The sequence below is a fragment of the Sorex araneus genome, chromosome 9 (genome assembly GCF_027595985.1).
Source record: "Sorex araneus isolate mSorAra2 chromosome 9, mSorAra2.pri, whole genome shotgun sequence".
In the NCBI taxonomy this organism is placed as follows: domain Eukaryota; kingdom Metazoa; phylum Chordata; class Mammalia; order Eulipotyphla; family Soricidae; genus Sorex; species Sorex araneus.
In genome coordinates, this window is record NC_073310.1 from 21,012,330 (window position 1) to 21,084,418 (window position 72,089).

The 72,089-nt window shown below is 40.7% G+C and overlaps 1 pseudogene and 3 gene segments (V, D, J or C); all 4 read left to right on the top strand.

Annotated features, from left to right (window-relative positions):
* Positions 1 to 11,542: 11,542 nt before the first annotated feature.
* Positions 11,543 to 12,072, top strand: LOC129407052 (immunoglobulin lambda variable 5-37-like). The segment is given in 2 exon segments: positions 11,543 to 11,598; positions 11,706 to 12,072. Coding segments are annotated over 2 exon segments (423 nt in total).
* Positions 12,073 to 27,051: 14,979 nt separating this feature from the next.
* LOC129407053 (uncharacterized) lies at positions 27,052 to 41,822 on the top strand (annotated as a pseudogene).
* A 6,524-nt stretch (positions 41,823 to 48,346) lies between these two features.
* Positions 48,347 to 58,479, top strand: LOC129407135 (Ig lambda-2 chain V region-like; the record flags this gene model as incomplete). The annotated part of the segment is given in 3 exon segments: positions 48,347 to 48,392; positions 48,498 to 48,806; positions 58,211 to 58,479. Coding segments are annotated over 3 exon segments (624 nt in total), but the record flags the coding sequence as incomplete, so codon positions are not given.
* An 11,856-nt stretch (positions 58,480 to 70,335) lies between these two features.
* On the top strand, positions 70,336 to 70,791 carry LOC129407137 (Ig lambda-1 chain V region S43-like; the record flags this gene model as incomplete). The annotated part of the segment is given in 2 exon segments: positions 70,336 to 70,399; positions 70,499 to 70,791. Coding segments are annotated over 2 exon segments (339 nt in total), but the record flags the coding sequence as incomplete, so codon positions are not given.
* Between the last annotated feature and the right edge of the window lie 1,298 nt (positions 70,792 to 72,089).

Below are 72,089 nucleotides of genomic sequence, written 5' to 3' on the forward strand. Positions count from 1 at the left end.
TCCAGCTTCCCTCCCCACCCCGAGCAGAGCTCCCAGCAGCCGAAGGCCACCGAACCTAGCTACAGCCATACTCAAGGCCCCTCTCCATATGTTCGGACAGGCCTCACGCATGAAGGTACCGGCAGAGGAACCTCAGGTGTGTGTAATCCCATCTAAGGCCAACATCCAGAGAGAGACTTAAAATCAAGGTCCCAGAAGTGATATCCTGTAGCCTACCTACTTCTCCCTCTGGGAGAAACTGGCAATCTTCTGAGAGTTTCCTGCCCACATGGGACAGCCTTGCAAGCTTCCCACGGTGTATTCATATGCTAAATCCAGTAACAAGCTGGATCTCATTCCCCTGGCCCTGAAAGAGTCCCCAGTGAGACATCATTGGGAGGGCCCAGTCCAGATAGACTTCTAAGATCTCAGGGAAAGGACGAAATGAGAAGTTACAGAGTCTGCTAGAGAAATTGAAGATTAACGGGATTTCGTGATTGTGATCATGAATCACATATATTAAAACTAACCAAAACATAAAAAACCAAATGCAGAATATCCCTCAGATTGTTTAGCAAATTTCTCGAGAGTTGAACCAATAATAAAAAATAAGGCAAGAATACACAAATGACCTTTAAAAATAAGTCTAACACATTGTTGGATATTCACAATATAATATACGAAGTAAACACAGAAACTTATGACCTATATAATTAGGGAATTATAAAGTAAAAAATAAATTAGATATCACCACACAATAGAATAGAAAAAGTTCAGTGCATTGACAACTATTTGAAAATGAAAAGATGGAGAAATTGTAACAGCAACTAAAGTAACCAAATGATCAAGATTAACAGAATACCTAATTATAGGTAAAAATCAAAACATATGTAAGAAATCTCTATTTTTTTTGCATTTTGTCTCTAAATTTAAAATTTTTACAGAAAAAATCCTCATCAAGAACATAGAGAAAAGAATTAAAATGTATTCTTTTTTCTTTTTTTTTTTTTTTTTCGCTTTTTGGGTCACACCTGGCGATGCACAGTGGTTACTCCTGGCTCTGCACCCAGGAATTACCCCCGGCCGTGCTCAGGGGACCATATGGGATGCTGGGATTTGAACCCGGGTCGGCCGCGTGCAAGGCAAACGCCCCACCCGCTGTGCTATCTCTCCAGCCCCTGTATTCTTTTTTCTTCTGCCTGTTTTAAATACTTGCCATATCTAATATTTGTACTGCATGCAATCTCATACTAGCCTGTAAACCTTTTTAGCCACGTGGTATTCAGGGCTTATTCCTGGCTGTGTGGCCAGGAATCATTCCTAGCAAGCCTGGAAGACAGTATGAGATACTGGGGATTGAACCCTATTCAGCCACATGCAAGGGAGGTACTCTCCCCACTAAACTATAGCTCAAACCAAGACAAAGACTTTTGACAATAAACATGATGTCACCTTGATAAACACCCAAAACCAATAAAAAATGCTTCAAAGTAAAATGAGTTATGAGTACAAAGAAAGAGGTAATTACATAAGTGATCATTGATAAATGGGTGCAAGGATAGGTAGACACTTAGGCAGAACTGAAAGTTTGAGGAGGATATTGAACAGAACTAAAGAAATAGTAACAAGGATTAGTAAAGACTGAGTCAGAGTGATGGTACTAAGCAGTATTCGAAGGAAATGAGTTGAATCCTGGCAATATGTTGAATGATTTCCATTAAAAAAACAAAAGCAAAAATAAGAATTTGGTTTTACATGATGAAAAAGGATCTTTTAAAAGACTAAAAACACATAAAAAAAAACCACTTTGCTCTGAATAATTAAAATACACTAAACATTATCTTGAGATATCAACAGGGGGCACTGTTGCTTTTGAAGAAAACAAGGCCTGTAGCATGCCCAGACTGAAGAAGTGCCAACAGGTGCTTCCTCCCAAGGGACTAAACCAGCTGAAAACCAACCCAGACTCAGTGTTGCCTTAAAGACACAGTATTGGGGAGGGGATTTATGCTAAGTGACTCAGATTTGCAGCAAGAACCCACAACACAAACCCTTCCCCCTGGGTCAGAGGGACATAAAAGAGGCCCCAGAGTCCTGTGTCAGTTGTGGGGCCAGAATGTCCTTGAGAGTCTGCAGCATGAGCAGGACTCCTCTCCTCCTCGTCGTTCTTCTTGTCCTTACTCACTGCCCAGGTTCATGGAGATTTCAGTGACCAAATTTTGGGGAATTTCTCTGACTTCTATTTTCATTCCTGACATGCTTCTGTTTCCATTTCAGGGTCCAGTTCTCAGGCTGTGGTGACTCAGGATCCTTCACTGGCCGTGAGCCCGGGAGGGACAGTCATTCTCACATGTGCTTCCAGCACTGGAGCAGTCACTGATGGTCACTATCCACACTGGTTCCAGCAGAAGTCTGGTCAAGCTCCCAGAACTATGATTTACAACACAAACAAAAAACTCTCCTGGACTCCGGCCCGGTTCTCAGGTTCCATCCGTGGGGACAAAGCTGCCCTCACAATCTCGGGGGCCCAATCAGAGGATGAGGCTGAATACTACTGTTCGCTGGTATACAGTGGTGCTTTACACACTGACACATTTAGATGAGAAACCAGTACATAAACCTGCCCTTGTTATCTTGGGTCTATGAAGAATCTTGCTATACAGTTGCTGTAAATTTCCATGCATTTAGATTTAAATTTTACTCAGTTTTACTCAAGGAATATTTGAAATGTTCCTTGAATTTACACTAATTTTTAAATTTAAAATTTTATTCTTTATTATGACTCATGATTTACCAAGTTATTCATAATACAGTTATTTCAGGCATTCAATGTTCCAACACCAATCCCACCATCAGTGTGTCTTTCCCTCCACCAATGTGTCTAACCCACCACTCAAGCTTGCCCTCTTAACATGCACAAACTAATTTACTTCATATTGCTTATTACAATAAAAGGATGTGCACTGGTGACCTGGTATAAGGAACCAATTCTAATACTACCTGTGGCTGATTATTATAGACACAAGCTACTGAATGATGGCCAAGAGACAGATTTATTCAGGACAAGTAATGATTACACAAAAACAAAAGAAATGCAGTACATGCAGAACAAAGGCATGTGGTAAGGCAGGTGAAAGCAAAGATTAATGAGAAGGAAAATGAATGGTTACATGGACTCCGTGTAGTTTCTGGTGAAATAAGTGCCCAGGGTCTCTAATGTCTCTACAAAGGAACAAAGCTTATACTCCTTCAAAGTTTTCATACACAAAGGAAACCCTCTTTCCCAAGCCCGGACAATGATAAATTACTAATCTTTAATTAATCTATACTGTTCCCCTGCAGGGAGTCTCTTGTCCCCTAGCCTGCCTGTCTTCCAAGGGGTCTCTCGGAGGAGGCGGACTTCAGTTTCCCTTCCCGCTCCGAGCAGAGGTCCTGTGACTGAAGGAAGACCTCCGGAGCCTAGCCACAGCCATGCTCAAGGCCCCTCTCCACAAGTTCGGATGAGCCTCACGCATGAAGGAACCAGCAGAGGAACCCAGGTGTGTGGGACTGGGGCTGAGACCTCCAAGTCTGCTCGGATTGGGACTGGGTCTCTTCTGCCCAGATTTCCCATTTTCCAGTAGCTAGGCGGTCACAGCCAGAGACTGCCCCTGGCACTGTCGACTCCCACCAACAGCCAACATCCAGAGACTATAAAACCAATCTCCCGGACATCTTGTAGCCTAGTTCTCCCTCTAGGAGAACCTGGAAAGCTACCGAGAGTTTCCTGCCCACATGGGAGAGTCTCGCAAGCTCCTCATGGTGTATTCATATGCCAAAACCAGTAACAATGATGGGTCTCATTCCCCTGATCCTGAAAGAGCCTCCAATGCGGCACTAAAGTGCCCTAATGTTTAACTATAAGTTAAGAGCTTGGTCTAAAACAAATTATGCCATGATCCCAAAGTAATAACTAGATTTGGACCCTGCTGGGGTTAGGAATGATTGATCCAGCCTGAGCACTGTAGTCTGAGTCTGTGGTGAGATGTCTCCAGGAGAGTCACCCTATAAGCCCAAAAGTGTCTATTACTGTGTCTATACAGAATGGTAAATATTAGAAGAATTAAAGATGCTAATTAAGTTGCAGGTCTAAGGAGAGGAGAAACACACCTAAACGCTGTTTTGCCCGCATGGGCTGCTGGTGGTCAAGAAGTCTGGAAAAAACATTTTTAATCATGCATCCTGTGGGGAGGCATGGTTGGGGAGGCGTGGTGAGAGGGTAAAAAAGAGTGACTGCAGGGAGAAAGGGGGATTCTTGAGAGAAATGGATTGATGGATGGATGGATTGATGGATTGATTGAAGTAGACAGAGATAGAGCAGACAGATATAGCGGGAAGAAAGAATTGCATGGCTACATAGAAACAGCAGAGCGATAGACATAGAGAGAGAGAGAGGGTTGGAGAGAGCTGGGAGAGACAAGGGATTGAATAAATGGCAACTTGGCAACAGGTTGTCCATCATTTTTCCTTCATCTATCCAAGGAAACAGCCATCCCGAGTGGAGAAGCAGCTGGAGAGCACCAAATGCAGGCGGCGAGAGAGAGCTTAGAAATTTTGCTTAGAAAACTAATGATTCAGACTCTGACTCGTTCCCAGAATTATGAGTGTCTTTGCAGGTTCCCTCGCCCAGCCTGTGCTGACTCAGCCAAACCTCTCGGCATCTTCTGGGACAAAAGCCAGACTTATCTGCACCTGTTCATTGGATACAGTGTTGGAAACTACAGGGTTAGCTGCCAGCAGCAGAAGTCAGGAAGTCCTCCATGGTATCTCCTGAACTAGCACAGTGACCCACAAAAGGGCCCGGGCCCTGAGGTCCCTACTCGCTTTTCTGGATCCAAAGATGCCTTTGCTAATGCAGGAATTCTGCTCATCTCTGGGCTGCAGCCTGAGGATGAGGCTGACTCTTTTTCCTTGGCTGGCTGCAGTTGGAACTCTCACAGTGACACACACACAGGCAGGACAGTGGTTGAAAACCTTGAACGGTTCAGGAGCCAGATCTCTGACTCTTACCCAGTTTACATGTTCTGAATATGCACTACTTTGATTTGCAATTTGCTTTCAGATTATTCCCTCATATCTGAACTCTGGATCAAAATAAATATATGTATCTAATCAATCAATGTATGTATTGATTGATCTTCAGGAATCTCTATCTGATTTTATCACTTAGGACCCTGATGTTCTATAGGTTACAATCTGAGTATATTGCTATTATTAGCTGACTTTATTGTCTAGCCACCATTATTTTTTTCCACCCAGGTGAAAGGGATAAATAAATTCAAGTTTCTTGTTCTTTGTCTGAGCTCTTTCTTCTTCACGTCTCTGACACATCAGAGCTCATGCCTCTTCTTCTTCTGACAATTCCCAAAAAAGAATTTTCTCACTTCTTTGTGTATGTCCATGTCTTTGAATTTTTTGAGTTTGTCAAGCGAACTGATGAAGTCCAAGTTTCTTCTTCTGGTCCAAAATAAGCTCATTGGAAGCATCTTTGAGATGTTTATCAGTTTTCAGGTTCAGAATCTCAGTGGGCCTAACCTAGTCAACTGCAGTATGATTTCCTTGGAGAAACACTGTCATCAGTGAGATAATAAATAATTCTATAGGCCCACTCAGTCTAAGGTCTCTGAGGGAATGTCTCTCTGAGTGAAGATGGACTGTATGTTCTTTCTCACGCACATAATTTTTTCTGCTAACACTATATTTGTATTGTCCTGGGACTCTGAAGCTGGAGGACTTCTTATTTATTCCTTCAGAATCAGGGATCAACCTCTGGCTGACTCAGGGATCAACCTCTGCATCCTCACTGTCAGAATCTGCAGGAAGATGAATCTTCTTCAGCAAAACACACCAGTAGTAACTGTGTAACCGGGTTCCATTAATAATTCCTGTCTGGGAAGTGTTGTGAAAAGTTGCTTGCTGAGGTAAATTTGATCAAAGACATCTCAGGGCAGGGATTTCTTCCCTGTGTGCAACTCAACTATAAGAAAAGATGAGATTGTGAAGTTAACTGCTACATGGATGGATCCAGAGAGCAACATCCTGATTGAAGTAAGCAGAAGGACAGACACAAATGATCTCTCTCATGTGCAGATATAAAGAAACACAGTAGTGGAATACCTAATGGCCAAAGGCTACAGAAACTGGGAACTGGTCTTCAGTAGGAATCTAACCACGGGGTCTCTGGGAGAAGGGAGTACACTGGAGGGAAGTGGACACACCAGCTTGAATATTTTATTTATTTTTAAATTATTACGTTTTTGTTTTGGCAGCCTCACCTAAAAATGATCAGACCTTATTCCTAGCTTGGTGCTCAGGGATCACCTCTGATGGGGCCCAGGGGATCATATGGCACCAGGTTCCAACCAGGTTGTCCACATGCAAGAGGAGTGCCCTACAAGTTGTACTATTTCTCAGTCATTGGAATGTTCTATAGAGCTTTACAATCATGGTGATTAATTAATTTTTCGTGGAGGGTTACATAGTTCTCAGGATTATGTCGGTTATACAATTCTCAAACACCCTTCCCTTCACCAGTGCCCATCTTCCATCACCAACCCCTCCAGTATACCTGCCGCCCCCTCCCACCTCCCCAGTCCCCACCCTTGTACATGATAAGTTTCACTTCGTTTATGCCTTATCTTGATTACATTCCATGTTTCAACACACAACTCACTACCGTTGTTGGGGTTTCCCCCAAAAAAGGAAAGCAGTCCTATTGCCAAGGAGGCATTTGATAGTTCTCTGTGTAAAACACAAAAATAAAAAGAAAGGGCGCGCAGGTGGCGAGGCAGGTGAAGGAAGGAAGAAGGCCAAACTGGTTGCTCGATCGGTTTATTTCATGTCCATCTCCATTCTCCTCTGATTCTCCTCCTGCTTCTTTCTCCCCCATCCTACTTCATTCTCTCTCTCTCTGCCTCTCTCCCGGCTCTCGGTCTCTCTCTCGATCTGTGGATCTGGCCTCCATGGATCTGGCCCCCGTGGATCTCGCCCCGTGGATCTGGCCCCCAACCCACTCTTACAGCCTAGTTAAATCTCCACAGCATGAGGGGGTTGGGGCATACACATAGGTGTGGTCAGCAATAGGGTAAGGTTCTTTTCCCTCAGGGGATGCTTCTCCTAGGACTTAATTCTCTTTCAGCAGGAGGATCCACCCAAGGGCAGAGTCCCATGAATGTGTTTCTCTTCTCCTCAGCCAGCAAACATATAAGAATTCATAATATTAATTACTTTGTATGGACACAATAAGAGATGCATTAAAGCTTATAGAATTGCTCTCCTGGGGCCATCTCAATCTCAGACTACAGTGCTCAGGCCAGATCAGTCTTTCCTATCCCTGGCAGGGTCCCAGTCTCATAATTACTATTGGATCATGACAGCATTTGTCTATGATCAAGCTCTTAACTTATAGTTAAGAATTAGGCACTTTGGCCAGGCCCATCTCGATGCCAGGGTAGCACATAACTCACCGCTTGCCCTGGATCCTTCCCGTCCCACGTCGGGGACCCTACTTTGGGGTGCTAGGAACTGAGGGCAACTGAGGCTTAAGTGGAGAAAGCAGATGCCCAGAAGGGAATAATATTCGAGGCCAATTAAGTCCCAAGTTACAAAAACATAATATTGTCTTCTTGTGTCTATACAAAAAAGACATAGCTTTAAAGTAAATTATTCAAAAGGCATAAAGAGGAGAGAAAGGCAATGTTATAATATTCAGTGTCCTAGGAAGTTCTGACCTTACCAATTAACAGAGTTTGATTAAGGGAAGAGCAGATAAACTGGTAGAAATGGTTACAGATAAACAAAGGAATGGGAGTGACTTGGAGCACTTTGATGGGTGTGACTGATAAACTAAGCTCCTAGTGGCAAGGGGGAAAGGACAAACCAATGATATCCAACAGTTCTTCACTGCTAAGAATATAGAGATATTAAGTCCCGCTGTTTGTTACATAACTTTTCTTTTTCCCCCTTGCCCCGCGCCACTGAGTTCACGCCTGTTTAGTAATCGCCACGCTGCCTGACAAGGGAAAAAAACCCGAAAAGGATGGTTATTTCCCGTCATCGGCAGGCGTGGGGCTCTGGCTTAGTTGATAGACTAGTAGAGTGTCTGCAAGCAGTTTCTGGAACCGAAGGTCTTGCGCTGGTATCGGCTCCGGCTCGAGATTCCACCAGCGTCCCACTGTTCCATGTACATAATTTTTCCCCTTATATCCCATTCCCACGCCACCAGGTCTGTTTGCTTAATGGACATCACACTGTAGTTGACGACACGCCGCGTTTCTTCCCGAGAAAGAAGAAAATTTCTTCTCAGTCGGCGTGGGGATATAGCTTAGTTCAGTCTAGAGAGATGGCTACCACTTTGATTGCCTTCAATATTTCAGCAACAGACTTACTATTCTTGTTAGGATCTCCCACAAAAGTCCGACCCATTAAAAAGGGACATATTACATATTGCTGATGCTAAGATGACATTAGGTTTTGGGTTTCTGTATAAAGTCCAGGGAAAGTACAACCAGAAATAACATCACTACAAACTTTTACCCTTTTATGGTGCTCATAAGATGGAGAAGCCTAGAGAGAGGCTCGGCGTCTCCATTTTGCGCTCAGGAAAACCACGGATCCTGCGCTGTGCTCAGGAGGGAGGAGTTGAGAGAGAGAGAGGTTAAAAGAATTGTGGGATGCCCGGTTCCCACCGTTTCAGCGCACCGTGGGGTCTCTGGTCCCATGCCGGAATTAGTTCAGTGGGCTGCTTGGAGTCCAAGGGCGCTTCCTTGGGCTCTTCCATCATGCTCGCTCCACAGCAGGGTCCAAAAGGGCATTTAACATTTTTTAAAAATTTTATTTTCATAAAGTTGTTCACAATAATTGATTCCATCAATATTCAACACCAATCCCACCACCATTACACCTTCCCATCACCATGTTTTCGAATTTTCCCACCACCACTCAGGCCTGCCCCACAGGCAAATGCAAGATAATTTATTTTGTATTATTTGTTATGAGTAGTATCAATATCTATAAGATCCTATCTCACAGTATTTCTACAAAAGAGTTAAAAAAGAAGAATAATATGAGATGATGCATGGTCACCGTTTCCCAGAACTCTAAAACTTTAAATAAATGGGGTCCGGAGACATTCTGCAGTGAGCTGCTGGGTTCAGAGATTCATTTGTGAGTCTCTGGATCAGGGCCATTTATGAGCTTAAATGGCACCCAGAGGCAGTTTGTGGGTGTGACAGTCAGGACCCTTAAAGGGCAGGCAGATGGGAAAGGGTAGGCCAGTTCCCACCTCTTGAGGGCTGGAGTTTTCAGTTACTGGTCCCACATACCTGGGTTTTTCAGCAGATTTATTCTCTTGTGTGTGGGGGGGCCAAGCCAGGACAAGCCTATGAATATCTACCACAAGAGTGACAGGGATTGGGTTCTGGAGGTTTGCAGCTGCAGGGCTTCCTTTGGGGCAGGCGGAGAGAGGATGCCTGCTCCAGGCTCCGTAGTGAAATCAGCCTGGTGCAAAGTGTGGAAACAAATATGCCAAGAGCAGTTTGTGGACATGACAGCCAGGATCCTGGAAGGGTGGGGAGATGGGAATTAATTTTTTTTAACTAGCCTAAATCTATTAATTAATTAATTAATTTTTATTTATTTATTTTTGTTATTTATTTTATTGAATCACCATGTGGAAAGTTACAAAGTTCTCAGGTTTATATCTCATTTATACAATACTCAAACACCCATCCCTTTACCAGTGCCCATATTCCACCACCAAAAACCCCAGTATACCTCCCACCCCCCGCCCCCCACCCCCACCTGCGTAAGTGATAAATTTCACTTCATTTTCTGTTTACCTTGATTACATTCCATATTTCAACACAAAACTCACTATTGTTGTTGGAGTTTCCCCCCAAAAAAGACAGCCCTACTGCCAAGGAAGCATTTGATAATTAGTTTTCCATTACTGAGAATGAAGAGATACGAAATCCCGCTGTTCCAAGTACATAACTCTTTTTTTTTCTCCTTCCCTCGGCCCCAAGTTTGTGCCTGCTTAATAGTCCTCATAATATGGCGGGGGGGCAGGGGGGGAAAGTTGAGAAAGAAGGATATTTCCCCTCCTCGGCAGGCGTGGGGCTATGGCTTAGTTCAGTCTAGAGACATGAAACTAGCCTACATTTAATGGCTCTTTATAACATATAAAATTCATGCAGCTGGCCAAAGGAACAAATGCAAAAAAGAAGCACATTTCCATTCATACATTACCAAATTATACCATTCCCATCACTTATTTTATGCTATTTTCTAATACTTTCATAATAATGTGAAATAATAATGAAAATTAAGCTCATCTTTGTCTCGGCCATATCATGAAGTCTATCTATAGTATATGCATGAGTTTGTGTAATATGTGTGTGTGAGAGAGAGACAGAGAGAGAAGGAGAGCTAAGTCATAATCTCATGTGTAAATTTCTATTTTGGCCTTTCAGAATTTATTTGAATTTGATCATGAGTCAACTGTGAGAAATAATTTTATTCAAGTATTAATATGATATATCACTTTAAGATATGTAAACAAGGGTCAAACATGTGTCATTGCAATGAATACTAATTTGTCCTTTTAACCAATTTGTAAATCTTTCACTAGAATTTTAAAAAATATATTCATAACAGTTATATTAAAATATAACTTTTGCATAATTTTCTTAATTGAATAAATACTAGTAAGCTATATTTACCACTATTATAACTATATCACAAGAATTAGAATATTTTCCTTTTATGAAATGTATGTAGACTGCGCCATAGTAATAGAGCATTTGCCCTGCACATAAACACCCAGGAACTTCAAATAGTCCCAGGGTGATTCCTGAGTTCAGATCGTGGAGTAAAAATTGAACACTGCCAGATGTGGGCCCAAATAGTAGCTGAAGAAAATTTATGTGATGTGAAAAAAATTTTAAATTTAACATCTTGAAATTTTCTGAGAAAGTATCGAATTGTAAGCCATTCTATGGAATGCCTACATAATAACTTTTCATAGGTTGTGAAAAAAACTAATATTTTATTTGTTTTATTTCAAATGCAGCCAATTTTGTATTTTTCTAGATGAATATGCATTTCACTAACTCAATAATACAAAAAATCAGGGTTTTTTTTCTATTCTTTTCAAGTATAGCCAATAGAGGGAGCTGTGGAACTCCCTTCCTTTTTGAGCACAGCTGCTAAGTGAGGGCCATTAACTCAGAGAAACCAGTCCTGGGGTGTGGGCCTGTGAACAATGAGTGGGATTCAGCTCTTGTGTACTCTGGGCTAGGACCTCTGTGTGTTCTCTGCAGGTGTTTCCTCCCAGAACTCCCCCTCAAAACTCTGTCCATTCTGTCTGGAGTGTGAACTGAGCCCCATCAAAAACATGAACAGCAGGAGATGGGCAGTTATTAGATTTAACTAATTTGCATGGACAGCCCCTCCTCTGGCAGAGGGAGAAAAGTAGGTGTGGGGCAGCCAGTGCCCACTGTGGGATCAGAGGGTGGTGTGCACCATGGCCTGGACTGCTCTCCTGCTCACGCTCCTCTTTCACTGCACAGGTATGGCTAGGACTCAAGAGGCTGCCTGGTAGAACTTCCTCCTTGTTCATAGTATTGATGAGTTTAACCTGATTCTTGCCTGAAGATAATGCAAGTCTTTCTTCGCAGGGTCCCTCTCCAGCCTGTGCTGACTCAGGAGCCCTCGGTCTCTGCATCTCCTGGAACAGCAGCCAGACTCACCTGCACCCTCAGCAGTGGTTTCAGTGTTGGCAGCTATGCAGTACGCTGGTACCAGCAGAAGACTGGCAACTCTCCTAGGTTTCTGCTGTATTACTACACAAGTACACAGTTGGGATCTGGAGTTTCCAATCGCTTCTCTGGATCCAAAGACACCTCAGCCAATGCGGGACTCCTGCACATCTCTGGGCTGCAGCCTGAGGATGAGGCTGACTATTACTGTATGATTTATGACAGTGGTACTAATCACAGTGACACAGGCATAAGAGGAAGTGGTACAAAAACTTTCATCTGTTTTGAAACTTAAATAATGACCCTCTTCCAACATAAAGCTACTTTAGCATATAGCAATTTTATTTGGAAGTAATTTTTCTTTCATAATGACCTATCCAGCATTTTCTTATGCAATGTAGTTGAATTTAAAACTTCTAATGAACTTTCAATAACAATAAGAAACTCATGCAGAGGTCAAAATTTTACTCAGCTAATTAAATTTTAAAAGCCACTCACGTCCCACCTCCATAACTGTGTAAGTTCCTCATCTATGGACTTATTCCAGAGACTCAAACAAATCTCTAAAGAACTCACCTAGCCACACACACAAAAAAGTCTCAAAAACCCATTCCTTACTGAGAGCTCCGGGAGGGGGATGGGTGGGCCAGCTCTTGCCAAACAAAACCCTTGCAGTCACTCCCCTAAAACCACATTCCAGTTAAAAATTGAACTCCAACCGGACAGCCCAGTTAAGTGCTCTTGAGTTTCTAGAGCATGCAGCAGCAAATGCATGTCCATCATCTACATCACTGATATGCCAGTAGTAGATGGATGGCATGTAAAGTAGAAACCAACCGATCTCCGCTAACAAAAACATTAACAATGGAGGTTAAATTCCAGCAACAGCTTAGTAAAAGCCTCACACAAGGATTTCATGTCTCGTGCTGAGATACAATTTTCACAAATATTCTTATGCAGAAATATAATTTTTTAAATCTTGAAGGTAGAAAGGATAGGTTTTTATTGTGCCTCTTTTTCAGAATTTTAAATTTTCCTCTTTTTTTTTAATTAGTGAATCATTGTGAGGTACGGTTACATACTTATAAACTTTCGTGCTTGCATTTCAGTCATACAGTGATTGAGTACCCATCCATCCGCCAGTGCCCATTATAGAAATATTTTTTATCATTCTGTTAGGGATAAAAAAACATTATAAAGTAAATTATTGTCGGCCTGCTACGGGCACAGGCTTGAGGGGTGGTTGGGAAAATGGAGACAGTGGTGGGAGGAAAGGGGTAATGATGGTGAGATGGGTGTTGAAATATTGAATACCTATAATCAATCATCACGAACAACTTTCTAAACAATGATGTGGGGGTTGGGGTGGGGGACGATCAAACTAGAACCAATTGGGCTGAATTTTAAAAGACTGGAGCAACAGCTTAGCACAGTAGGGCATTTGCTTTGCACGCAGCCAACCCGGGTTTGATTCCTCTGTCCCTCTCAGAGAGCCCAGCAAGCTACCGAGAATACCCTGCTGACATGGCAGAGCCTGGCAAGTTACCCATCGTATATTCGATATGCCAAAAACAGTAACAACAAGTCTCACAATAGAGATGTTACTGGTGCCCGACAATGCTACAGTGCTATTTACATTGCAATTTAAGCCTGCATTGCTCAGATCACCAGCACCATAATAAACATAGAAATCCTTTTACAGCACTTAGAATATGTTTTTGTAGGCATTTGAGAATTGCCTTACATGACCATCCACCCCTCACCCTTACTGACAGTCCCCTGTGCTCAGGGCTATGTCATTTGCTTTGATCATAAAGATAAGGCACTTATATATGAGCTTATATGAGAAGCTGTGTAGACTCAAATTAAAAAAAATCCAGAAAAGAAATGGTCTTGACTCATACTCTCAGGTACTGAAGCTTCCATTGCAAAGTCTGAACAGAGGGGGCTAGAGGGGGAAACTGGATTTGAGGTTCTGGGTCAACATTGATGTATTCCAGCAAAAGTGATAAACTCGGAGAGGGATGTGCTACTCTTATAGGCAACACCATTCAGGACCCAAAAGTGTTCCTCTGATTGTTTCCTTCTCCTTAAACTGGACTGTATCCTCTACTTCTTGATCCCTGCAAGCAGTTGACCAACAGTCCAAGGTATTGATGCCGGCTGGCCACACATTAAGGATATCACTTAAGGTAACTTTATCCATAAAAGCTACATAGAAAGACATGATATAATATCTATATTTTTATTTACAGGAAACAATGACAACATTGGGGTTCCTAAAAGAAGCTCCAAAGGTAAACCCTAAATTTGCTGGATTTGGTTTACACTCATGTGTAAAGTAACACGCAACCCGGAGATTCTTCTTCCAGCTATTTATTAAGAGACCTTCTCATGCAAACAGAAAAAAGGACGAACGAAGCATGGACTAAGGACGAACTAAGGAAAAGGAACCAGGGGGGACCCCTAGCTAGGCAGCTTCCCTCCTTATATACCTCTCGCTGCTTGTTTTCGCCCACGTGTCTGCATCTGATAGGTTAGTTACAGCTTATGGGCGTGGCAAGACATCCTGTTTCCTTATTAGGAATGGTTTTCGAAGCACACAGGTGTTGTTTACGAAGAAAGGTGCAATTTACAAGCACAGTGCAACTGTTGTTGCAAAGCACGGTCCCCTGGAGGCTCTCCACACTCATGGTTCCAGGTCTAATTGTCTTATCCTGAAATAATGAACCTCTTGTTCGTTCCTTTGAGGACAAGGATGAACATTCTTGTCAGGTCAGTAACTATAGTGTCCATACCACCAAGAGTTTCTGCTCCTGATGTATAGACTCAAATCTGCTATCTGTTCATTTCTGTATGTTCCTCTATCTCTTCCTGTGTCCCCACGTGCTTCCTCTCCTGTCTTCTTCTAACACATTCTAAAAATAAAGAATGAGTTCAGTAGAAATATATAGTTGGTCACACACATAAATAACTACAATTTTATTTCTAGGGCTAAAATAGCTGCAACCATATGGTGATGTGGATGAGATGGGGCGACAAGAAGTGAAGAAGTCCTTTTATGTCACCCAGATATCTAGTTCCACTTTGTCCACACCTCATACGTGATTGCTCTTTATGAGCCAGGACTTGCCTGTTGTTCCAAAGACCTAAAGCTTTAGGAAATTTATATTCATATTCATTTTCCTTAAGTCATTTCAACTCTCTGGCTCATGCTTGCTGTGAAGAAACATTGTTATGCTTTGGTAATTTTGCGTTTAGAGTTTATAGTTACAAATTGTATTGTGATAAATAAACTAGTAGAGACTTATTCCTAGAAACCCTTGTTCTTCTTCAGGGTCAGTGTTTGCAGTATTTACTAGTACAGTGAGGCAAATCCAAAAGTTTTAAATAATAGGACATACCTTGTCAAGTGGTAGAGGAAAATGAAAATATAAGGGGGTGAAAAGGGAGATAGTTTAGGGGTCAGTTGTGTGATTTGCTTTACAAGGCTGGTGTTGATCCCCAGTTTGATCTGTAGTCCCTACCAGGTTAGGTGTAACCCTGGGAGGTTGCCCTGGTGGCCCCCTACACTGTTGCACCAGAGCAGAGCAAAAGGGTCATAACATTGAACATTGGCCTCAATTGGCACAGTATCAAGGATTGTGTAGACTAGGTCCTCTGAGCACTACTTTGGAGGCTCTCACCACACAAAATGGGCACCTTCCAGAATAATATTTTTGGCTTGGATGTGGGCCATACCCTGAGGTCTCAGGAGCTATTCTTCGTTCTGTTCTCAGGAGTAATGCTAGTGGTTCTAGGGGACCACAGGCAGTACTAGAGATCAAATAAGGTCAGCCACGTGCAAGCAAGCACTTTAGCTCTTTAAGTTTCTGCTGTCCATGAAATTCTGTATCATTCCTTCATCTGAGTTATAATATCATTTGCCAGTCGAATAGCCCAAAACAGGAATAAGCCCCGTTCTGAGACTGCTCAATGCACTTCCTAAATTTCTTTTTGTTGGGAATCTGAGTTATCAAATCTAGATATTCTTCCAAATGTTCTTGTACTTATGTGGTGGGGGCAGTGGTTTATAAAATTATCTTCTCCAAAGAGCATAGATTCTGGACATTGCCTGGGTTTATCCCCAGCAGAACTTCCCTAACACTATCCGTAACACTGTCTCTGCAGTCATTTCAATAAACAGTCCTTTCAAATCCTACCAGACTGCATCAATTCTAAAGCTGCAATCCCAGGTTTTTCGAGATGTTGAGGACATTGACTACCAAGTCTGAAGAAAGTACTAGGGAGGTCCAGCAGGTAGACATGGGTCTAATGCTATTATCTTGATGGAAAAATCACACATAGGAACACATCCAGTGAGGCAAAAGAAGAACTCTAAACAACCTTGCTTCTAGTTAAGAATTGCAATCTGTAAACATCTCAGATCCATAATCGTAGCTTTCATAGCATACATTAATTACCACAAGGCCCAACACAACTCACCACATTTTCAGTTTCTCCTACCTACTAAGACATTCTCTGCTCTTTCCCCATTCTCCAATGACATCAATTTCAGATGTCTAGTCCTTTTGAAAGCCTATGTTATATGCCATCATTTTTAGTTGTAAATTTATGGAGTAGGAGAGTTTGGTGTCTATAATATCTGCCATCTATCTTGACTCTCAATGGTTAAATTTCTACAAACTTCTGAAGCTAGAGTAATATAAGTGTAGTTCAATGCAACCAGAGACCAAAGAGAAATTTTTATCTATATAATAAAAATAAATAAAAACTAAAGATTTGTAAATAAATAAGAGTCCAATTCCATGAATTAAAACTACAAAAGACAGCTGCAAAACTGAAACAGGCTTAACTAAGAAGATTAGGTACTGGTATAAAGAAAACGACAAAACGCTACTCCAAGAAATAAAGGAGAACATGAGGAAATGGAGACACATCCCCTACACATGGACTGGGAGAATTAACATTGTCAAAACTACAATATTTTCCAGGCATGGCATAGATTTAATACCATCCCTACTAGAATACCCATAATATTCTTTTTCAAAGAAATTAACCAAACACTCCTGAAATTCATATTGGAACAGTATACCCCTACAAATAGAGAAAGAAATCTTTGGAAAAATGAATAAGATAGGTATCAACGTCCCCCAATTCAAACTGTAATACAAAGCAGAAGTAATTAAAACATCATAGGATTGGAATAAAGACAGACCTGCAGACCAATGGAATAGAGATGAATATCTTGACACGAGTCCTCAAATACATGATTATTTAATATTTGATAAGGGAACAAGAAATATGAAGTGGAGCAAGGAAAGCCTATTCAACAAGTGTGCTGGAAAAACGGGGCAGTTACATGTAAAACATGAACTTAGACCTCGTTCTAAGCATGCAAAAAAGTCATATTAAAATGAATTAAATATCTCAACATAAAACCTAAATCCATAAGACACATGGAAGACAAATGTAGGCAAAAACATCCATGACATTGAAGTGAAAGGCACTTCAAAGAGGGTATTCCGGAGATATTGGTGGTGAGGAATGTGCACTGGTGGAGGAATGGGTGTTTGATCAGTATGTGATTGTAATCCAAACATGAAAACTTGTAACTGTCTCATGGTGATTCAATAAAATTAAAAAAAAAAGATAAAACACCACTGACTAAGCGAGTAGAAGCAAAGAGAAACATATGGTACTATAGGAAGCTAAGAAGCTTCTGCGCCTCCAAAGAAACAGTGACCATGATACACAGACAGCCCACAGATAGGGGAAAATTATTTATCCAGTACCCATCTGATAATGGATTAATGTCCAAGCTATATAAGATACTAATGTATCTTTACAAGGAAAAACATACAAGCCCATCAAAAATGGGGAGAAGAAATGAAAAGAAACTTCCTCAGAGAAGAAATATAATTGGCCAAAAGACACATGAAAAAATGCTCTATATTGCTAATCATCAGGGAGATGCAGATCCAAACAATGATGAGATATCACCTCACAGCACAGAGGCTGGAATACATCAAAAATAAACACTGGCACAGATGCAGGAGAATGTATATTCTCCTTCATTTTTGTTGGGAGTGCTGGACTGCTATAGCCTTGGAGGAAAATAATATGGATATTCCTCATATTTGAACACCCATTTGACTCAGCACTATTACTTCTGGTAATATACTCTGGGGGACTAAAACCACACAGCAGAAACCCATCTGCACTCCTATGTTCCTTGCAGCACTATTCACAATAGCCAGAATCTTTAAAAAACTTGAGTGCCTGACAACAGAAAAATGGATAAAGAAACTATGGCACATCTACACAATAGAATACTGCACAGCTATTAGGAAAAATGAAGATATGAAATTTGCTTATAAACTGATGGATATGGAGAGTCTTATGCTAAATGAAATAAATCAGAAAGAGAGAGATAGATGTAGAATGACTGCGTTCATTTTGGGGATGAACTTAATAACAAAGGCCAGAGAAGATTGGGACCAGGAGTACTAATCAATGATTCAATGATTGGTAGCTTGTCACAACAGTGTTTGGGCAGCAAAGAGCAGTTAGGATAGAGAAGAGACCAGTGTAACAATAAACAATAGTAGTTGGAAATGAACATTTTGGACAGGAACTGGGTTTTGAAATTCGGTAAAGGAATATCCCTGATAATGTTTCAGTATCTGTATTGCTAACCATAAGACTCACATGGAGAGAGAGAGATAGGGAGGCAGAGAGAGAGAGAGAGGGGAGAGAGAGAGAAAATTCCTTCCATAGAGGCTGGTAGGGTGGGATATGAGGGAGCTGGAGGGAAACTGGGGACATCGGTAGTAGTAAATACACACTGGTGAGAAAAGGGTGTTGCGACAGTGTGAAAGAATTTCATAATTGTTTATCTCACTTGACTCATGAAGAACTTTAAAATTGTTTATCTCATGCGATTCAATTAAAAAATTAAAAATAAATTATAGAGGGGCCAGAGAGATAGTACAGAGGGCAAGACACTTGCTTTGCCTGCCACCAATTTGGATTCAATCTCCAACATCCAATATTATCCCTTCAGCACTTCCAGGAGTGATTCCCTGAGTGCAGAAAAGGAGTAATCTCTGAGCACTGCTGGATGTGGCTCAAAAACAAAACAGCAATAGAGATACAGTACTTGAGTGGTGGCTGTTGTGTAGTGACATATACTCTGAAGAACACAAAACTGTAAATCTAAAAGCATAGACATACTTGTGTAATCTGAAGCTATCTCAGTGAAAAGGAAGCTTTAAAAAGTGAGGTTATATCTTAGAGCACGTCATCCACTACATGAAAGGTTCTTCCATATCAGATAGAGATTCTGTCTGTAAACCTCCCTCAGTGAAATCTCTTGCATTTGAGTCAGAAGAAACTGTCATCAAGAACACATAACCACTCCCCGCCCCTTTTAAGAAGCATCTTCTGGGTGAAACCAAGTTAAAAGTATCACTCCTCATCCAGAGTTTGAGAGAAATCTCAATTTGACAAACAAAAGGCAGATAAACATATCAATACTAAGAGATCTACTTAGGTGTTGAAATTCTGTGACAAATGATGTTTTTATTGTTTCTCTGATTCACAGGTACTCAGGGCTTAGTCCAGTCTCTGTGCTCTTGGGTCACTCCTGAGGGTGCTCAGGGAACCATATGTGGTGCTAGTGATGGAACTAGGGTTGTTCACATATAAGGCAAACCCCTTAATCCCTGTACTAGCTCTCAGGCATAAGTGGAAAAATTTTAAAGCAGCAAACATAATATCACTTCAATGAACAATTATGGGTATTTTGTAAAATAAATGAACAAGGATAAAATGCAAAAAATGTAGTAATAACAATACAAACAAAAGGCACATATATATGTATATGCATACATATTACATATTACAGTATAGGAATCAAAACAGTACAGGAACTCAGAGAAGTAAACAGATGAACTTGATGTTAAAGAGTAGTTTATTTAACAAAACTAAGAAATATGATACCAACAACAATTAGCAGAGACAAAGAAAAAATAATGGGTGTCATTTAGCATGGTAAATAAGGTGAACCATTAAAACTTGTTTCAAAGATAATGGGCCTGAGCAATATAGTGGGCAAGCTACCTGCCTTGCATGCAGCTGACATGGGTTTTATCAGCAGCACCTAACCCATATTTGATCCCTCGAGCCCCGCCAGAGCTGGGAGTAAGCTTGGAGCACCACTGGGAATAGCCCCAAAAGCAAGTCAAAACAAAAATAAAATAAAGTAATTTTAAAAGTAAATACTGAATTGAAAAGTGCCTTTTGACATGAAAAACAATCACCACTGTTAATTTATTTATCCATTTTTTAGTTTGGAGGCCACACCAGCAGTGCTCAGGGATTCCTTCTGACTCTGGACTCAGGGATCACTCCTAGCTGTGCTCAGGGGACCATATGGCATGCTGGGGGTTGAACCCAGGTCTGCTGCATGCAAGGCAAGCACCCACCTGCTCTCCTATCACTATGGCCTGCCACAGTTAATTATTATCAAGAGAATGTCTCCAGAGGGTCTATGAATAAGGTTGAGCAAAACAAATCCTGCTGCCAATTCAGGCTGACTGTGCCCAAATTGCACACATACCCACTGGCTTGAATTAGAGGTCACCACAGGTGCTTCCTCCCAGAGGACTCACTCTGCCACCTCAGGCATCATAGCAAAACTAGGTCAGAATTAAAGATGTAGACCTGGGGGGAGGGAGCATACTAAAGGACTCCAATTTGCAACAAGTGCATCCAAACACAAATCCTTACCCCAGGGTGTTGAGAAAGATAAAAGAGGCAGCAGAATAGTTCAATGTTAGTTATCAGGTCCAAATATCCAAAGAAACTCACAATTGTTAGAAAAGGCAAACAATAAACATCAATACATTGTTCATTTAGGTACTGACATCACAAGGCGAATTTTTAAACATTTTAGGCACCTTGACTTACAATACTGCTAATGATAGGGACTCATGCATACAATATTATACCACCACACACTCAAGCCACTATCTCTACCTGCATCAGGGTAAGTTCAATACTCTAGTCCAGACTTTAGATTCTGTTACCTTCAGTCACATGGAAAATATTTTCAATGCATCAATCATGGTGTCTGTCTGATAAGTAATTATAGACTCTTTAAGGAGAAAAAGCCAAATGTCATAAGCTAGGACAATAAATTACCAACCCGGAATTTTAAATCTTTAAAATAGCAAAAGATTATATATGTATATATATGTATATATATATATATATATATATATATATATATTACTGTCACTGTCCCTGTCATCCCCTTGCTCATCGATTTGCTCGAGCGGGCACCAGTAACATCACCATGTGAGACTTGTTGTTACTGTTTTTGGCAAATCAAATACACTATGGGTAGCTTGCCAGGCTCTGCCATGCGGGTAAGATACTCTCCGTAGCTTGTCAGGCTCTCCGAGAGGGGCGGAGGAATCGAACCCGGGTCCACTGCATGCAAGGTGAACACTCTACTGCTGTGCTAATTAAAAAGTATATATTTTGAAAAGGCATAGAATTTATATACTAACAATTCAGTTATCACTAATCTATTTATAATTTCCTTTTTAGGTTGTTAATAATTATTTCCATGTACAAATATACAAAAATTTTTTTGAAATAACTCAACAAAGGGTAACTCCAACCTTGAAAAGAAAGCATAATAGATTTTGAGCACAGAAGAAAACATGCAGAATGTTTTTGACAAGTCTCAAAAATATTAACGGATTATCTTTGTATCGGGAAAATAAGAGGAAAATATAGAACAAAAATATAGGACACTCTTTGCTGGAAGATTATTTGCTCTACAGAATACCCACCATCAGATTTATCTTGAAATTGTCACTAGGTGGTGCTGTTCCTCTTCTCTAAGTTGACCAGGGCTTTAACAAATTCAGGTGGTTGTAAATCAGTTGACCCTGCACCCATACACACGGAGCGAAGTGGATGTTATATCTGGTGCTTTCTCCCAAAAGGCAAAACTCCAAGAGAAATACCATCCACTATCTCAGCAGGAATGTCTGGCTGGGGCCAACAACCCAAAATTGGATTGTGGTGGTGATGATGGTCTATGTTTCCTAACTTCAAACACACGATTTTTACCCAGGTTGCTTCAAGAAAAGATAAAAGAGACACTAGAGATACCAGCACCAGATTTGGGCCAGGGAATCTTTGCAACCTTCATCGTGGTCCAAACTACTGCTCTTTGCCTTGCTCACTTGTTTCCCGCATCCATGGATTTTTCAGAATTCAGAGTTGGAAGTAATGGACCTGCCTTGGTTCCTAATCACGAACTGGTGCTTGTTCCTAATCTCTAACTGTTTTTTTGTTTCAAGGTCCAGTTCTCAGGCTAAGTCCTAACTGACCATGATACCAGGAAGAACAACCACTCTTGTCTCTGGGTCAGTCAGGGATGATTACAAACCACTACTAGTGGAGAAGAAGCACGGCCAGTACCACAGGGCACTGACTTCTGACTTAATCAATAAACACTCCTTGCCTCTGCCTGCTCCTTTGGCTCCCTCCTTGGGGGCCAAACTGTTTCACTTGGGATGCCCCAGAGGGGGGTGGGTGAGACCCCTCCACACCCCAAATACCCAGCCTTGGCAGCCAAAAACCTCCAGAATCCAGCCTCCACCATGCTCATGCCACTCTCCACAGCTCAGGCCTCGCCTCACCCATGAGTGAATGTATTCCTGTACTGCACAGTACTTCAAACCAGACACCCTAGCCATACTCCAAGATTACCCACCACATTTGATGGGGTAAAAAATAGGAGCAAACCAATCTTAAAGGGAAATATGCAGTTTTTACAGATATATTTATAAAAAGCACACAAAGCTCAAACTTTAACGACATGTTAATGATCCCTTGTAGAAGGCCTAAATGATCTAGTAGAAATACAACAATCTCTACACTCTTTCCTCTAAGGATACTTTTTTTGTAGCAGTTTCAGCGGTTTTTCATAACAAATAATACAAAATATATAATTTCAGTTCTGCTTTTGGGCAGAGATTTGGGTTCAGGATGGAGAATGTGAAATATGGTGGTAGGAAGATGTAATGGTGCTGGGATCTGTGTTTGAATATTAAATTGATCAAATATTGTGAACTACTTTATAAAGCAAAAAAGTTAAAAAAAATTAAAAAGACTTCTGCCACCAGCGCCTGCCCAACTACCCTATGCTCTTCTCAACAGGTCTATGTACCCAGGCATTTGCATCTGGACTGACTGAGGGTGTGGTCGCCACTGTAGGGGACGTGGCCTCCTCAAAGATGGGCATGGCCTTCTGTGGGGCCTCAGTTGTACTTCCCATTCCCAGCACTCTCGACTCACATCCCTAATTCTGTGGAATTTATTACCTAATTCTGTGGAAAACGTCCTGGCTGCCTCAGCCACAAAACGACAATAATCCACTGGCCTACTCCAATTCTACCAAAATACCAGTGTACACAAGAAGTTGTACAAAGCCCAATTAAAAAACCACCTCCTCTAATGCTTCACAACATGCATATCATAAGTCACAGAATAATGTCTGAGAGGAAGGATGTACTCTAGAAGGGGAGAAGGTTGACTACCGTCCACCGAGATTATTCAGAATCCTTTCCCACAATAAGAGGGAACAATACTAGTGAACTTAAAGGTGCTATCTCTATACAACGACAACAGCATGAAGAAACAGCACAAATCTCCACTATGAGGAGAGAATGAAGAAAAGAGTCCTGAATTCTGAACAGGGATTTCCCACAAATACGATCTCTCCGACAAAAAATTCTGAGATAAAATCCTGTGGATGTTCAAAGACCTCAAAGATTCAATGGAGCAGACATACAGAAAATTAAAGGAAGAAATAAAAGAAACCATGAAATGGATAGCCGAGAATATACAGGAAGAACTGAGAGCAGAAATAAGAAAGCTGCAAAAAGAAATGTCACAAATAAAGGATTTGGTAAATGAAATTAAAAACTCAGTGGGTGCCCTCAACAGTAGAATCTCTACAGCTGAGGAACCTTGAAAAGGAACAGCAGAAATCGTACTGGCAACAACAAGCAATGGGAAGAGACCTCAAAATAGCTCTAAGGCTAATCAGAGACCTAGGGGATGACCCAAGATGAACAACATTAGAATCATCAGAGTGCCAGAAGGGCAGGGAGGCAACTTCAGTGAAAAAGCCACAGTTAAAGAAACCATTGCTGAAAAGTTCCCAGAGATAGAGAATGTAGGCGTCCAGATCCAAGGAGCCTGAAAGGTGCCAGCTAAAAGAAACCCTAATAAAAACACTCGTAGGCATATCATAGTCAGAATGATGGATGCCATGGATAGAGACACAATATTGCAGGCAGCAAGGTCAAAGAAGGAAATCACATACAAAGGAGCACCCCTTAGATTTACAGCAGACCTATCAGAGGAAACCCTCCAAGCCCGAAGACAGTGGTGGAATATAGTGAAAAAAAAAACTCAATGAGATGAATACTTCATCAAGAATACTTTATCCAGCTAAACTCTCATTCAAGCTTGATGGAACGATACACTATTTCCTGGATAAACAACAGTTCAGGAACTTCATAGACTCAAAACCAAACGTAAAAGAAGGACTAATAGGGCTCTTGTAAGACAAGAAGGAAAACACCCATAAGCACAACAAACCCTTAAAGAAAGATGGCACAAAACCTCATAACAATAATCTCTCTCAATGTCAATGGTCTAAATGCACCAATCCAGAGACACAGAGTGGCAAAATGGACTCAGAAACTAAACCCAACATTCTTCTGCCTACAAGAAACACACCTGAACAGTCAAAGCAAACACAGACTCAAAGTCAAAGGATGGAAAACAATCCTGCAAGCACACAACTCCCTCAAAAAAGCTGGAGTGGCCAGACTAGTATCCGACAACATAGATTTCAGGTGAAAAAGATTAGAAGGGACAGCAAAGGTAATTTTCTATTTATCAAGGGATATGTAAAAAAGGAAGAAATCACACTCTTCAAGGTATACTGACCTAAGAGAGTAGAATATCCCTACAAACAACCCCAAATGTATGATCATCTAATCTTTGATAAGGGAGTAAAAAATGTGACGTGGAGCAAGGAGAGCCTCGTTAACAAATAGTGCTGGCATAACTGGACAACCACGTGCAAAGCAATGGGCATAGACAGGGACCTACACTGCAAAACAATGGGCTTAGACAGGGACCTAACACCGTGCACAAAAGTCAGATCGAAATGGATTAAAGATCTCAACATCAGACAACAATCCATAAGGTACATTGAAGACAAGGACGGCAAAACTCTCCACAATATTGAAGCTAAAGGTATCTTCTAAGATGATACGCAACTGATCAACCAAGTGGAAGCAGAGATAAACAAATGGGACTATATTAAACTAAGAAGAATCTGCACTGCAAAAGGTAAGTGACCAGAATACAAAGACAATCTACAGAATGGGAAAGGATATTCACCCAATACACATGTGATTGGGGGTTGATATCAAGGGTATATAAGGCACTGGTTGAACTCTACAAGAAGAAACCATCCAACGCCATCAGAAAATGGGGTGGAGAAATGAACAGAAACTTTCTCAAGGAAAATATATGAATGGCAAAACGGCACAAGAAAAAATACTCTTCATCACTAATCATCAGGGTGATGCAGATCAAAACAACTGATATCACCTCACACAACAGAGACTGGCACACATCCAAAAGAACAAAAAAGTAACCGGTGTTGGAGAGGATGTGGGGAGAAAGGGACCCTTCTACACTGCTGGTGTGAATGCCGACTGGTTCAGCCCTTTTGGAAAATAATATGGACTCTTCTCAAAAAATCAGAAATTGAGCTTCCATTTGACCCAGCAATAACAGTTCTGGAAATGTATCGCAGAGAGGCAAAATAGCATAGTCGAAAAGGAATCTGCACTTATATGTTCATTATGTTCATTATAAGTGCAATAAGTGCACTGTTTGCAATAGTCAGAATCTGGAAAAAATCCAAGCACATGAGAACAATTGACTGGTTAAAGAAACTTTGTTTCATCTACACAATGGAATACTATGCAGCTGTCAGAAAAGATGAAGTCATGAATTTTGCATATAAGTGGATCAACATGGAAAGTATCATGCTAAGCGAAATGAGTCAGACAGAGAGAGAGAGACATAGAATGATAGCACTCATCTGTGGAATATAAAATAACAGACTGGGAGACTAACACCCAAGAATAGTAGAAAAATACCAGGAGGTTGGCTTCATGGCTTGGAAGCTGGCCTCAAATGCTGGGGGAAAAGGCAGATAGAGAAGAGAACACCAAGTAAAGTGTTTGGAAGACCCGTTTGGGTTGGGAGGTGTGTGCTGAAAGTGGACTATAGATTGAACATGATGGCCACTCAATATCTCTATTGCAAACCATAACACCCAAAAGAAGAGAGAGAACAAAAGGGAATACCCTGCCACAGAGGTGGGGTAGTGTAGGGGAGATGGGATGGGACGGGAGGGATACTGGGATCATAGGTGGTGAGAATGGGCACTGGTGAAGTGATGGGTACTAGAGCATTGTATGACTGAAACACAAGCATGAAAATATGTAAATCTGTAACTATACATTCAAAGTGATTCACTAATAAAAATAGTAAATTATTAAAAAAATGAAGTAAAATTTGCATAGAACCATAATATCTAAAGGAATTATGGGAGTAAAGGGAAAACTAATGAAATGCACTTCATTCCCTGCTTTAAACTACAATTTAAAGCTAGGTTTTACATGTTTATATTTCAATATCTTTCATAAGTATTTATTTTATTATATAATTGATGTACTCTTCACACTTCAAATTATTCTGCCTATCTACACAATCAGCACTCTGATTAAGAAATACATTTTTCTGTAACTAAAATAACTAATTGGATTTAATCTGTCTAGTGATGACTTGAGAATCAAACACAGATGATAAGAAAGAAACCATGCATTTGTTATTAATCAGATTAACGATTTTAATTTAAAAACATTAATTTGAAAATCAGAGAGTTAGTACAGAGGTAAAAGGACTTGCTTCACACATGATCAAACTTGTTCAATCCCTGGCACCATATATGATCTTACAGCATTGCCAGGAGCAATATCTGAGTATAGAGACAGAAGCAAGCCCTGAGCACCACTGGATGTGGTCCAAAAACTAAGAGCACAAGTCAAATTACATTATTTTTCAACATGACAAAACCAACGTGAGGTTAATGATGGCTAACTTTGACCATCCCATTGCCTTTGCTAAATTGGAAGTCCGCTCTAACTTGTTTCATCTTCTCCAGAGATTATTATTGGAACAAGAGATTATGGTGCCTCCACAATTCACATCAGCAGGGTGTTATGCCATTTGTTTTTCTGAAGATAGGAATGATTTTCCAGCTTTCTTATGTCTGCTGTTAAAATAAATGCCATAATTTAATGATGAAACATTTAAACAATTGTCTCAAAATCTGCTGTACATTGAAGCTGGTCCGTGTAATCCTGGCTTGTTATCAGGATTACAAGGGAGATATCAGTCCAAATCAGGCAGTGAAACTTGGGGTGTTCCACCTACACTCTCATGCTTCATCATTGCTTCTGAACAAGGCTCAGAATTATGTCCAGGGGAAACCATGTCTCTTCACACCCCATAAATGGTCTCTGTGATTTCCTAAGGACAAGCATGGTAGGAAGACTTGCTACCCATTCAAGAAGGAGGAGGTTAGAGTGTTCAAAAGAATGCATTACCACTGGAGACTCGATGACTGGGGTGAAGGGGAGTGGGGGCAAGGTAAGATTTTGCACAGCCAAAAACTTCTAGAGAATAAATACAGTATCAATGTCCCCGGGGATGGGGGAAACTGATGCGGGACGGTCTCTCAGTGTATTAATCATTGTGCTGCCTCTTCTTTGTGTGAGGTTGCATCTCCTAACTCTCGAAATTTCCTCCAGGGGGCATCATGGTAACACTGAGCAGGTGGAGAATGAGAACCCTTATTTGCATGAAGCCCTGTGCCCTCTGATGTGTTGAAATACATGAAAAGGCCCCAGGGCTCCACACACCAACTCAGGAGGCTGAGGAGGTCATATCCTGTGAGTTTCCCACCATGGCCTGGATGATTCTTCTGCTCAGTCTCCTCTCCTATGGGTCAGGTTAGAAGAAAGGACTCTGCATCCTGGTGGGGAGAAGGGGAGGTGGCCATGAGGCAGGGATGCAGGACAACCATCATCTTTTGTGATTGTCTCTCTCCTGTCATTTGCAGGGGTGGATTCCCAGACAGTGGTGATCCAGGAGCCGTCACTATCTGTATTGTCAGGAGAGACTGCCACCATCACTTGCGGCCTCAGCACAGGGTCAGTCTCTACAAGTAACTACCCAAATTGGTACCAGCAGATACCAGGTCATGCTCCCCGTGGTATTATAGATAGCACAAATAACCGACCCTCTGGGATCCCTGATCGCTTCTCTGGATCCATCTCTGGGAACAAAGCCGTCCTCACCATCACGAGGGCTCTTACAGAGGATGAAGCTGAGTATTATTGTTTTCTGTACCTGAGCAGTGGCACTTACACAGTGATGTGAAACCAGGGAGAAGTGCAACCAAAATCTTCAGATGTTCACAAGGTCTCATTATTTAATGGAGGAAAGAGAAAACACAAAATGCAAACACACAGGGAAGTAGAGGCAGCTAGATCTTAATGGGGGGTTCATCAATATGCTTCATTATTTCTCTTCAAGGTGTGTCCATTTTTCTAAGGTGACTCCTAAGCCTGTTCGCTCTCTCCTCTCCTTCCTATAATGATGGTGACAAAGAAAAACTTCAAACTATGTAACCCACAGTGAGACTCAGGGAACAACCAACTTACTAAAAGTCTTCTAATTCAAACAGTACTGTCATATTGATTTTTATTAACTATACAGGCAGGTGAAATTAGTATTTCCTTTAGCATTGAAATGGGAATGTTACTGGAAATTTAGTGGAAATTTCAGCTAACTCAGCCTCCTGAGTCACAAACTTCTGTTGGGGCACAAAGATCTATTTCAACCAGCACTCCAGGTGATGTTTATAAACACTGATATTTGAAAAATACCTCTACTTCTACATTACGCAGTTAGTTCCAAGAGTGTTCATTGAAAAAGTCACCAAAGCCAACCTTTGGCACAGACTCATATAACTTAGAATGTCAAGAAAGTTGGGAATGGAGGTAGGAGAATGATATGTACATATGTGTGTATGTGTGTGTGTGCGTGTAAGCACATAAGTTCAACCTTTAACATCATGTTAGTAATGTCTTATAGAAGGGTTTAATGGCTTCTGGGTGAAATACAACAATCTTCACACACTTTCCTCTCAGAAACTTTTTTTGGTCTCATTTTTAGCAGGTTATTCATAACAAGCTATACAAAGTAAACTATTTTGATTCTGCCTTGGGCAGGGTTTGGGGTTCATGATGGAAATGTGGTGGAAAGGTGTAATGATGATAGGATTGGTGTTGTATTTAAATATTGTGAACACTGCTGGTGAGAATGCCGGCTGGTTCAGCCCTTTTGGAAAACAATATGGACGATTCTCAAAAAATTAGAAATTGAGCTTCCATTTGACCCAGCAATACCACTCTTGGGAATATATCCTGAAGAGGCAAAAAGGTATAGTAGAAATGACATCTGCATTTCTATGTTCATTGCAGCACTGTTTACAATAGCCACAATCTGGAAAAAACCAGAGTGCCCAAAAACAGATGACTGGTTAAAGAAACTTTGGTACATCTACACAGTGGAATACCATGCAGCTGTTAGAAAAGATGGAGTCATGAAATTTGCATATAAATGGATCAACATCGAAAATATCATGTTGAGTGAAATGAATCAGAAAGAAAGAGACAGACATAGAAAGATTGCACTCATATGTGGAATATAAAGTAGCAGAGAGGTACGAGCTTGCAATGATGCAATTTCTGGCAGAAATTTCTCTGGATTAGTTACTAAAATACTAAAATACAGAAATCCAAAGCTGTGCAGCCGCTCAACCTCATATCTCTTCATTCTCAGCAATGGAAAACAAATTATCAAATTTTTCCTTTTCAGCAGGTTTGACTTTGGGGGAGAGAAACTCCAAACAATAATAGTGAGTTTTTTGTTGAAATATTGAAGGTAATCAAAGTAAAGTGAAAGAAAAATGAAATTTATCAGTTACACAGGCGGGGTGGGGCCTGGGGAGGTGGGGGTTGGGGGGAGGTATACTGTGGTTCTTGGTGGTGGAATATTTGCACTGGTGAAGGGATGGGTTTTTGGGCATTGTATAACTGAGACTTAAACCTGAAAGCTTTGTAACTTTCCACATGGTGATTCAATTAAAAAAATAAAATAAAAAAAACAAAAAAAGAACTATTATGAACAACCTTATAAAAATAAAATTTAAAAATAAATTTTAAAAAATTAAACAAAAGTGTTCAAATCATAAAGGGGAAAGAAAGCAAGAACAATTCCCATACTGGGAAAATGTGCAACCGCAGAATCAAAGTGCTTGCTTCCTCATTAGCTGCCCCATAGGGAGGACAGGGCAGTGTCAATCCTCACATCCTGAAACAACAGGATCTGGCCAAATGAACAAAAATAAACATCAAATTAAAATGTCAGGTATAATATGTTCCTTTCAAACAATCTTGAAATCATTATAAAATGAAATGAGGAACTCTGCTTCCTCTTTCCACAGAACCAGAAATTGACATGAATATGCCATATTTATATCACTTGAAAATGAAATACAGAGATTTAAATTTGAAATAGGAAATAAAATGTACTTAAAATAATATTTGTGGGCTGGATCAATAGCAAATAGCAAATAGCATTTGCCTTGCACTCGTCCGAACCAGGTTCGATTCCCAGCATCCAATATGGACCCCTGGGTACTGCCAGGAATAATCCCTGAGTGCAGAGCCAGGAGTGACCCCTGAGCATCACTGCGTGTGACCCAAAAAGCAAAAAAAAAAATTGAGACAACTAAGGGAAAATCCTGATCAAATTTAAATCCCAAACACAATACAAAGACAGCTCAGAGGCCAGACCCCTCTTCAAATCATATTGAAATACATAGTAGTCAGTGAAGGTAGTCTACCAAGGCTATGTGTTCTTACTAAATTATTGTGTGATACAGTAGAAATGACATCTGTACCTACATATTCATTACAACACTGTTCACAATAGCCAAAATATGGAAACAACCCAAGTGCCCTAAAACAGATGACTGGTTAAAGAAACCTTTGTACATCTACACAATGGAATACTATGCAGCTGTTAGGAGAGATGAAGTCATGAAATTTGCTTATAGATGGATAAACATGGAGAATATCATGCTAAGTGAAATGAGTCAGAAAGAGAGGGACAGACATAGAGGGACTGCACTCATTTGTGGATTGTAGCATCACAGGAGGCTGACACCCAAGGACGGTAGATACAAGGGCCAGGGAGATTGTCCCATAGCTGGAAGCCTGCTTCATGAGTGGAGGGGAGAAGGCAGATGGAAGAGAGAAGGGATCACCAAGAAAATGATGGCTGGAGGAACCAGTTGGGATGGGAGATGCATGCCGAAAGTAGATAATGGAACAAATATGATGACCTCTCAGTGTCTATGTTGCAAGTTATAATGCCCAAAAGTATGGGAAATATTATCTGCCATAGATGCAGGGGGAGGGTGGGAAAGGGGGATATACTGGGGATATTTGTGGTGGGGAATGCGCACTGGTGGAGGGATGGGTGTTTGATCATTGTGAGATTGTAACCCAAACATGAAAGCTTGTAACTATTTCACTGTGATTGTATAAAATTTAAAAAAATTAAAAATAAATGTATAAATAAAATAAAATTTAAAAAATAGTTGTGCGATATTTGAGGCTATCAAATTCAAAATTCTTTTAATGAATTTTGAAGTATTTGCTGACATGCTGACTTTTGAATACACCTAATGTGAACTTTATTTTCCCCCATAAATTTCCATCATCACAATCCCCTGAATGTTCAAATCTTGCAAACAGCTCAATTATCTAATATTCTGTAAGAGTTGACCCAACACATTTTTCCTTCTGTAGCAGATTTCTGGGTTTCCTAGCATGTTGAATATTTATCCCTATAACTGTCATAGAAAGGGACTCCTGGGAGTGAGATACCACATGAACACTGGAATGCAAAATACTCAATTCAGCAAAAACTATGGTGAGAAAATTTAAAAGGTGGATCTGTCACTCTTGGTTTCAAAAGAGATTATTAAGGTACACTTTGTAATGTGGTGCCAGGCCACCATTTAAATACACATGTAGATCATAGGCACAGGAATAAGAGGTCAGAAAATCACCCAAACACTTATATTCAAGTGATCAAGAAAACTCAGTGGGGAGTGGGAGTGGGATATTATCTTCAACAAATAATGTTACAGAAATTCATATAAACATTGAAGGAAACTGAATTCTGTCTTAAGTCACATAAGAGAAAAAATCAAAATGATTTAATTATTTAAGCATTAGATCTTAACATAAGAGAGATTCTAGAAAACAAAATCCTCATAACAATTATCTTAGTAATAATTTTTTAGATATGATGCCACCACTTGAATCAATGAATCCCAAAAGAACAAGTGGGACTATATTATGATAAAATATTGCTGGGACTGGAGTGAGCGCTCAGAAGACTGAGACCACACAAAGAATGTTTTGCATTTGGGAGGCCAGGGATCAATCCTTGTCACTGCATGATCCCCTAGAAACTCTGGGAACAGCCTCCAAACTTACCAGTAGCCCCTAAACATCACCATGTGTGGTCTCCGAGTACAACAAACAAGTTTCTGCACTGAAGACTGAAACATTTAACAGGAAGCAGAGACAATCTAAGGAAAGGGAGAAGACATTTGCAAGTCACATATCAGAATAGTGAAGACTGTTAAAAATACAGAATTGGAACATAGGGCACAACGTCATGATCAGAGAGGAGTTTGTTTGAGAGACAGCACCTGAGTGCTAACTACCAAAGACCCCAGAGAACATGCTGGAGAAATCTCTTCTGAGGAAACCCAGTGGAATACAGAGAATACACCCCAGGTCAAGTCATGAGGAGGACACTAAGAGGTGACCTGTTATGACCCTGAGCAAGGGGAACAGTGCACAGGGCAGTAGTAAAGTAGATACACTGTTTCAGGCCTGGATTTCATTAAAAGGCATAAATATTTAATTAGAATCATTTTTGTATAAGGCAAGACGTATAGTGATAATGATGAGAAATGAAAGAAAGCCAATGCATATTTCATTAATCTTATGTGCATTGGCTTTCATTTCTCATCATTATCACTACACGTCTTGCCTTATTAAAAATGTACTTACAGTTTGGAATTACAAAGTAGATCATGTTTTTCCTTCAGGGTACGATTTAAGTAAACATGTTAGTTAACTTCACCAGTTCTGGAAAGCAGTAACATCTCTACCTATTTCGTTACCTCTAAAATACCCTTGGTCCTCTCCATTCCTTCTGACCCATAGATAATATTAGTGGACATGGTAATAAAAGTGTTCTGTTGATCAACCCAAAGAGTCTAGACACTGTATTTCTGCCTATTTTTGCTTGTTTGTTTTTCTTATCAATAGAAATTTTTATTTCTTATTTTAATATGCCACTTTGGGGGATAAATCCCATTTTATAGTGTTTTGAGTCTTCTCAAAAAAAAATCTGAAGATAAATTGTTGTAACTCCATATAATTATATTTTCTTAGAGCAAATGGGAGTTGTGATCTCTTATACGTTAGTGAAACTCTGTGAGTCATATCTTCAGCTCTAGTCCTCCCACCTTAGCCCTGTTCAATCACACCCAGATACTTGTTCTGAGATTTCCTAATTGGACCTGTGCTGGAGGAGACGAGTTTGAAAGTACTCACAGAGCAGCAAGTTTACTGAAGTGGCCCGAGAGTTCAAAAAGATGAAAATTATAGATTACTGACTGGGTAAGAAAGTTCTCCCCAAAATTATCTTTCAGTTCCAAGATTTTCTAGAGAAAAATATAGGACTGAGGTCTCCACATGGGGGTAGATATAGTTGATGTATATCAACCCACAGCACTCAGTATCTGTCACTCTATAGTCACTGTCTGTGTGAGGTCTCACTATCTGCCTCTTTCAAGATCTCCTTCAGGAGATATCAGAGCTACACTGGGAAATAAAGAGAAATGAAACTGATTTGCATGAAGTGCCTTCTTCTCTGGGACTCTGGGACATGAAAAGATCCCAGGACACCGACACAAGCCAGAAAATGAAGAAGACCACATCTATCAGTATCTCCATTATATTATAGAGAGCTTTTACTCAGCTTTCCCTCAAATGGTTTAATCAGGCAAGTGGATTCTATATCCTTGGGGTCTCGGGGTATTCTGTTTTAGATACATATTCTCAGACTGTGGTAACCTTGGAGTCATCACTGTATATAGGACACCTGTTCTCTTATCAGAGGGTGAGTGAGTAGTATAGGTAGGGAACGGAGACACAAAACTTTGGTTCAGTCTTTCCTGTTCTAAGAAAAATTTATTCTTGTTTAGAGGTTGGTCTAAACACATCCAAACGGGGCCTTTGTTCCTCAAGCCTCCAGGTAGGAAAGAGCAGAAATGTTTTCTGTGTTCAACCCTGGTGGTCACTGCAGATTAATATTATTTTTCCCATCCCAATTTATAATAAAAGCTTACATAATGGCTAATTCAAGGAGAAAGATTGTGGTGGAAGATAACACATACAGGATAATTCAGGAACACATTTGCTGATCAACTCAGAAAAAAATCACTCATACTTAATGTGATGATTTAACTGACTGAAAAACCTGAATCTAATTGCCTGAAAATGAAATTGTTTCTGATTTCTTCTGAATAATCACAAAGACTAATACTAACAAAAGGACAAATGAACCAAATACAGAATATCGTTCAGATTCTTTTGCCAAATTCTCCATAGTAGACCAATAATAAATAAACAGAAAATATACATCCACTGAAAAGTCCATATGAAAAGAAAGGCAATAAAATATGAATTGACCTTTTAAAATATGTCTAGATATTCACAGTATAAGATAAGAATTTAACACAAAAACTTATGACCTATATAATTAGTAAATTATAAAGTAAAAAATGAATTAGATACCACCATACAATATAATAGTTTAATGTACTGACAACTATTTGAAAATGAAAAGATGGAGAAATCATAACAACTAAAGTCTATACCCAATAACCAAATGATCAAGATTAACATAATACCTAATTATAGTTAAATAGAAAATGTATATAAGACAACTCTATAAAATTATTGAATTTTTCTGTAAATGTAAAATTCTTACAGAAAGAAAGAATCCCCATCACAAACACATAAGGAAAAGAAAAAAATATATTCTTTTTCCTGGGCCTGTTTTTAAGATTTGCCAGGCCTAATATTTGTACTGCAAACAATCTCATAATAGCCTGTAAAACTTGTTTTTCCAGGAAATACTCATGGCTTACTACTGACTGTGTTCTCAGGGATCACTTCTAGTAAGCTTGGGAGATCATATGAGATGTTGGCATTGAACCCTGATCACTCACATGCAAGGGAGGTACTTTCCCCACTGAACTATAGCTCAACCCTAAGACAAAAATTTTTAACATTAAACATGATGTCACCTTGATTGACACCTAAAACCAATAAAAATATTTCTGAAATAAAGTGAGTTATGAATACAAAAAAAGGGAAAATTACCTAAGTGATAATTGCTAAATGGGTGTAAGGCAGAATCGAAACTTTGAGGAGGATATTGAAAAGAAGTAAAGAAGTATCAACAAGGAGTAGCAAAGATTGAGTCAGAGTAATCATACTAGAGAGTATTGGAAGGGTACTGAGTTGATCCCTAACAATATTTTGAATGACTTCTATTTAAAAACAAAAGCAAAATTAAAACTTAATTCTCAGCAATGGAAAACAAATTATCAAATGCTTCCTTTCCAGCAGGTCTGACTTTAGCGGGGGGGGGGGGAAACTCCAAAAAATAATGAGTTTTTTGTTGAAATGTTGAATGTAACCAAAGTAAAGAGGAAGTAAAGTAAAATTTATCAGGTACACAGGCGGGGAGGGAGGCTGGGGGTTGGGGAGGTGGGGGGGAGGTTTACTGTGGTTCTTGGTGGTGGAATATGTGCACTGGTGAAGGGATGGGTGTTTGAGCATTGTGTAACTGAGACAAACTGAAAGTTTTGTAACTTTACACGTGATTTAATAAAAATAAATGAATTTAAAAAAAGAAAACTTTAAGAATTTGATTTTACATGGCAAAAAATTATCATTTTAAAAATTAAAAAACACTTATGAAAAAACTCTTTGCTCTGAATAATTAAAATACACTAAACATTATCTTGAGATATCAACAGGGGGCATTGATGCTTTTGAAGTGAACAAGGCCCGCAGCAAGTTCAGACTGAAGAAGTGCCAACAGGTGCTTCCTCCCAAGGGACTATCCTAGCTCAAAGCTAGCCCAAGTTTCCCCTTCACTGAAGAGCTAGTTCTTCACTGAAGACACAGAAATGGGGGAGGGGATTTATGCTAAATGGCTGAGATTTGCGGCATGCACACCCAACACAAACCCTTCCCCCAGGTCAGAGGGACATAAAAGAGGACCCAGAGTCCTGTGTCAGCTGTGAGGCCACGATGTCCTTGAGAGTCTGCACCATGAGCAGGAGTCTTCTCTTCCTCCTCGTCCTTCTTGTCCTTACTCACTGCCAACGTTCATGGAGATTCAAGTGACCAACTTTTGGGGAATTTCTCTGACTTCCATTTTCATTCCTGATGTGCTTCTGTTTCCATTTCAGGGTCCAGTTCTCAGGCTGTGGTGACTCAGGAGCCTTCACTGACTGTGAACCCAGGAGGGACAGTCGTTCTCACATGTGCTTCCAGCACTGGAGCAGTCACTGATGGTCACTATCCATACTGGTTCCAGCAGAAGTCTGGTCAAGCTCCAAGAACTATGATTTACAATACAAACAAAAAACACTCCTGGACTCCGGCCCGGTTCTCAGGTTCCATCCTTGGGGACAAAGCTGCCCTCACAATCTCAGGGGTCCAATCAGAGGATGAGGCTGAATACTATTGTTGGCTGTTATACAGTAATGCTTGACACAGTGACAAATTTAGATGAGGTACCAGTACATAAATTAGCTGCCCTTGTTACCTTGGGTCTATGAGTAATCGTGCTATGTAGTTGCTGTAAATCTCTATGCATTTAAAGCTTTACTCAACTCTATAACATTTGAAATATTCTTTGAATTTTCACTAATCTTTTAATTTAAAATTTTATTCTTTATCATGAGTAGTGATTTGGCAAGTTGTTCATAATACAGTTATTTCAGTCATTCAATGTTCCAACGCCAATCCCACCATCAGTGTGTTTTTCCCTCCACCAATATGTCCAAACCACCACTCGAGCTTGCCCTCTTAGCAGGCACAAACAAATTTGCTTCATATTGCTTATTGTAACATAAATCATTGCTCTGGGAGTTTGACCAGATTTCTGCTGGAACCAGTATGGATAGTGACCATCAGTGACAGTCACTTTCTCCCCTTCTCCCTCTGCCACCCAGGACCCAGGGTTATTGGGTTTCTGTCTCTCCAGGCAGAAAAGAACTTCAGAAGTAGACAAACAGTGAAGTAAAGCAGATTATATTTGGAGGTTTTGAAGGGAATAGGGGAGAGAAAGTGGAGAGAGCACCAAGTAATGTGCTCAAGAGAGAAACCAGGCTTCTCCAAGGGCAGAAGGAGCCTCAACACATCCCAGTATTAGACATGAAAACATGAAAGCACACATCTAAAGTGGGGAGATGCTGGCAACACATGTACTTGGGCAACACATGTGCTCAGGTAACACATGTGCCTGGCCACGTGGGCACAAGAGCACATGGGTTTGGGCATCATATCTTCGCCCCTCCTTTGTTTAAGGTGGCTTTTACAGGGTTTCTCCAATGTGCCCCCCATGTGGGGCTTCACCTAGGTCAAAGTCCATTGTTAAGGAGGTTGTCAAATGGGGTAGAGTTGGGAGTGGTGATGGACTTCTTTGAAATTCCTTTCTGGCCTTTTACTCCTGATGGAGCTTCTGTCAAGGGGTGTCAGCCTCCTCAGGGTCCATTGCTGGAGCCAGGGGAGTGTCTTATCAGGCCTTAGTTCCTGTTTTCTTCAAGGTTGGTCTTTGCAACTTGAGAGCTATTACTTCCCAGGAAATTTACTGCCATCATCTGGGGAGGAGAGCTTCCCTATCTGCCTATATCACTATTATGTGTCGAGTTGGATTAATGTATTTTCTTAACTTGCTTTTTAGACTTTATGTGGAATTTGTAAACTGAAGGGTTAGACTAAGGATATTTACTCATAATGTTGAGTTTGCCTTATATATGGACACTCCTGAACATGTCTTGATTAGAGGTGTATTGTTAATGCAAGGATGAAATCAAACGAGTAGAGAGGTCTCTGTTAGAGTAGCATAAATTCTGAGCTGAGGGATGAGAGTGAGCTCTGCAGCCTCCCTCTCCTTAGGCAGCTCTATGGTCCCTGCTTTCCCAGCACTTCATGTTATCAGTAATCACTCATCTTTGGTCTGGTCCTTACCTGAAGGTTCTGTTGCCAGGTCTTTTAGAGGGTTTCAACAGGAAGAGATCTAGGAGATACACATGTAAGATTGTCAGCAACAGACTCAAAAGCAATCACAGTGAAGAGATTCTCTGTGAAATCTAGAAAAAAAAACTGAATATAGTCTATAGATATTCTATTTTTGTGGGTTTTTCAGGGAGGAAAAGGCATCACAGCCAGCTATGCTCAAGGGTTACTCGTGGCTCTTCACTCAGGAATTACTCTTGGCAGTTCTCTGGGGACCAGATTTGATGCTGAAGATGAAATTCAGTTTGGGGACATCTAAGGCAAACCCCCGACCCACTGTACTATTACTCTAGCCCTTATCACATTTTTTTGTGCTTTAGATGTTGCATTTACTTTAGTATTTTAGATCAGTGTTTGTAACTGTTTTTACACCGTTGAACTAGTACCTCTGCTGCAAACAGATATATGACCTATCAGAACTGTTCATTTATTACCAGTGTAGTAAATTGGTGGATTAAATCTTTCTATACCTGTGGACAGGTCCATTGAATGGTTGTTAAAGAATGCTGTTCCAGCCTTTGAAGAACAGGAATCACTGTGGATGAATATAGTCTCAGTAATGAGTGTGGGCATGGATACAACACGTGATTTGTGTAACAAAAGGCTTGATGCAAAGATGTGCTTTTCTTTTGAGTAGGCCACAGAAGAGCTTGTGGATTAGGTAAATTCTTTTTTTTTTTTTGCTTTTTTGGGGTCACACCCAGTGATGCTCAGGGGTTACTCCTGGCTTTGCACTCAGGATTTACTCCTGATGTTCTTGGGGGACCATATGGGATGCCGGGGATCGAACCAGGGTCGACCACGTGCAAAGCAAAAGCCCTACCCACTGGGCTATTGCTCCGGCCCCAAGATAAATTCTAAATTTATCTCCACCAGCTTAAACTCCACCTGCCTCCCCTGGGGATCAAAGGATAAATTGTAAGTCACCATCCTGGATAAGCTCCATGCTAACATACACATAGATGGATACTAAGGCTATAGGTATCTCCTAAAGCAGGGATTTGTGTAATTGTCCCTTTTAGTATTGACTCACTGGCTATTTGCTGGAGGTTTCATTTCCACCATTGTTGGCGAATATCTGTTTCCACTCTAGTGCTGAACTATGGAGTCTGCTCTCTGGTGTCTCTGTTCTCTATAGATATACACCTCGCTGTGATTCGAGATGAAACTTACCTCCTTGCAAATCAAGGTAGCCTGGAGAGACATCAATAATATATTTACGCTTACTGTGACCTGTTTCAAAGTCTTCCACAGTCTTTCACTATGGGCCCTTGCTCCTCCAACCATTGGGTCACTTTTCATAACTGAAATTTCATTTCATTAATAAATCCATTGAGATATTGGAGAAAACATGTAGCATAATTACTCGTCTACTATTTTTCTGCTGAAGGCTTTATGATCCATTGTTTTCATTACATTTTGACTATAAACTTAAGCAATGGGTTGAGACAAATAGTTGTGAGATCATTCTTTCCCCGTTGGATAGATTGCAATGGCATATATTGAGGATATTTCAGGTAGCCTTTTGACCTTTTCTCTAAACAGACTGTGTGACCATGTCAGTCCAGCTGCCTTCTTATCTACTGAAGTAATGGCACTCACAGCCACTCTATGTTTAATGCCATAAAGTAAAGCAACTCAGAAGATAGACAGAGCAGCTTTCAGTGTAGTTTCAGTTGCTTGAATCACATCAACTCTGTCAGGATCCCAAAATATCAATAAATTGATAATCTCTTCCAGATTTCTCCCAGAATGACCATCAATCATCACCCCTTCTTTCAGCAAACCTGTATATACTAAAAGTCATGCTCGGGGGGAAGACTGAGTATACAAATAAGACATGTGGTACATGTGATAGCATGTTCTCTCCACTGTGTCTGTGCACACAACTTTGTGTCTCACCACGCCTAGATACTTAAACATCACTTCCTTCTCATTGGCAAAAGATTTCCCGCATCTTTTTCAAAGTAACAAATAAAAACACAGTCTCATGCTCAATTAGTAAAACTAAAAGCAAAATATTTTCAGTTCATATATGCTTGAAACAATATTTTTAATGTTGGAGATACACTTCTTCAACTCTGACAACTGATGAATAACAAAGGAGAATCTGGTGACCTGCACAGGAGGATCTATGACAATTTTTTTATCTAAGAGCATATGGTATGAAAAAACAGGGGCTCATATATGACCACTCAATAAAGGCTGGACCAGTTGGCATTCCTACCAACAGTGAAGAAGCGTCCCTTTTTCTCCACATCCAAGCCAGCACAGGTTGCTTTGAACATGCTTCAATTAGCACAGAAGAATCCTCGAGCTTAGATTCTCTGCTCAAAAGAGGAAAGAAAAGTGGAAAAGGAGAAGGAAGAAGTGCTGATTCATGAAGTATCCTCCTTGCAAAACTCCTCCATACAGTTCCTTTCCGGAAAATCACAGACACTGAAGTTAGTTACTTTGGGACCTAACAACTTCAGATCAGAGAAAGGAAGGTTTGAAGCTAGAAAAGAGACAAGCAAAGGTGAATGTTCTCATCAGTGGACACTAGAGGGGGCAGTGTGCCATGTACTTAGAGCAAGCTCTGCAATGAGATGCAGCCCCAGGCCCTGCTGCCCTGTCTAGTGCATGTCACTGACGTGGAGCAACTCAGAAACTCTGCCATGGTCACACTGCTGAGTGACCCTCAGGAACTCATTTGTATGACAGCCCCACCTCCACAGGGGGAAGCAGGTATAAGGAGAACTTGGAGGTTGGTCCTGAGCTGAGGAAGTCTGACACATTACAGCATTGGGTTGTCTCCACCATGGCCTGGGCTCCTCTCCTGCTCACATTTCTGGCTCACTGCACAGGTCAGGGGACTCTCTGGGTTGGTGGGAGAAATTAGCAAAGGATGCTCTGCTTCTTTATAACATCTCATCTTAAGCCCTTGGTCTTACATCTGTTTACAGGGGTCACTTCTCAGAATGTGGTGATTCAAGAATCGTCATTGTCCACAAACCCTGGGGGTACAGTTACATTCACCTGTGGCTCCAGCACTGGGGCTGTCACCACCAATAATTATGCTGATTGGATTCAACAGAAGCCCTACCAGAAGCCCCAGGCTCTAATAAGTTATACCAGTCATAGGCATCCAGATGTTCCTGCCCGATTCTCTGGCTCCCTGCTTGGAAACAAGGCAGTGCTCACCATCACTGGAGCCAAGGAAGAGGACGAGGCTGAGTATTTCTGTGCTCTGTGGTTCAGCAACCATTTCCACAGTGACAGATACAAGTGGGAAGTGAGACATAAACCTGAGCTAAGCTTCATCTTTTGCTGCTGAGTAGAGCAGGTCCTCTCATGAAGTCACCCAGCTCAAGATCTTCTCTATTTTGTTGGTGGAAAATGGCAACAACTCTTCAATGCTAATTTTCAAATAAACAAAATTGTTCCAGGGCTTGATGAACTCCTTCACTTTTATACTGTTGTCCTATGACCTACCCTCACATTGAGTTAGGATTTACTCTATTTTGTTATTTTTTCTTACACAGCTAAACACAGTAAAATTTTCAGGTATGAACAAGTTATGCTATTACTGCAAAGTTAATTACATTTTCTCAAAAGAAGCCTCATAGTGTCCATTCTCACTAGGGCTCAGGATGGAAACAATAGTTTATGCATTTATAACATATATTTTCATTTTATACAATATAAGTATTTGTATTGCTATAAATTCATATGCATAAAATATAACATAAATCATATATGCAATATTTGAAAATTAATTCAAATTATATCCTATAGCCACTATTTTCCAGAAAAGTATTAAAAATTTTTATGAAATAAAGGAATTTCTATTCTGGAAAATTTTCAAAACTTGTTAATATGAGGAAGTAAACAGGGGACATCGATGCTTTTGATGTTTTGGATTTGGGGCTGGGGACTGTTGTATTTTGAGGGGGGGTGTGTGTGGACATACCTTAAATGATCATGCTTCGGTGATGGTCCAGGATCTGTACTCAGGAATTAATCCTGACAGGTGCATGAGACCATATGGGAAGCCAGGGATAGAACCTGGGCCAGGGGCATTCAAGGCAAGGGATTTACCCACTGTACTGTCCCTCCAGCCCCATGACACTATTGAAGTGAACAAGGCCTGCAGAAAATCCAGATTTATGAGCCCCAGAAAATCTAAATCTCTCTGGTCTGAACTAGACGTGCCAACAGGTGCTTCCTCCTAGGGGACTAACCCAGCCCCCAACCATCCCAGGCTTGCCCCTCCCAGCAGAGCTAGTCCTTAATTGAAGACACAGTTGGGGTTGGGCATGTATGCTAAAGGGCCAGGTTTTCAGCAAGCACACCCAACAATAACACTTCCCTCAGGACCAGAGGAACATGAAAGAGGCCCTAGAGGTCAACTATGGGGTCAGTGTGTCCTTGAAAGTCATACTATGAGTAAACTCCTCTCTTCTTTCTTCTTGTTCTCTTCTTTACTCGCTGGCCAGGTTTGTGGATATTTTCTTAAATGATTTTTTGAAAATTATTTATTTTTTTATTGAATAACTGTGAAATACAGTTACAAATTTTCATATTTGATCCACCACCAAACCCCCACATACCTCCCTCCCACTCCCCCTCTGCCTGTGTGGCAGACATTTTTCACTTTACTCTTTCCTTACTTTGATTACATTCAATTTTCAACAGGAATCTCACTATTATTATTTGGAAGTTTTCCTCCAACAGTCAGACATGCTGGATGGCATCAATAGATTGTATGTTTTCATTGTTTGGAAAAGGTCTGTCCCAGTCCCGAATCCCGGACCATGATAGTAGCTGCTCAGTGTCGCTGGGGCTCCATCTGGAGAAGGCGTACCGGCTGTACCTCCTTAGTCTGGCTCCCCAGTGTTGCTGGACTGGTCTTGGGTCCGGAGCATTCTCCGGCCTGCGTGGCTTACCAGAATTCCTGAATTCTTCCGGTTTGTGGATATTTCGATGACCAGCCTTTGGAGGATTTATTGGACTTCAATCTTCATTCCTGACATGCTTCTGTTTCCATTTCAGTGTCCAGTTCTCAGGCTGTGGTGAATCAGCCTTCACTGACCATGTACACACAAGGGACAATAATTTCACATTTAGTCTCAGCCTGGAGCAGTCACTGATGGTCAGTCTTCATACTGGTTTCAACAGAAGACTGGTCAAGCTCCCAAGATACTAATTGATGACACATCCAAAACACTGCTGACTTTGGCCTGATTCTCTATCTCTCTCCTTGAGAACCCAGCTGCCCTCACCCTCTCTGGGGCCCAGCAGAGCAGTGATGCAGGAGCAGGGAAAGCTTGTCTCTGTGTTCTTTACAAGGTTCTAGATTCTTCAATATTTGTAGGAATGCTCCACGTCATGGAAACCGACCTCACATGCTGGAGGAAAAGGCAGCTCAGATAGAGAGGGGAACACCAAATAAAAGATATTGGGAGGACCCATTCGGGTTGAAAGATGTGTGACAAAAGTAGACCATAGACAGAACATAATGACTGCTCAATACCTCTTTTAGAAACCACAACACCCAACACAAGAGAGGGAGCACAAGGGAATACCTTGCCACAGAGGCATGGCAGGGTGGAGGGGATGGGGTGGGGGTGGTGGGAGGGATGCTGGGACCATTGGTGGTGGAAAATGGGCACTGGTGGAGGGATGGGTACTCGATCATTGTATGACTGAAATGCAAGCATGAAAGTTTATAAGTCTGTAACTGTACCTCACGGTGATTCACTAATATTAAAAAAAAAGACAAAAAAAGATGCTCAAAGTTAGAAAATAGAAATAGGTCTTAGAAATTAAGAACAATAGAGAGGCTCAGTTTAGAAGTAAGTTAGATATGATTCCTGTGTGTGTGTGTGTGTTTGGGTGGAGGGACTGAGGGGGTTTTATAAAAACTGGGTCTTCATTCGCGTTGAAAGATGCAAGCTGAAAGTAGACTATAGATCGAACATGATGGCCACTCAAAGCCACTCAATAACTCTATTGCAAACTACGACACCGAAAAAGAGCGAGAACAAAAGGGAATGCCCTGCACAGAGGCAGGGTTGGGTGGTGTAGGGTGGGGTGGGGGTAGTGAGAGGGATACTGGGATCATTGGTGAAGGAGAACGGGCAGTGGTGGAGGGATGGGTAAACGATCACTGTATGAGTGAAATGCAAACACAAAAGTTCATAAGTTTGTGACTGTACCTCACAGTGATTCTATAATAAAAAATTAATTAAAAAAAAAACAAAAAAAAACCATAAAAACCAAAACAGGATCTTTGTGCTACTTGCCAAGTTACTAGCTTTTCATGAGTAGTTAGGGATCTTACACTGTGAGCTGGCTGATTAAGGTCTTTGGGGTTATCTGCTTTACCATTTAAGATAGGTACTGCCCATTTTCTTTTAGTGGCTAATGAGCCTAAGCTCTGTGGTAGGAGGTGGTACTTTTGTCTTGGGAAATTTCAAACTTCCCTTCCTCAGAAAGGTAAACCCTAGATGTGTGGGGATGATTAAATTGTGGAATGAAGACATCTAAAAACGGACTTTTTTTTTTCATCAACTACTAATGAGAAACTGAGGTTCCCTCTTTCATTCCCTCCTCTCAAAGAAAAAAAATTGTGACTGCAGTCAGGAAATAGAGAATCAGATTGCTCAAGGTACTTCCTGCTTAGGGGCATCAATAGGGTTCCAGTGCAGTGAAGGTGTCTTAGGAAGAAGGATGCGGGGAGGTCTGCAGTAACATGCCTTAGTCCCTTGTGTCCGTGGTTACACATTCGTCACCCTCTGTGGTTTAATGGCCTCAAGCATAAGGCACTGTAGCACTGTCTTCCCGTTTTTCATGGATTTGCTCGAGTGGGCACCAGTATCGTCTCCATTGTGAGACTTGTTGTTAGTATTTTTGGTATATCAAATATGCCATGGGTAGCTTGCCAGGTTTTGCCGTGCTGGCAAGATGCTTTGGTAGCTTGCTGGGCTCTCCGAGAGGGATGGAGGAATCAATCCAGGTTGGCTGCATGTAAGGCAAATGCCCTACCCGGTGTGCTATCTCACCAGCCCTCAATCATAGAGTCCTCAAACATAGAAGAAACAAATTAGACAAGAAGGCTATAAGACCAGGTCCAGTTGTAGTCAGAAGACCACCATGGATTAAAAAAAGGCAGGACTTAAAAGAGCCAAGATTTAGTATTTACCATGGAAATCATGCCTGAGAAGCCTGTTCCCACAATTAGGGAATCTTTTAGTGAGTTGAAGATTGGTCTGTATTTGTCTAAATTTTTTCATCAAAGAAGCAAAATACCTTTCTATGCGTAGCACACCAATGATGGACTGATGAAACCTCACCTTTACGCGATGGGTAAAATATTTCAAGGTCAAAAGCCAATTATTCCCAATACAATGGAGAACTTTAGAATTTATTTTTTTAGTTTGTGGTATTGGAACATAGTCATACAAACAGGGGAAAGGAAGTTGAGATGATTATCTAAGAGTAGAATCTCCATTCTGGATGGCGTCAACAAATATAACTTAAAGTACTGTGAACGAGAGACAAGTTTTGTAAGGTGTACAAGAGGTAAGCGCCAAAGGTTTTAATCGATTTGTTCAAGCGGACACCAGTAAGTCTCTCATTGAGATTCTTCTTGTTACTGTTTTTGGCATATCCAATACGCACAGGTAGCTTGCCAGGCTCTGCCGTGTGGGCTCCGTACTCTCAGTAGCTTGCCAGGCTCTCTGAGAGGGGCAGAGAAATCAAACATGGGTCGGCCATGTGAAAGGCGAAAGCCCAACCACTGTGCTATCGCTCCAGCAAAAAGGTTTTAATGTGGGTAAATAATTAAAGATCTTAAGAAAACCTTGCTTAGTGCTAGTCTGCCCTAGAATGCATCAGACCCAGTAATTGAAGTTACTTAACCCCTCCAATTCCAGCGGTTCTGTAGGAGCATCCTCAAGCACTTTAATTAGGAATGGGTGGGATGCTCAGCCAGAGGAAATACAGGATGGAAAGGATTTCAAGTTCCCTTTTATCTACAACAGAGTTTGTTTTGTTTTCATTTAAGAACTGAGAACTTGGTCCCCGGCACCATCTTGCCGCATTCAGCATTGAAGAAACCCAGTGGGCACGACAACACTGGAGATTTCTCCATGCCCCATACCAAGCCAATATCTCTGGGATGCCCCAGATGGAGCAGGTGCAGTCTCGCTGCCTTCTCCAGATGGAATCCCAGTGACCATGAGCTTCTATAAGCATGTCTCCAGTATGTGGCTATCAGAACTATTCCTCTGACCTTTCCTGATACGCAATGTGAGCAATGAAAAATAAATTATCTAGCATCTGCCCCTGGCCAAAACTAGAGAGAGAGCAGTGACATGTGGGGCCTCACAGCATGGGGGATGGAACCAGCTCCTCTCCCCACCCTGGCGAGGCCCTGAACAGCAATGATCCCAGAGGCACACAGGACAATCTTGGACCCAGTGTCTTTGGGCAGAAATGCATCTGGACTGAGCATTAAACTACTGCCCAGTATTCAACATGGTGCCACCCTGGGGGCGGGAAAGTGTTTTTCCCTCCCATCTTTTCTCCCTGGCAGTGTGGTGGCCACCAGCTTTTCAGAGCCTATTGGAGAGCCAGGCATGAGACTGAAGTGACGTTTCACATGAAGCCTCTCCGGATGGGAGGTGGAATAGGCCCCTCTTCCTGCCCTGATGAGGCCCCGAGTTGCTGCCCACAAAAGGTTCCTGGCTCCTAATCAGCCTTGATCCCAGAGGCACACAAACCAATCTTGGAACCCAGAGGCTTTTGGCAGAAATCCCTCAGACTTATTACTAAAATATCAGAAATCCAAAATCATGCAGCTGCAAAGAGGCGGTGTGACATGATATGCTTTTGATAATTAGCAATAGAAAACAAATTATCTAATGATGCCTATTTTGTAAGGTCTGATTGTTGAGGAAAAATCCAAATAATAATGGTGGGTCTTTTGTCAAAATGTTGAATGTGATTAAAGTGGAGAGAGAGTAAAATCATCTGCCACATAAACAGGGGGAGGGGTGGGACAAGGGATATATCGGGGTTCTTGGTGATAGAAAATGTGCACTGGTGAAGGAATGGGTCTTGGACCATTGTATGACTAAGACTTAAACTGAAAATCTTTGTAACTACTCTCACAATAATTCAATAAAAAACAAAACAAAACAAAAAAACCCTGAGAATTGAATAGCACTCAGCTTTAAAAGGCACTGGTAGAGGTGAAGTATTACATGTGACATCATCAATTACCCATATGGCAAAGTATCCACATTAGTACATGAGTTTCTCAGGAACTTGCAGCAATTAACAGAGAAGAATCCTAGCCCTCAGAGCCTCTGCTCAACAGAGTTGTCTAAGGAAAGTGGAGGAGGATAAAGAAGAAGAATAGTGCTGATGCTTGCAGATTCCCCTTTCACAAAACTCATTCATCCAGTTTCTGCCTGGGGAATCACAGGGACTGAATTTAGATTGTTGGAGACTTAAAACCTTCAGATCTGAGCAAAGAAATTGGAAACTAGAAAAAAAAAACAAGCCAAGCAATAATGAATCTTCTCTTCAGTGGACACTAGGGGGGGCAGTGTGCCATATTCTGAGAGCAAGTTCTCCAATGAAATGCAGCTCCAGACCCTAGGGCCCGCTAGTACATGTCACTAACATGGAGCAACTCAGAAACTGCCATGGTCACACTGCTGAGTGACCCTCAGGAACTCATTTGCATGACAGCCTCACCTCCACAGGGGGAAGCAGGTATAAGGAGAGCTTGGAGGCTGGTCCTGAGCTGAGGGGTCTGACAAGTCACAGCCTTGGGTTGTCTCCACCATGGCCTGGGCTCCTCTCCTGCTCACATTTCTGGCTCACTGCACAGGTCAGGGGACTCTCTGGGTTGGTGGGAGAAAATGGCAAAGAATACTCTGCTGCACTTTTACATCATTGTCTCATCTTAAGCCCTTGGTCTTATATCTGTTTTCAGGGGTCACTTCTCAGAATGTGGTGATTCAAGAATCCTCACTAGCCACAACTCCTGGAGGCACAGTTACACTCACCTGTGGCTCCAGTTCTGGGGCTGTCACCACCAGTAATTATGCTAATTGGATTCAACAGAAGCCATACCAGAAACCCTGGGGTCTAATAGGTGAAACCAGTAATAGATATCCAGATGTTCCTGCCCGATTCTCTGGCTCCCTGCTTGGAAACAAGGCAGTCCTCACCATCACTGGAGCCAAGGAAGAGGATGAGGCTGAGTATTTCTGTGCTCTGTGGTTCAGCAACCATTTCCACAGTGACAGATGCAAGTGGGGAAGTGAGACATAAACCTGGGGCTAAGCTTTATCTTTTGCTGCTGAGTACAGCAGATCCTGTAATGAAGTAATCTATTTCAAGGTTTTCTCTGCATTTTTGATGAAAAATAACAACTATTCCTGCAAACTTTCAAATAAACAAATTTATTCCACGTTATGATCAATTTCTTCACTTAAACACTGGTTTCCTAGTTCCTGAATTCTCATTAAGTTAGGATTTACTCTATTTCTTTTTTTTTTTTTTTTTTGGTATACAAGCTGATCACAGGGTCTAGGAATTTTCCAGGTATGCACAGGTAATATTATTGGGGTAAAGTCAATTACATTTTCTCCATATGCAGCATCAGTAACAATGTTCATTCACATTAAGAGTAAGGAATTAAACAATATTTTATGAATTTATAACATCACTGAAAAGCTTTTTATACAGTGTACGTGTTGCTCTAAACTAGTATACTTAAATATAACATAACCAGATGGAATATTTAAAAATTAATTCCAATTATATTCTGTTATCATTAAAGTCCAGAAAATCATTGATAAATACTTATGAAATTAATGATCATTTGCTCTGAAAAATTACAAACAACATTGTGAATTGAGGAAGTTACCATGGGACACTGATACTTTAGACTTCAGAGTTTTGGGTTTTTTTGTTTTATTTTGTTTTGGCGGCCACACCCAGCAATGCTTAGGGGTTGCTGCTAGCTGTCCACTCAGGAATTCCTCCTTATATTCTGAAAGATGACAGTTGATGTTTCTTTGGATGTAGCCAGAGTGGGATATATTCACTTTATCAATATAATAACCTACAACCGGGATTTTTGAAATTTAATTTAGAACATTTGCTTTAACATTCAAAATTATAGGTTAGTCAGAGAGATAGTTCGGTAGGTTATGTGCATTCTTTTCATGCCAGAAACATTGGTAAATTCTCCAGGATAGCATGTTCTTTGAGCCTTCCGGGTGACTTCCAAGCACAAAGCTGTTGTTGCCCACAAATCCAAACAGAAATATAGTTAGATGTACATAAATTCAATTCTTTTAAAAATTATTTATTTGAGTATTTAATATTTTATTATTTATTTTCAAAAATATGATATTTATTTTTCTAAAATATTATGAAAAATATTTTTGTTTGTTTTTGAGCCACACCCACTAGTGGTCAGAGATCTGCACAGAGGAATCACTCCTGGTGTCCTCAGAGACCATATGAAATGCCAGAGATTAGAGCCCGGGTTGGCCACATTCAAGAAAATGGTAGGAGACTACAGAATTGTCTAGAGGAAACCTGAAAGTCTGTGTAACATCTCCTGAGCAAGCACACTGACTCAGACAAGGACCAGGGCTTGTCTGTACCACCATTCTAGCCCCTTATGAATCATTGAAATGAAATTTGACCATGTAATCTTGAGACTTCTCAAACTACCCTCATGATATCTTCTATATTTTATGCAAATCTATAAACTTGCTCTATAGGGCTTTTCATATCTTTTAGTGCTGCTTATTTTTATCTAATATACAATTCTGTATCTTACTTGAAATATTATTTGTAATCTAGTCTATGAGCTCTTTTTAGATTTTATTTTCATTTCAGTTTTTTCAAATTCAATTAGCAGGGTCACTGTGGAACTATCTGTGCTTCTTCTTTATCTGTTCAGTATGATCCGTAAACGTGGTGTCTGGGCTGGTGGCTGTTCCCTGTGCACTCACTGACCAGACTCTGTAGCTGCACCTTCTCTGGCCCATCAGAGTCGCTGAGCATGAACTGTAGTCTCCATAGGTGCTTCCTGCTGGGCTCTCTCATGGGGGAAAGCAAATCTCCTTCCTGCTGACTCTGGGCTGAGATTTGGGTTCTAGATGCAGGACTCCGGAGGTTGTAGGTAATTCACTGTATCATTGTCATCTAGTTGTTCATTGATTTACTCGAGCGGGTGCCAATAATGTCTCCATTTGTTCCAGCCCTGAGATTTTAGCAGCCTCTCCTTACTCATTTTTCCCAATGATTAGAGGGTCAGAAGAATGAGACCTGTTATTGTTACTGTATTTGGCATATTGAATACGCCATGCGGAGCTTATCAGGCTCTTCTGTGGTCCAAAAGATAAGAGAGAGAGAGAGAGAGAGAGAGAGAGAGAGAGAGAGAGAGAGAGAGAGAGAGAGAGAGAGAGAGAGAGAGAGAGAGAGAAACAGAAAATGAAACTGTCTGAAAAAGAGCAGAGGCCTCCTGTCCCCACTGTCCACAGCCCCCAAAAGCCGTAGGTAATTAATGGATGGAAAATTGTTTGCATAGATACTCCTTACATTGACATAGAGTGAAGAAGAAAAGGAGACTTGGGTAGAAATTCTCAAAGGTGGGGTCAGGGATCTTTATGTACCAGGGCCCGGGCTCCTCTACTACTCGTGTGCCTCTCTCATTGCACAGGTAGGTCAGACCTGAAGAGCCAGCCCCAACATACCCCACAACCTAAATATTATTTCTCCTATCCCAATTTTGAAGAAAAGCTTCCATAATGGCCAACTGAAGGAACAAGATTGTCATGGAAGATAAGACATACAGGATAATTCAGGAATACATTTGCAGATCAACTCAGAAAAAAGTTAGTCATATCCAATGTGGGGCTGGAGTGATAGCACAGCGGTGGGTGTTCACCTTTCCTGCGGCCGACCTGTGTTCATTTCCTCCACTACTCTCAGAGAGCTGGGCAAGCTACCGAGAGTATCTCCGGCATGGCAGAGCATGGCAACTAAACGTGGCTTATTGGATACACCAAGAACACATACATGAAAGCTTGTAACTATCTCAAGGTGATTCAATAATATTTAAAATTTTTTTTAAAAAAAGAACAGTAACAATAAGTCTCACAATTAGAGACATTACTGGTGCCCACTCTAACAAATAGATGAGCAACAAGATAACAGTCACAGTGACATCCAATGTGATAATTTAATTGACTAAAAAGCCTGAATCTACTTGCTGGAAAATAAAATTGTTTATTTGTTCATTTTCATTTCTTCTGAATAATCACGTATGTTAAAACTAACCAAAACATAAATGAACCAAACAAAGAATATCCCTCAGATTCTTTAGCAAATTTCTCGAGAGTTGACCAATTAGAAATAAACACAAAATACAAATCTATTTAAAAATCAGTAGAAATAATAAGGCAAGAAAATAAGAATGAACTTTAAAAATAGAGTTAACACATTGCTAGATACTCACAATATAAGGAAGAAACACAAGAAGTTATGACCTACATAATTAGGGAATTATAAAGTAAAAATAAATTAGATATCACCATACAAAAATAGAAATAGAATAGAAAAAGTTTCAGTGTGCTGACAACTATTTGAAAATGGAAAGATGGAAAAATTGTAACAGTAACTAAAGTATATACCCAATAACCAAATGATCAAGATTAATATAATACCTAAGTATAGGTAAAAGGCAAAACATATATAAGAAATCTTTCTATATTTTTTTGCTTTTTTTCTGTAAATATAAAATTCTCACAGAAAAATATCCCCATCATGAACATAGAGAAAAAAAAAAAAGGTATTCTTTTTTTTTTAAAAAAAGCATTCTTTTTCCTCTGCTGTTTTAAATATTTGCCAGACCTAATTTTTGTACTGCATGCAATCTGCATGTAATCTCATACAAGCCTATAAAACCTTTTTTGACAGGTGGTACATAAGGCTTACTCCTGGCTGTGTGGTCAGGGATCACTCCTAGCAAACTTGGAGCATAGTATTGGGGATTGAACACTTATCAGCGCCATCTGAGGGAGGTACTCTCCCCACTGAACCACAGCTTAAACCAAGACAAAGATTTTTAACCATAAACATAATGTCACCTTGATAAACACCCAAAACCAATAAAAATCTTTATGAAATAAAATGAGTTATGAATACAAAGAAAGAGGAAATTACATAAATGGTAATTGCTAAATGGGTGCAAGGATAGGTAGACACTTAGGCAGAATTGAAACTTTGAGAAGGATATTGAACAGAAGTAAAGAAGTTTCAACAAGGATTAGTAAAGATTGAATCAGAGTGATGGTACTAAGGAGAATTCGAAGGGTACTGAGTTGAATCCTAGCAACATTTTGAATGACTTCCATTTTTAAAAAGAAGCAAAAGCAAAAATAAGAATTTGGTTTTACATGGCAAAAAACTGTTTAATGCCATCAGGAATAAAGCAACTCAAAAGATAACCAGAGTAGTTTTCAATGTACTTTCACTTGTTTGAATCATATCAACCGTCAGGATCCCAAAATATCAATAAATTGGTAGTCTCTTCTAGATTTCTCCCATAATAAATATCAATTATCACCTTTGTTTCAGCAAGACTGTATTAATACTAAAAGTCCTGGTCTGGGTGAAAACTGGCTGTGCAAAGAAGACATGTGGCACATATGAAAGCATGTTCTGTTCACTGTGTCTGTGCACACAACTTAGTGCCTCCCCACCCCTAGATGCTTAAATATCACTTCCTTCTCACTTGCAAAAGATTTTCCCAGTCTTCCTCAGAAGAACAACTAAAATCACAGTGTCCTGGTTAGTTAGTATAACTAAAAACAAAATATTTTCAGTTCATATATGCTTGAAAAATATTTTTAATGTTGAAGATACACTCTTTCATCTCTGACAAATGATAAATAACAAGGGGAATTTGGTGTCCTGCACAGGAGGACCTATGAACAACTTTCTTATCTAACAGCATGTTGTATGAAAAAACGGGCTCAGTTATGACCACTTGTTTATAAATAAACAAAGAAACCTAATGAGTCCAAGTGGAGCATCATGGTTTGCCTGAGGTCCTGAGGAAGCCACAGAAAGGGTGATGTGTCATACTTCTAAGGAGAAACGTTGTGAACTAGATAGTGGGAAGCAGGACGTACCATACTATCACAAAGTCCTGTACTAGTGTCCCTGAGCCTTTCTATATATTAGGGGTACATTCCACACCCAAAGTGACTAGGGATAAGCATAGTTGGGAGCAGCCACTTGAAACTGCCTGATGGTCTCTACTGAGGGCTGAAAATCTACAATATTCAGGTGCATGGATACTAACACAGGAAACTTGAAGAGATACTCTATGAGGTTCACCATGCAAAGCAACCCTAAGCAGTAGAGAGTTTCTGTTTTTTCTTCAAATAGAAGTAATTTGGGGTTTGCAGCAGCCCATTCTCAAGCACTTAAAGTGGGGTTCGAATGCTCAAACAGGAAGTACAGGATGCAATGGATATGAGTACACTCTATCATAGGAGATTTTGTTAGTGTTTAGTTTGCTTTGCTTTAAGAACTGAAAACTAGACATTATTCAGGTACAAGTTCTAACCGAATTGGAGTGGTGAAGCATACAAACATGACATAAGAAATTATCCATCTGGCAAAGTATCTATATTATTCCAGATTTTGATCAATTCCTTCACTTAAATCCTGGTTTTCTAGGACCTGGCTTCTCATTAAGTTAGGCTTTACTTTATTTTGGTTATTTTTGTACACAAGCTAAACACAGGAAATTTTCTAGGCACGAACAAGTTATGTTATCACGGTAAAGTCAATTACATTTTCTCAGAAGCATCATAATATACATTCTCACTAGGGGTAAGGAGGGAAAAAATAGTTTATGTATTTATGGCATCTATTTTCATTTTATACAATATAAATATATGTATTGATATAAATTCATATGCATAAAGATATCACATAAATCATATATGCAATATTTGAAAATTAATTCAAATTATATTCTATAGTCATTAATTTCCAGAAAAGTATTGAGAAATTCTTATGAAATGAAGGAACTTCTCTTCTGAAAATTTTTCAAACTTTTTAATATGAGGAAGCTACCAGAGGACATCGATGCTTTTGATTTTTTGATCTTGGGGCATGGGTCATGTTGTATTATGCAGGTTATGTGTGGCCACACCTTACATGACCATGCTCAGGTAATATTCCTGTTTCTGTACTCAGGAATTAATACTGACAGGTAGAGGAGACCATATGGGTTGCCAGGGATAGAACCTGGGTCAGGTGCGTTCAGTTAGGGCAAGGTCCTTACCCACTGTACTTTCTCTCCAGCCCCATGACACTTTTAAAGTGAACAAGGCCTGCAGCAAATCCAGACTGTATGAGCCCCAGATAATCTAATCTCTTTGGTCTGATCTATAATTGCCAACAGGTGCTTCCTCCTAAGGGACTAACATAGCTCCCAACCATCCCAGGCTTTTCCCTCCCAGCAAAGTTAGTCCTTAATTGAAGAGACAATTGGGGGAGGGCATGTATGCTAAAGGACTCAGGTTTTCAGCAAGCACACCCAACAATAACACTTCCCTCAGGGCCAGAGGAACAAGAAAGAGGCCCCACAGGTCAAGAGTCAACTATGGGGTCAGTGTGTCATACTGACACACTTGAAAGTCATACTATGAGTAAACTCCTCTCTTCTTTCTTCTTGTCCTCCTCTTCCTTACTCACTTGCCCAGATTGTGGAGATTTCAGTGACGAGAACTTGGAGGATTTCTCTTGACTTCCATCTTCATTCCTGACATGCTTCTGTTTCCATCTCAGGATCCAATTCTCAGGCTGTGGTGAATCAGCCTTCACTGACCATGAACCCAGAAGGGACAGTTATTCTCACATGTGGTCTCAGCATTGAAGCAGTCACTGATGGTCAGTATTCATACTGGTTTCAACAGAAGACTGGTCAAGCTCCCAAGACACTAATTTATGACCTATACAAAACACCGCTGGGCTCTGGTCTGATTCTCTGTCTCTCTCCTTGAGAACTAAGCTATTCTCACACTTTCCTGGTCCCAGACAAAGAAGTGATGCACAGCAGGGAAAACTTGTCTCTGTGTTCTCTACATGATTCTAGATTGTTCAATATTTGTAGAAATGAAAACATTGTTTAAAAAATGGATGCTCAGGGCTGGAGCGATAGCACAGCGGGTAGGGCATTTGCCTTGCACGTGGCCATCCCGGGTTTGATCCCCGGCATCCCATATGGACCCCCAAGCACCTCCAGGAGTAATTCCTGAGTGCAGAGCCAGGAGTAACCCCTGAGCATCGCTGGGTGTGACCCAAAAAGCAAAAAAAAAAAAAATGGATGCTCAAAGTTAGAAAATAGAAATAGGCAGAGGAAATTAACTAGGAGAGAAAGAAATTTTCCAACAGTGGAGAAACTTAGCATAGAACTAAGTTAGATATAGCTCGAGTTTGTGTGTGTGTGTCTGTGTGTCTGTGTGTGTGTGTGTGTGTGTGTGAGTGTGCATGGTGGGCAGGAGGGGGTTATAGAAAAACTGGGTTGATCTTTGTGCTACCTGCCAAGTGACAGGCTTTTCATGAGTATTTAGGGATATTACAGTGTGGGCTGGCTGACTTAGTTCTTTTGGGATATTTATTTGACCATTTAAGATAGGTATTGACCATTCTCTCTTAGTGTCAAAACACTCTAGCTCTGCAGTGGAACTTTTGTCTTGGGATATTTCAAACTTCCCGTCCTCAAAAAGGTGAACTCAAGACGTGAGAGGATGCTTAAAGTGTGGAATGGAGACAGCTAAAAACGGACTGGTAACATCAGTCGCTAATGAGAAACTGAGGCTCCCTCTTTCATTTTCCCCTCTCAAAGAAAGAAATTCTGACTGCAGTCAGGAAATGGATCATCAAATTGCTCAAGGTACTTCCTGCTTATGGGCATCAATAGTGCAGTGAAGTTGTCTTCAGAAGAAGGATGTGGGGAGGTCGTCAGTAACATGCCTCAGTTCCTTGCGTCTGGTTGCACATTAGTCACCTTCTGTAATTTAATGGCCTCAAACATACAGGAAACAAATTCGACAAGAAGGTTATAAGGCCAGATCCTGCTGTAGTCAGAAGCCCACCATGGATTCAAGAAAGCAGGACCTAAGAGAGCCAAGACTAAGCATTTTCTATGGAAATCATGCCTGAGAAGCCTGTTCCCAACTAGGGGGTCTTTCAGTGAGTTGAAGATTGGTCTGTATTTGTCTAGATTTGTTCACAAAGGAGCAAAAAACCTTTCGAAGCATAGCACACCAATGATGGGCTGAGGTGACCTCACCTTTAGGCAATGGGTAAAATATTTTGAGGTCAAAGGCCAATTATTCCCAAGGCAATGGAGGGCTTTAGAAATTTTTTTTAAAAATTCATGATATTGGAATGTAGCCATACAAATAGGGAGAGGAAGCTGAGATGATAATCTTCAAATCATGTCTATTCTGGGTAGCGTCAGGATATATAACTTAAAATATTGTGAATGAGAGTCAAGTTTTGTGAGCTGTACAATAGGTATGTGCCAATAGTTTTAATGTGGGAAAATAATGAAAAACTTTAAGAAAAGCTTGCTTAATGCTAGTCTCCCCTTGAATGCCTCAGACCCAATAGATGAGATTATTTGACTCCTCTAACTCCAGGGGTTCAGTAGCAGCACCCTCAAGCACTTTAGGTTGAGTTGGGATGCTCATCCCGAGAACATACAGGACTCAAAGGACTTCAAATTCCCTTTAATCTACAATAGATTTTGTTTAGTTTTCATTTAAGAACTGAGAACTAAATAGTACTCAGCAGTAAAAGGCACAGGTGGCAGTGAAGCATTACACGTGACATCATCAATTACCCATATGGCAAAGTATCCACATTAGTCCATGAGTTTTTCAGGAACTTGCAGCAATTAACAGGAAAGAATCCTGTAGCTCAGAGCTTCAGCTCAACAGAGTTGTCTAAGGAAAGTGGAGGAGGATAAAGAAGAAGAAGAAGAATGCTGATGTGTGCAGATTCCCCTTTCATAAAACTCATTCATCCGGTTCCTGCCTGGGGAATCACAGAGACTGAATTTATATTGTTAGAGACCTAAAATCTCCAGATCTGAGAAAAGAAATTGGAAACAAGGAAAAAAAGACAAGCAATGGTGAACCTTCTCATCAGTAGACACTAGGGGGGGCAGTGTGCCATATTCTGAGAGCAAGTCCTGCAATGAGCTGCAGCTCCAGACCCTAGGGCCCTCTAGTACATGTCACTGACATGATACAACTCAGAAACTCTGCCATGGTCACACTGCTGAGTGACCCTCAGGAACTCATTTGCATGACAGCCCCACCTCCACAGGAAGAAGCAGGTATAATGAGAGCTTGGAGGCTGGTCCTGAGCTGAGGAGTCTGACAAATCACAGCCTTGGGTTGTCTCCACCATGGCCTGGGCTCCTCTCCTGCTCACATTTCTGGCTCACTGCACAGGTCAGGGGGAGTCTCTGGGTTGGTGGGAGAAAATGGCAAAGGATACTCTGCTGCACCTTTGTATTATTGTTTTATCCTAAGCCCTTGATCTCACATCTGTTTTCAGGGGTCACTTCTCAGAATGTGGTGATTCAAGAATCCTCACTAGCCACAACTCCTGGAGGCACAGTTACACTCACCTGTGGCTCCAGTACTGGGGCTGTCACCACCAATCACGTTGCCAGCTGGGTTCAACAGAAGCCCTACCAGAAACCCTGGGGTCTAATGGGTGGAACCAGTAATAGATATCCTGATGTTCCTGCCCGATTCTCTGGCTCCCTGCTTGGAAACAAGGCAGTCCTCACCATCACTGGAGCCAAGGAAGAGGACGAGGCTGAGTATTTCTGTGCTCTGTGGTTCAGCAACCATTTCCACAGTGACAGATGGAAGTGGGGAAGTGAGACATAAACCCATAGCTAAGCTTCATCTTTTGTTGCTGATTACAGCAGCAAAAGATAGATGACTTCTAGTAAAGTCATCTATTGCTATGTCTTCTCTATATTGTTGATGAAAAATAACAAATATTCCTGCAAACTTTCAAGTAAACAAAGTTATTCCAGGTCATGACCAATTCCTTCACTTAAATACTGGTGTCCTAGTTCCTGGCTTCTTATTAAGTTAGGATTTACTCTATTTCTTTTTTTTTAGCATACAAGCTGATCACAGGAATTATCAGCCATGCACAAGTAATGTTATTGGTGTAAAATCAATTATATTTCCTCCATATGCAGCATCACTATCAATGTTGACTCTCATTATGAGTACAGAATAAAACAATATTTTATGTAATTATAACATCACTGAAAACTTTTTATATAGTATACATGTTGCTCTAAATTAATACACATTTAATATAACATAATCATATGGAATGTTTAGAAATTAATTCCAATTACATTCTGTCATCAGTAATGTCCAGAAAATCATTGAAAATTACTTATGAAATGAATGATCATTTGCTCTGAAAAATTACAAACAACATTGTGAATTGAGGAAGTTACCATGGGACACGGATACTTTAGATTTTGGGGGTTTGGGTTTTGTTTTGTTTTGTTTTGGCGGCCACACCCAGCAATGCTTAGGGGTTGCTGCTAGCTGTGCACTCAGGAATTCCTCCTTATGTTCTGAAAGATGACAGTTGATGTTTCTTTGGATGAAGTCAGAGTGGATGTATATACTTTGTCAGTATAATAACCCACCTTTGGAATTTTCAAAATTTAATTTAGAACATTTGTTTTAACATTTAAAGTTATAGGTTAGTCAGAGAGATATTTCGGTAGGTTATGTGCATTCTTATCATGCCAGAAGCATTGCTTAATTCTCCAGGATTGCAGTTCTTTGAGCCTCCCAGATGGGACTTTCAAGCACAAAGCAGGGGTTGCCCCCAAATCCAAAAAAAGATAAAGTTAGAGGTATAAAAATTTAATTATTTTAAAAATTATTTATTTGAGTATCGAGTATAGTATTATTATGTTTTCAAAAATATGATATTTATTTTTTAAACAATTTATGAAAAGGGCCAGAGCGATAACATAGCGGGTAGGGCATTTGCTTTGCATGCAGCCATCCGGGGTCAATTCCTCCATTCCTCTTGGGGAGCCCAGCAAGCTACTGAGAGTATCCCTCCCGCACTGCAGAGCATGGCAAGCTACCCATGGCATATTCAATATGCCAAAAACAGTACAACAAGTCTCATGGTGGAGACGTTACTGGTGCCTGCTGAAGCAAATTGATGAACAATGGGACAACAGTGCGACGACAGTGCTATAGTTACAAAAAATATTTTTGTTTGTTTTTGAGCCACACCCACTAGTGGTCAGAGTTCTGCACAGAGGGATCACTCCTGGTGTCCTCAGAGACCATATGAAATGCCAGAGATTAGAGCCCGGGTTGGCCAAATTCAAGGAAATGGTAGGAAACTACAGTATTGTCTAGAGGAAACCTGAAAGCCTGTGTAACATCTCCTGAGCAAGCACAGTGACTCAGACAAGGACCTGGGCTTGTCTGTACCACCATTCTAGCCCCTTATGAAAATCATTGAAATGAAATTTGACCATGTAATCTTGAGACTTCTCAAACTACCCTCATGATATCTTCTACATTTTATGCAAATCTATAAACTTGCTCTACATGGCTTTTCATATCTTTTACTACTGTTTATTTTTATCTAATATACAATTCTGTATCTTACTTGAAAATTGTTTTTAATCTAGTCTATGAGCTCTTTTTAGATTTTATTTTCATTTCAGTTTCTTCAAATACAATTAGCAGGGTCACTGTGGAACTACCTGTGCTTCTTCTTTATCTGTTCAGTGAGATCAGTAAACTTGGTGTCTGGGCTGGTGGCTGTTCCCTGTGCCCTCACTGATGAGACTCTGCAGCTGCTCCTTCTCTGGCCCATCAGAGTCACTGAGCATGGACTTAGTCTTCATAGGTGCTTCCTGCTGGGCTCTCCCATGGGGGAAAGCAAATCTCCTTCCTGCTTACTCTGTGCTGAGATTTGAACTCATTTAATTAATGGATGGAAACTTGTTTTGCATATATAGTCCTTACTTTTACATAGGGTGAAGAAGTAAAAGGGACTTGGGTAGAAATTCTCAAAGGTGGGGTCAGGGATCTTTAGCTACCAGGGACTGGGCTCTTCTCCTACTCATGTGCCTCTCATTGCACAGGTAGGGTCAGGCCTTAAGAGCTAGCACCAATTCCCCACAACCTACATAATTTTTCCACCCCAATTTTTTTTTTTTAATTTTTATTAAATCACCATGTGGAAAGTTACAAAGTTCTCAGGTTTATATGTCAGTTATACAATATTCAAACACCCATCCCTTCACCAGTGCCCAAATTCCACCACCAGAAACCCCAGTTTACCCCCCGCCCCCACCCCCTACCCCCTACTGTATAACTAATGAATTTCACTTCATTTTTTCTTTACCTTGATTACATTCCATAATTCAACACAAAACTCACTATAGTTGGCATAACTCTCTCTCTCTCTTTTTTTTCTCTTTTTCCTTTTCCATTTTTTTTTTTAATTTTTCCCCCTCATCCCCCTTCCTGCGCCTCATAGTATGGTGTACTCCACGCCACGTTGGCCAGCGTGGGGCTTTTGCTTAGCTCATAGTCCAGAGGTGGCTGTTACATTAAGAACCTTCAATATTTCAACAAAAACTTACTGTTATTATTTGGAGTTTCCCCCCCAAGTCTGACCTGTTCAAATGGAACCCTTTCACATTGATGACAATTATAAATGTTAAGTCGCGCAGACGCGGCAGCGTCCGCGCGGTTTTGGATTTCTGTATAAAGTCCTGGGAAAATTCTGCCAGAAATTACATATTTCCTCCGTTAGCCGGCGTGGGGCAAAGGCTTAATTCACAGTCTCCATACATGGGTGCAGGCACTTGCTGGAACCCCAATTCCTAAAGCTGTCTCTGGTTCCCGCTTGTTCCACATCCACCGGCTCTGCAGGGGCATGGGCGCCCGGGCTGAAAACCCGGCCGGCCGGAGCCGAGCACGGGCCCGACTAGGGCTGGCTCTGTATCCTGCGGCTGTTTCAAGTTCAAAGCACACATTTTTTTTTTTTTTTCCGCGCCACCAAGTTCGTACCTTCTCAACGGACCCACAAAATGTCGGACTCCACGCCTTCTCCCGGAGGGGAGAGAGACCAAGAAGGAAGGTTCTTTCCTCCGTTAGCCGGCGTTCCACCCCAATTTTTAAGAAAAGTTTTCATAATGGCCAACTCAAGGAGCAAAATTGTGATGGAAGATAGCACATCCAGGCTAATTCAGGAACACATTAGCAGATCAACTCTGAAAGAATCACTCATACCCAATGTGATGGTTTAATTGGCTGAAAAGCCTGAATGTACTTGCTGGAAAATGAAATTGTTAATTTGTTCATTTTCATTTCTTCTGAATAATCACATATATTATTCACATATATTACTCTCTGCAGGCAGAGTCTCTTGCCTGCACGCCCAGCTGTCTTTCCCGGGGCCCCTCGGTGGGGATGGGCTCCAGCTTCCCTCCACACCCTGAGCAGAGCTCCCAGCGGCCGAAAACCACCAAACCTAGCTATAGCCATGCTTGAGGCCCCTCTCCACATCTTCGGACAGGCCTCACGCATGAAGATACTGGCAGAGGAACCCAGGTGTGTGTAATCCCATCAATGGCCAACATCCAGAGAGAGACTTAAAAGCAAGCTCCCAGAAGAGATATCCTGTAGCCTACTTCTCCCTCTGGGAGAAACTGGCAATCTTCTGACAGTTTCCTGCCCACATGGGACAGCCTTGCAAGCTTCCTATGGTGTATTCATGTGCTAAATCCAGTAACAAGCTGGATCTCATTCCCCTGACTCTGAAAGAGCCCCCAGTGCGACATCCTTGGGAGGGCCTAGTAGAGATAGACTTATAAGATCTCAGGGAGGGAAAGAAATGAGAGGTTACTGAGCCCATTCAAGAAATTAAAAATTAGCGGGATTTCATGATTGTGATCATGAATCACATATATTAAAACTAACCAAAACATAAAGAACCAAATGCAGAATATCCCTCAGATTGTTTAGCAAATTACTCGAGAGTTGAACCTATAATAAAAAATAAGGCAAGAATACACAAATGACCTTTAAAAATAAGTCTAACACATTGTTAGATATTCACAATATAATATAAGAAATAAACGCAGAAACTTATGAACTATATAATTAGGGAATTATAAAGTAAAAAATAAATTAGATATCACCACACAATAGAATAGAAAAAGTTCAGTGCATTGACAACTATTTGAAAATGAAAAGATGGAGAAATTGTAACAGCAACTAAAGTAACCAAATGATCAAGATTAACATAATACCTAATTATAGGCAAAAATCAAAACATATGTAAGAAATCTCTATTTCTTTTGCATTTTGTCTGTAAATTTAAAATTTTTACAGAAAAAATCCTCATCAAGAACATAGAGAAAAGAATTAAAATGTATTCTTTTTTCTTCTGCCTGTTTTAAATATTTGCCATATCTAATATTTGTACTGCATGCAATCTCATACTAGCCTGTAAACCTTTTTAGCCACGTGGTATTCAGGGCTTATTCCTGGCTGTGTGGCCAGGAATCATTCCTAGCAAGCCTTGAAGACAGTATGAGATACTGGGGATTGAACCCTATTCAGCCACATGCAAGGGAGGTACTCTCCCCACTAAACTATAGCTCAAACCAAGACAAAGATTTTTGACAATGAACATGATGTCACCTTGATAAACACCCAAAACCAATAAAAAATACTTCAAAGTAAAATGAGTTATGAGTACAAAGAAAGAGGAAATTACATAAGTGATCATTGATAAATGGGTGCAAGGATAGGTAGACACTTAGGCAGAACTGAAAGTTTGAGGAGGATATTGAACAGAACTAAAGAAATAGTAACAAGGATTAGTAAAGACTGAGTCAGAGTGATGGTACTAAGCAGTATTCGAAGGAAATGAGTTGAATCCTGGCAATATGTTGAATGATTTCCATTAAAAAAACAAAAGTAAAAATAAGAATTTGGTTTTACATGATGGAAAAGGATCTTTTAAAAGACTAAAAAACACATAAACAAAACCACTTTGCTCTGAATAATTAAAATACACTAAACATTATCTTGAGATATCAACAGGGGGCACTGTTGCTTTTGAAGAAAACAAGGCCTGTAGCGTGCCCAGACTGAAGAAGTACCAACAGGTGCTTCCTCCCAAGGGACTAAACCAGCTGAAAACCACCCCAGACTTAGTGTTGCCTTGAAGACACAGTATTGGGGAGGGGATTTATGCTAAGTGACTCAGATTTGCAGCAAGAACCCGCAACACAAACCCTTCCCCCTGGGTCAGAGGGACATAAAAGAGGCCCCAGAGTCTTGTGCCAGCTCTGTGGCCAGAATGTCCTTGAAAGTCTGCAGCATGAGCAGGACTCCTCTCCTCCTCATCGTTCTTCTTGTCCTTACTCACTGCCCAGGTTCATGGAGATTTCAGTGACCAACTTTTGGGGAATTTCTCTGATTTCCATTTTCATTCCTGACATGCTTCTGTTTCCATTTCAGGGTCCAGTTCTCAGGCTGTGGTGACTCAGGAGCCTTCACTGACCGTGAACCCGGGAGGGACAGTCATTCTCACATGTGCTTCCAGCACTGGAGCAGTCACTGGTGGTCAGTATCCACACTGGTTCCAGCAGAAGCCTGGTCAAGCTCCCAGAACGATGATTTATGAAACAAACAAAAAATACTCCTGGACTCCGGCCCGGTTCTCAGGTTCCATCCTTGGGGACAAAGCTGCCCTCACTATCTCGGGGGTCCAATCAGAGGACGAGGCTGAATACTATTGTTGGCTGTCATATAGATATGCTTGACACAGTGACAAATTTAGATGAGGTACCAGTACATAAATTAGTTGCCCTTGTTACCTTGGGTCTATGAGTAATCATCCTATACAGTTGCTATAAATCTCTATGCATTTAAAGCTTTACTCAACTCTATAATATTTGAAATATTCTTTGAATTTTCACTAATCTTTCAATTTAAAATTTTATTCTTTATCATGAGTCGTGATTTGCCAAGTTGTTCATAATACAGTTATTTCAGGTATTCAATGTTCCAACGACAATCCCACCATCAGTGTGTTTTTCCCTCCACCAATATGTCCAACACACCACTCGAGCTTGCCCTCTTAGTAGGCACAAACAAATTTGCTTCATATTGCTTATTGTAACAAAAGGATGTGCACTGGTGACCTAGTACAAGGAGCCAATTCCAATGCTTCCTGTGACTGATGATTACAGACATAAACTACTGACTGATGGTCAGTAGACAAGTTTACTCAGGACAAGCCATGATTATATAAAAATGAAAGAAATGCACTACGTGCAGGACAAGGGCATGTGGTAAGGGGAAGTGAAAGCAAAGATTAATGGGAAGGGAAATTAATCTTTATATGGGCTGTGTGTAGTTTCTGAAAAGGAATACGTACCCAGGGTCTCTAAGTTTTCTAAACAGGAACAAAGCTTTTACTCCCTTCGAGGATTCATACAACAAATGAATCCCACATCCCCAAGCCCAGCCAATGATAAACTATTCATCTTTAATTAATCTTTAATATTCTCCAGGAAACATTAGGTCCCTGACTTCAGTCTGTTGCCATTGTTTGGACTCAGTATCCAAGCTTTTGCCTCTCGGATTCCCTGGAGCATTCTCACAGGTTGCCCAGTCCAGATGTCTCAGGAGCTAAGCCAGCAGGAACTCCAACATGAAGGGAGATGGAATGATCAAAACTTAGATCAATAAAATCAAATTTTCATAACTATTATGTCTCACAATTGATTACTAAAGTTATAGTCTGAAAATTTACTGGGTTGACTGATGCTAACTGAATCTTCTGTATTATTTGGTTTGCTCATTGGGATTGGTGGACTTCTGTGTGACTTTTCATCAGATTTTCTGTGGTCCTACTGGGCTGACAGTACTACAAAATTTGGAGGTATCTGTGGCTAAGTGCTCCAGGAGCTATGGAGCTGGAACGATTTGTGTCTTCATAAGTTTCAGTTGTGGGGCTGGGCAAGTTCCATGCCAGAGAGGGTCTCATGTTTCTGGGGGCTCCTGTGCCTTCATGCAGAAAGGAGAATCTGCCAGTCCTCCTTCCAAGAAGACCCTGATGATTCAGATTCTTCTTTTTTTTTCATTCCATTCAAAATTACTTATGGAGCTGGGTTGTTTCTATGCCAGGGGCTGACAGTTGTGATGGGGGCTGCTGTACCTTATGGCAGAAAGAGGAATCTCCCACCCTATTACAAGAAGGCCCCTAAGTTTTCAGTCCATAGACCAGTCCCACCTGGGAAGTTTCAGTTGCTTGTCATTCTTTTCCTGAGATTACATTTTTTCCACCATTTGTAGCACATTTCTGTGTTTTCTCATTTTGTTTAAAACTACTGATAAGTTTTATGTGCAGTGGGGAGGAGAAAGACAGTCACTTTCTCCCCTTCTGCCTCTGCCACCTGTGACCCAGGGTTATTGGTTTTCTGTTTCTCCACTCAGAAAAGAACTTCAGAAGTAGACAAGCAGTGAAGTAAAGCAGATTATATTTGGAGGTTTTGAAGGGAATAGGGGAGAGAAAGTGGAGAGAGCACCAAGTAATGTGCTCAAGAGAGAAACCAGGCTTCTCCAAGGGCAGAGGGAGCCTCTACATACATGCCAGTATTAGACATGAAAACATGAAAGCACACATCTCAAGAGGGGAGATGCTGGCAACACATGTGCTCCGGCAACACATGTGCTCAGGTAACACATGTGCCTGGCCATGTGGGCAAAGCAGCACATGGGTTTGGGCAGCAAATGTGCGCCCCTCCTTTGTTTAAGGTGGCTTTTACAGGGTTTCTCCAATGTGCCCCCCATGTGGGCCTTCACCTAGGTCAAAGTCCATTGTTAAGGAGGTTGTCAAATGGGGTAGATTTGGGAGTGATGATGGACTTCTTTGAAATTCCTTTCTGACCTTTTATTCCTGATGGAGCTTCTGTCAGAGGGGTGTCAGCCTCCTCAGGGTCCATTGCTGGAGCCAGGGGAGGGTCTTATCAAGTCTTAGTTCCTGTTTTCTTCCAGGTTGGTCTTTGCAACTTGAGAGCTATTACTTCCCAGGAAATTTACTGCCATCATCTGGGGAGGAGAGCTTCCCTATCTGCCTATATCACTATTATGTGTCGAGTTGGATTACTGTATTTTCTTGACTTGCTTTTTAGACTTTATGTGGAATTTGTAAACTAAAGGGTTAGACTAAGGATATTTACTCATAATGTTGAGTTTGCCTTATATATGGACACTCCTGAACATGTCTTGATTAGAGGTGTATTGTCATCGCAAGTATGAAATCAAACAAGTAGAGAGGTCTCTGTTGGAGAGTAGCATAAATTCTGAGCTGAGGGATGAGAGTGAGCTCTGCAGCCTCCCTCTCCTTAGGCAGCTCTATGGTCCCTGCTTTCCCAGCACTTCAGGTTATCAGTAATCACTCATCTTTGGTCTGGTCCTGATCTGAAGTTTCTGTTGCCAGATCTTTTAGAGGGTTATAACAGGAAGAGATTGAGGAGATACACATGTAAGATTGTCAGCAACAGACTCAAAAGCAATCACAGTGAAGATATTCTCTGCAAAATCTAGAAAAAAAAAACTGAATGAAGTCTATAGAGATTGTATTTTTGTGGGTTTTTCAGGGAGGAAAAGGCATCACAGCCAGCTGTGGGTTACTCCTGGCTCTTCACTCAAAATTACTCTTGGCAGTTCTCTGGGGATCAGTTGTGATGCTGAAGATGAAATTCAGTTTGGGGACATCTAAGGTATCCCCCCGACCCACTGTACTATTACTCCATCCCTTATCACGTTTTTTTGTGTTTAGAAGTTGCATTTAATTTAGAATTCTAGATCAGTGTTTGTAACCGTTTTATATCCTTTAACTAGCACCTCTGCTGCAAACAGATCTATGACCTATCAGAACTGTCCATTTATTACCAAGGTAGTAAAGGGATGGATTAAACCTTTCTATACCTGTGGACAGGCTCATTGAATGGTTGTTAAAGAATGCTGTTCTAGACTTTGAAGAACAGGAATCACTGTGGATGAATATAGTCTCAGTAATGAGTGTGGGCATGGATACAATACGTGATTTGCCTAACAAAAGACATGATGCAAAGATGCGCTTTTCATTTGAGTAGGCCACAGTAGAGCTTGTTCAGTTCCCACAAAATTCTAAATTTATCTCCATCAGCTTAAACTCCACCTACCTCCAGTGGGGATCACAGGATAAATTGTAAGTCACCATCCTGCATAAGCTCCATGCTAACATACACATAGATGGATCCTAAGGCTATAGGTATCTCCTAAAGCAGGGATTTGTGTAATTGTCCCTTTTAGTATTGACTCACTGGCTATTTGCTGGTGGTTTGTTTTCCACCATTGTTGGCGAATATCTGTTTCCACTCTAGTGCTGAACTATGGAGTCTGCTCTCTGGTGCCTTTTTTCTCTATAGATATACACCTGACTGTGATTCGAGATGCAACTTACCTCCTTGCAAATCAAGGTAGCCTGGAGAGACATCAATAATATATTTACGCTTACTGTGACCTGTTTCAAAGTCTTCCACAGTCTTTCACTATGGGCCCTTGCTCCTCCAACCATTGGGTCACTTTTCAGAACTGAAATTTCATTTCATTAATAAATCCATTGAGATATTGGAGAAAACATGTAGCATATTTACTCGTCTACTATTTTTCTGCTGAAGGCTTTATGATCCATTGTTTTCATTACATTTTGACTATAAACATAAGCAATGGGTTGAGACAAACAGTTGTGAGATCATTCTTTCCCCGTTGGATAGATTGCAATGGCATATATTGAGGATATTTCAGGTAGCCTTTTGACCTTTTCTCTAAACAGACTGGGTGACCATGTCCAGCTGCCTTCTTATCTCCTTCTTATCTACTGCTTTAGTGACACTCACAGCCACTCTATGTTTAATGCCATAAAGTAAAGCAACTCAGATGATAGAGCAGCTTTCAGTGTAATTTCAGTTGTTTGAATCCAATAAACTCTGTCAGGATCCCAAAATATCAATAAATTGGTAGTCTCTTCCAGATTTCTCCCAGAATGACCATCAATCATCACCCCTTCTTTCAGCAAATCTGTATTATAATAAATGTCATTTTCTGGGTGAAGACTGAGTATATAAATAAGACACGTGGTACATGTGAAAGCATGTTCTGTCCACTGTGTCTGTGCACACAACTTTATGTCTCACTACCCCTAGATGCTTAGACACCACATACTTCTCATTGGCAAAAGATTTTCCATGTCTTATTCAAAGTAACAACTAAAAACACAGTCTCATGCTCAATTAGTAAAACTAAAAGCAAAATATTTTCAGTTCATATATGCTTGAAACAATATTTTTAATGTTGGAGATATACTTCTTCATCTCTGACAACTGATGAATAACACAGGAGAATCTGGTGTCCTGCACAGGAGGACCTATGACAATTTTCTTACCTAAGAGCATATGGTATGAAAAAACACGGGCTCATTTATGACCACTAAATAAAAAAGGAAGCTGAAAGAGTCCAAGTGGAGCATCAAGATTTGCCCGAGGTCCTGAGGAAACCATAAAAGGGGTGATATGTCATACTTCTAAGGAGAAATATTGTGGACTGACAGCAGGGAGAAGATGGTATCCTACAACCACGAAGTCCTGTACTGGTGTGTTTGCGTCTTTCTATAGGGGTACATTCCAGACCTGAAGTGTCTAGGGATAAACATAAATGATAGCAACCACGTGAAACTGCCTGATGGTCTCTGCTGAGATCTCAAAAGTCAAAGATTCAGCTGCATGGATGCCAACACAGGCAAATTGAAGTGATAGTCTGTGAGGTCCACCAAGCCAAGCAACCCTACCCAGCATAGTGTTTCTGTCTCTTCTTCAAATAGAAGTAAACTAACTAACTTCTCGGGGTTGCAGCAGCCCATTCTCGAGCACTGAAAGTGGGGATAGGATGCTCAAACGAAGAACATAGAGGACACAATGGATAGGAGTACCCATCTATCAATGCTTTGCTTTAAGAACTGAAAACTAAACACAATTCAGATGTAAATTCTAAACAGAATTAGACTGGAGAAGCATTCATAAGTGACATAAGTAATTACACATACGGCAAAGTATCTATATTATTCTACAGGTTTGGGGAGAACAATTAACACAGAATAATAATACTGCTTAGATCCTCTGCTCAAAAGGGCTAAGAAAAGTAGGTAACAAGAAGGAAGGAGTGCTGATTCATGAAGACTCCTTCTTCTCAAAACTCCTCTATACAGTTGCTTCCTGGGAAATCATGAAGCTAAAGTTAGCTACTTTGGGACCTAACAACTCCAGATCTGAAAAAAAAGTCTAAGCTAGAAAAAAGACAAGCAATAGTGAACACTAGAGGGGCACTAGAGGGGGCAGTGTGCCATGCCCTCAGAGCAAGATCTGCAATGGAATATAGCCCCAGACCTTGGAGCCCTCTTCTGTATGGCACTGACTTGAAACAACTCAGAAACTCTGTCATGGTCACACTGCTGAGTGACCCTCAGAAGCTTATTTGCATGACAGCCCCACCTCCACAGGGGAAAGCTGGTATAAGAAGAGCTTGGAGGCTGGTCCTGAGCTGAGCGGGTCTGACAAAGCACAGCCTTGGGTTGTCTACACCATGGCCTGGGCTCCTCTCCTGCTCACATTTCTGGCTCACTGCACAGGTCAGGGAACTCTCTGGGTTGGTGGGGGATAAAGGCAAAGGATACTCTGCTTCCTTATATCATCTCATCTTAAGACCTTGTTCTCACATCTGTTTTCAGGGATCACCTCTCAGAATGTGGTGATTCAAGAATCGTCACTGTCCACGAATCTTTGGGACACAGTTACACTCACCTGTGGCTCCAGCACTGGGGCTGTTACAAGCAATAATGCTGCCGGCTGGATTCAACAGCAACCTGGCCAGAAACCATGGGGTCTAATGAGCAGTACCAATAGGCATCCAGATGTCCCTGCCCGATTCTCTGGCTCCCTGCTTGGAGGCAAGGCAGTCCTCACCATCACTGGAACCAAGGAAGAGGACGAGGCTGAGTATTTCTGTGTTCTGTGGTTCAGCAACCATTTCCACAGTGACAGATGGAAGTGGGGAAGTGAGACATAAACCCCAACTAGGTTTAATTTTTTAGTACTAAGTGCAACTGGTCCTTTAATGAAGTCAGCTAGTTCAAAGTCTTTTTAATAGTGTTGATGAAAAAATAAAAACAACTATTTCTGGAAACTCCAAAGGAAACAAAATTAGTCCAGGACTTGATAAACTCCTTTACTTATAATACTGATTACCAAAGACCTGGCTTGACATTCGTAGGACTTACTCTATTTCTTTTTTGGTATATAGGCTAAACACAGGGTCTAGGAATTTTTCCAGGCATGGAGAAGTAAAGCTCTCAAATGCATTTCCTCCAACAGTAACATCAATAGCAATGTCCATTCTCACTAAGAGTAAGGAGGAAAACAATCTATTTATGTATTTATGGTATCCATTTTATTAGAAAGCACTTTTTATGCACTATAAGTATATGGATTGCTATAAAATACATATAATACATATATTATATATAAATATGTAATAACTAGAATTGTATTTAAATTACAACTTCTAGTCATTAATTCCAGAAAAGAATTTTAATGTTTTTGAAATAAACTGGAGCATTCGTGATACTTAATAAGTAAAATGAGGTAGAAACAGAAAAGGAAACAATGGGAGGGTATTGAGAATAGTGGGTTGCATTTATGTTTTAATTCCTATAATTTTTCAATCAGTTTGTGAGTATAGATGTCTCTCCTGAAGCACTGAATTTATTTCTTTTGATCATTATTCAAGTGAATGCTGTCCTCGTGATATTCCATGTTTAGATTCTGGAGCATCTTGAATATTTCCATATGGCTTAACAATTTTTCTTTCCCAGTGTATAAGGATTCACTTAGTTCACCTTCTCACCAACAGTAGGTACCTTCTGATTTTGTACACTAACTTAAATAAAACACAGAAAAAGCACGTCATATCTTACTCATGTCTATCCCTTTGAAAAGTTGTATAAACACTCCTCAATAAAACTAAGAATTGAGCTCTCATAAGACCTACCAATTTTATTCCTGGAAGTGTACCCCATCACTTCTAGCCTATCATTCCCCTGATTTGACCATGAAATTTCTATCTGTAACATTGCATATAGGATCTACTTTCAGGCTGACATGATTCATGAAGGAAATTTTATGAAATGGTAGTCACTCTTACCTGAGGTCTGGATCTGTCACCACCAGTGACTACATACAATACATTCAGTAGAGGCTCAAGCATGTACCCCAAGATCTGACCTCACCCTTATAGATTATTGTGTCCTTGAATGACGTCTG